General features: G+C 41.2%; 3 protein-coding genes across 3 annotated transcripts; all 3 read left to right on the forward strand.

Annotated features, from left to right (window-relative positions):
* Positions 1-2,734: 2,734 nt before the first annotated feature.
* wdr81 (WD repeat domain 81) lies at positions 2,735-17,534 on the forward strand. Its single transcript, XM_047594749.1, has 12 exons — positions 2,735-2,964; positions 4,850-5,378; positions 6,024-9,550; positions 9,641-9,748; positions 9,868-10,067; positions 10,196-10,377; positions 10,610-10,775; positions 11,454-11,619; positions 11,758-12,573; positions 12,699-12,844; positions 12,981-13,163; positions 15,689-17,534. Exons 2-12 carry the CDS (start codon positions 5,017-5,019, stop codon positions 16,013-16,015), a joined length of 6,183 nt encoding a protein of 2,060 aa, XP_047450705.1. The 5' UTR covers positions 2,735-2,964; positions 4,850-5,016; the 3' UTR covers positions 16,016-17,534.
* A 488-nt stretch (positions 17,535-18,022) lies between these two features.
* serpinf2b (serpin peptidase inhibitor, clade F (alpha-2 antiplasmin, pigment epithelium derived factor), member 2b) lies at positions 18,023-21,569 on the forward strand. Its single transcript, XM_047593225.1, has 9 exons — positions 18,023-18,192; positions 18,906-18,969; positions 19,060-19,125; positions 19,209-19,449; positions 19,613-19,756; positions 19,903-20,091; positions 20,214-20,356; positions 20,463-20,667; positions 20,797-21,569. The coding sequence occupies exons 2-9, from the start codon at positions 18,916-18,918 to the stop codon at positions 21,147-21,149; spliced, it is 1,395 nt and encodes a 464-aa protein (XP_047449181.1). The 5' UTR covers positions 18,023-18,192; positions 18,906-18,915; the 3' UTR covers positions 21,150-21,569.
* Positions 21,570-23,172: 1,603 nt separating this feature from the next.
* Positions 23,173-52,628, forward strand: rpa1 (replication protein A1). Its single transcript, XM_047595032.1, has 17 exons — positions 23,173-23,340; positions 23,737-23,784; positions 24,213-24,291; positions 24,741-24,849; positions 24,980-25,068; positions 25,338-25,418; positions 26,322-26,436; positions 28,078-28,180; positions 29,485-29,553; positions 29,869-30,061; positions 31,869-32,005; positions 34,087-34,235; positions 41,350-41,479; positions 44,631-44,807; positions 45,528-45,635; positions 45,935-46,021; positions 51,773-52,628. The coding sequence occupies exons 1-17, from the start codon at positions 23,311-23,313 to the stop codon at positions 51,875-51,877; spliced, it is 1,809 nt and encodes a 602-aa protein (XP_047450988.1). The 5' UTR covers positions 23,173-23,310; the 3' UTR covers positions 51,878-52,628.
* The last annotated feature ends 19,045 nt before the right edge of the window (positions 52,629-71,673 follow it).

The following is a 71,673-nucleotide window of genomic DNA, read 5'->3' on the forward strand; positions in this document are numbered from 1 at the left end:
TATTTTGGGAAGGCTTTAACACTGTGGTCTTTTCTCCAACTCAAACTATACACTAGTCGGAGGATGAGATGGCTTTCAGTGAGCTTTCTCGACAGAAAAAGAAAAGAAAAAGTTGCTTTTCTGTGTCAGAAGTGCTTTTTTATATGAGGATGAAACACGTTATAAATGGGTTCACGATCACACTCTCTGGACCAAAAGGCTTGCAATCAATTTTGCTATCCAACCGCGTGAGCAGAATAGAAGTGAAACAGCCTAGCCAAGTTTTCCCCTCCCTTAATGTTCCTGTGAAAACAACGTCTTCATATTTATTAAAAATATCTGCTTTCTGCTTAACCTGAATTAATATTGTTAGAATCAATCGTTAGAAGGATATCAAAGGTCGCATCAGGATGTTTCCTCACCCTACGCGAACCATATAACAATCGCTTTATGACACACACAACACAAAAGAACGAATAGCATTTATTTATTTCAGTTAAGTTAAATAGACGCTATGCTTCACGTCTGCTCCTTTTTCATACACTGTAAGTTCAGGACTTTTGCAGTGAATGCCATAAACCACAACAAACACTGTGCCTTTTGAACATAAAACACATTCTGGCTAGCAGTACCATAAAACTACTAAGAACAGAACTAAGAGAGGAACATGATATGCGGAGCCAAGGAATGTCATGTTCTTTGGCTGCATCGTTGCTGTGAAAGTGCTGACAGTAATTATGTTGCATTGGCGGTATGCAAGGATGAGAGAAGCTTTTAATTTGTGTCCCTGTAATTGTGAGTCTCCAGCCCAGAGTGGTCGTGCATGTGGACAATTCCACAAGACATGCAACAATTATTATCATCTGCATGGTCAATCTGTTGAGTTTTGGAAAATAATTGCCATATTTTTGCACATTTTTATTTATTAATTGTGTCTGTGGTTTTTGCTTTCTTCCTAAAAATCAAACTCAAGGTGCCGCTGTTTGGTGAGTAGGAGTAAAATGTCCCTTGTGCACAGGACTCACATCCCAAAACATCAAGACTTATGAAACAGCAATGCAAAAGATGACCATTGCACATTTAGAGACATGCTTGTATATCTTTCAAATGTTTTCTTGTTTTTTAAGGTCTCATATAGCTTACTAGACTCTACTAAAGTGTCCTCACACTCATTTGTAGCCACTGAATATATTTGAATACAAATACTGAAATAAATATTGGACATTTTCTGTTCAAATATGAAGTCAGGGTTGTTATATTTCCGTTATTCTGATAAATTAAACTGTTTTTTTTTCAGTCTCCAAATAAAGTAGGCTGTTTTCACTTGTATGTTTAACAAGAAACTGCTGTAGTTGTTTTAGTCATAACAAATCATTCAGAATAAGTTCTGTTGAGTGGAGTTTTGTGACTTCCGTGTTATGCAAACACAAAGAGTTACCACATTTGACAGTCACTTATCCCTTATCAGTTATTGCATTGTAAATTCAAAATAAAACAGTGGCAGACAAAGGTCCTTATGCGGTTACCTTCGGAACATTATAAACGAATGAAGTAAACTTGGAGCCTCTGAAATGACAGCGGCTTCACAAAGTCTGCACGGGACAGCAGGAGCTGGTTGGAAACTGCGGACATAGTACCACCTTGTGGAGATAACTTTTACAACAACCCAGCCCAGCATAAACAGAAAATACTTGTTATATAGCCCAGAACTAAAGACACTCTATGAGCTTCATGCATTAATTATAGAAATAAAATCATTTTCTAGGACCTTAATGACAATTAGACTTGCATCAAAATGTGGAATTGTAGCTACATTTCATTGTCATTAGTCTGATTTGGTAGTTTGCTAAAGTGGCTGTAATTTGATCCTCTCTCTACCACAAAAATACTGCAAAGTGATTTATTAATTTAAACTGAATTTTAACACACATTAATGTCTCTCTTTTTCCATTATGGCCGACCATGCATTGAGAGATAACCATCCATGCTTTTTCTCTATTAACCACAGAACCATTTCCGCTCTTATTCAAATGTATTTGTAGATCACTGAGGAAGTAGTTTACTCGAATAAGTACATAGGAAACAATGACACAATGACACGTTATTTCTGTGTATACAACAGTATCACAATAAAGAATAACACAAATGTACAACAAACGCACCAAGGGGATGACAACACCAGAAAGTGCAATAGAGAAAACATTTGTAAGTAAATAATTACACAAAAATGTTCCTTTTTGGTAACTGTTGTCAGATATTGAAGAAATTTATAGTTTGACGTACGCTGTTAGTTCTAAAATATATTCGTTTTTCTTTTTTTCTTTTTTACATTTTAAGTGATGAATACAGAATTTGATTAAAATAACAAGCAAATTGATCACACAGAATCATGAGGAGAGATTTTTTTTTTCAAAAGTCTATGAATCCAAGTAATAGAATGAGGTTGTCTCTTAGGCAGGGTTGTCTATCTTTATTGACCTTCATACTTTTAATGTATTTATTTATTTATTTTTTGCAGTTATTGGCCCTACTTTATCTTCTTATTTCAATTTCTTTCTTTCTTTCTTTGACATCAAAGCACCAATAAAGGTCTGACCTTAGAATCGCCCACAGTTTAAATTAATCGTGTGTAAACCTTACTAGGTATGGTATTAATCATACGGTCAGTGGTATTAATCTGCGGATCATTTTGACGGAGATCATCCTTGACCACTTCCTGTCTTGGTGTTGCTCGTGCAGCTGCAGCAGTAATCACATGACTTGAGGCTCGTGTCACGTGAGGTGTCGCTTCTGAAACATGGCTCAGAACAAAAACACCGACTCTGGTCCGTCCGTTCACACACATCTGTAAACAACGGACGATGGAGTGCGTGCACGTCGCCCCGCAACCGGTCCCACTTTCACGAAGTTAATGTGGAAGACGCTGCGTGGATCATGCGTGGACCTGGGGTGCACCGTTAGCTAAACGCTAACTAGTGGTGAGAGGTGAGTTAGCCGCACACTGAGCTCTAAGCTTTTCGTGTTGTGTAATTACAGCGGAGTTACATTTACTGAGCTAACCCACGGGTGTTTTAGCGTTTATTCGGTTATATTAATTAATATGGCATGCCTTTCTGATTTCCTTCCGTATCGTAGCATTAGCCTCTTCCTCAAGCTAACTGTTAGCTAGCGCCAAGTTTCGACGTTACTTCCCCAATAGTATTTTAGTAATAGTCGTTTTTTTTTTTTTAAAGCTGTAGATAGACAAGATAGATAGATCAAGCTTTCTTGTCTGCTCCAAATGGTGGCAGAAACTCTCCTTTGACAGGGCTCAAGAGGCATAAAACAACATGCAGTTGGAACACAAAATAAAAGACATGCATCCAAAAACAGCAACACGCTGCAGGGCCTATTTTAAATCGTCCAGAGCGGTTATGGTGGAGGAAATGAAACATTTCTTGTAGATGTTCTTGCAGGCCAGCGGTGCTTCGTAGTGCCTGACTGATGGCGGTAACACGAAGCAGTGGTGGAGTGGGTGTGAGGGGTCCTCAGTGATGATCAGGGAGGTTTCCCTCATCACTGAGCAGCTGTACAGATAAGATAGGGGGATTTGGGGTGAACCAGTTATATTGCTGGCCTGATTAACAATACAGGAGAGTTTTGATTTATGTTTGCTAGTGAGAGCGTTGCACCAGGACAAGATATTGAAGGCGATTCAATGATTAACCTGTACACCGCTGTTAAATATTGCTGCTGACATTGAAAGTTTCCTCAGCAGGTGGAGGCACTGTTGTGCTTTTTTGAGTCCTTGTGCTGTGTGCAGGACAGGCAGGTGTCCACCTTTGTCCCCCACATATGTAAAGGCCTTGACCTGCTCTACCAGCTGACCCTGGATACTTAGGGTCTGGAACATTTGATGGGCGATGGGGGTTTCTCTCTGGCCCCACAGCACAGTCCATTGGTTTTGGAGATATTAAGCTCCAGAAAGTTATCTGTTTGGACCAGACTGTGGACTGTCTCCTGGTATTGGGACAGAGCATGGATGTCTGTCATGTGGGCCACCAGGGCCATTTTCCTCTGTGGATTTCATCAGTGTCATTCCTTCTCTGCTACAAGAGATGATGTTTGTATAGACAGAGAAAAGGGTTGTAGACAGAACACCACCCCATATTTAAACTCAGTGTACTGGATTTAAAACCATGTAAAAATACCTGTTGTGGTCTGTCCTTTGAAATGTTCCTTATCCATAAAATCAGTGGGTGGTGGACCTGAAGGTCAGAGAGGAGCTGTAGCCGGGTGCCAGTATGTGTTTTAGCTCACTTCCTCTGCTCTGTTGTTGATGATATTAAATATAATACAACAACCTGAAACTAGTACATATTTTATTGGAAGTGTACAGTATTTCTAGTGTTAGTTAATGTTTAATGACTTTGGTGCTTTGTTTTGGTTTCAAGTATTTTTATTGGCTTTTTCAGAATAATAATTAACAGATAGACATAGAAACAGAAAATGAAATTAAATAAGAAATTACATTTTGCAGTTGCAGAGAATATGCATAGAAGAAGATAACTTCTTTTTCACCATTACAACTTTCATCTCACACTTTGGGAATGCCTGGTCTATTGTGTCTAAGTACAGCTTCATTCACTGTACTGATGTGAAAACTAGAACAGATGTGTTTATGGGGCAGAGGCAGTTCAGTAATGTGAGCTGAGCACAAGCTTCAGGGGCTTGGAGAAGGATAACTACCCATGCTCATTCACCAGCATCTCATTCCTCATGGAGTCATTCACATTTTTCCTCAGTCAAAAACAACAAGTCACTTTACACAGTGCTATTGATGTTAAAGCGGAAGTTGTTACTCATCTGACTGTCCTTTCATTCCTTTCAGTGATTTCCCCAGAGGGGCAGGTCAAGGAGGAGATTAGCCCTGCACTGGATGACTTTCACTTCCGTTCCATCTCCATGGGTGTCTGAAAATTAGCCTCAGTGGGAGACGCCAAGGTGAACAAAGCGTAGAAAAGTGTGCAACTCGGATCAAGCCCTTGGAGACTCACGATGGATTGGCTGATGCATTCAGTTGAGAAAGACTTGGGGGTTGATCGCCGGCAGCAAGGCCCGGGGCCCCGTCCACATGAGCTCGTAGCCCTTGTTCCCGTGCGCTGGGTGATGGGTCTGAGGGAGAAGAAGATCATTCGCTGCGCCCGCTATGATAGCATCACTGAGGCAGAAATTTGCACATACCTTCAGTCTGCTCAGGCAAAGCTGCCCCCCGGATGGACTCGAGTGTGCATTCAGGGTTTGAGGAAAAGCAAGCTGAGCTACAGATTGGCCAGAGACCCATGCCATCAACAAATGGAATTCCTGTCTCATGACTCCTATGTCACAACCATGCAGTGTGTGTCACAGCACAATGTCAGGTACCTATCCTACTTTACATTTTACATAAAAATGTGACTGTGGTTGCTTGTCACTTTGATGACAAGCAACGCTTCCAAAGATCTTAATAAAGATTTTTCAGAAACCGTTAACTGATTATTGGTAAGCTGACTGATTCCTTTGAAAACTCATTACTTTTAAGTCTTTTCGTTTCCCAAAAAGTTCCTCCTCTGAAAAGTAACTTGAACACTTTGTACTGGGGTTTGTAAACATGAGCTTTCCTATAAATTTTGTTTTAGAGTAATAATTAATTAAATAGGTAATCAAGTACTTGTTTGGTGCAGCACTAATTATGTTACCGGGAGCTGCACTTTAAATTAATTTAAACATGTTAGTTTTGTATTTAAATGATCTTCTAATATGTGTTCAGGTATTCGCTTGACCTGTTACAGTCAGGATAGGATATATCATTCTCCGTTCCAGATTATATAAATAAACAGTCCCATGGGAAATTCCAGTACCTTCATCACATAAAAACAAATATAAAGTAGTAATAAATAATGTCTTATTTGCAGTCAGTTTAAGTATACCTGTACTTTTGAGTGTAAAAATAAATAAATACAGGACAAAAATGCAGTTTCTGAGTGAAACAGTAATATTTGTCTTTCTTTCCCCTTTTCATTCAGGAATTTATGGCATGAAGCTCATCATAAATTTGTGCGGACATATGCAGGAGCCAGCGAGCAAATGCATGTTGCAGCCGTGGATGCAGTGCGCCATGCACTACAGAAGCTCTTCAATTCCACATTTATCTCATCTGACAGAGTGTCGCCATCCCTTTCTCCAGCCAGAGAGAAGGAGAAAGAAAACTCTTTTCCATCTAGTTCATCTTGCTTTTCCAAGTCTCAGTCAGACCATGCGTGTCCCAATGTTTTGTCAGCAGAATGTCTGCTGGAGACAGCAGAAATGCTATATGTGATTCTACCTTACACTCAGTATTCGCTCCATGATATTGTCTCCTTCAGCCCCGCCAAGCTTGCTAACAGCCAGGCCAAAGTGTTGTTCATTCTCTACCAGTTACTAAAAGCTCTGGAGGCCTGTCATGCAGCAGGTCTGTCTTGTGGAGAGCTGTCTCTTCAGGACATAGCAGTAGACGAGCAGCTCTGTAGCCGTCTCAGGCTCAACCTGACCCATTATGAAGAGCTGGGTGCAGAAGGGGAGGCAGACAGTGATGTCACGGGCAGACAAGAGCCAAAAAGTTCAAACGTGAGCCAAGAGAACAAGAGACTTTGCAAAGACTGCTTTGATGAGCTGAAGAGACTGGTCCTGGACTGGGTCCATGGACGAGTGAGCAACTTTCGCTATTTGATGGAACTGAACAGGTTAGCTGGACGGCGAGAAGGAGACCCTAATTATCACCCAGTTCTGCCTTGGGTGGTGGATTTCACTGTGCCATTTGGGAAATTTCGAGACCTCAGGAGGTCAAAGTTCAGGCTCAATAAGGGAGATAAGCAGCTGGACTTTACGTATGAGATGACCAAAGAGGCTTTGGCAGCTGCAGTGGGTAATGGGGTTGGTGGAGGCGGCGTAGGTGGAGACCTTGGCGGCTTTGGAAGTGCTGGAAGTGGTGGACAGCCTGACCACCTCCACGTACCTCATCACATATCCGATGTGCTATCAGACATTACCTATTATGTCTACAAAGCCCGGCAGACTCCCAAGTCAGTGCTGTGCAGCCATGTGAGATCCCAGTGGGAACCCAATGAGTATCCGGCCAGTATGGAGCGCATGCAGAGCTGGACCCCTGATGAATGCATTCCAGAGTTCTACACAGATCCTTCCATTTTCCGATCAATCCACCCTGACATGCCTGACCTCGATGTGCCTTCCTGGTGTAAATCCTGTGAAGAGTTTATTGAGGTTCATCGGCGCCTTCTGGAGAGCAGAGAGGTGTCCCAGTATTTGCATCATTGGATAGATCTCACATTTGGCTATAAGCTGTCGGGTAAAGAGGCTGTCAAGGCCAAGAATGTGTGCCTGCACCTTGTGGACAACCACACCAATCTCACTACATATGGTGTAGTTCAGTTGTTTGACCAACCCCACCCACCCCGCTTATCTCCCTCCCTGTATGCCCCAGCAGAACCTCCTTTCCTTGGCCTTGCTGCTCTAAATGTGCCTTCTCTACACATCCCTCCGATGAACACTGTCGCTGACACTGTGGATGGAATGGTGCCAGAGTCCACTGGATGTGAGTCCAGTAGCTGGACCATGGTGGACAGAGACGAAGAGCTTGAACAAGGCACAGAAGCTCTGGACTCATTAGCATCCACTGGCTCAACCAGCTCTGCACCTTGCCCTGTCCCGCTGACAAGTATCAGTGCAGTAGGAGGAGAGCATTCTGCACTTATTGCATCTCAGTCTCCGAGTTCATTCCCCGGGGATTTTGGTGTAGGTCCTGGTTTCCGAAGTGCCATGTTACAAAGAACTGGGTCAACGAACAAAAAACATGGGGAAGGGAGTGTGACGGTCAGTAGCACAGAGGAAGTTAAGATTAATCTCCCTGAAGGCTTCAACCCATTGCAGCCTTTGGAAGAGCTGGAGAAATTGAACAACTTCCTGGTGAAGAGTCTTCAAGCTGAAGTTTTGCATCCTGCAGCGTCTAGTGACTGTATGAGAGAGGGCCTGATAACTGAATCTATACCATCTCTTACGCAGCTCTACCAAAGAGACATGCAGGCCCTTGGAGTTCTCATTGCTGAGATATTCTGCTCCCCTAAACTGAGAGGAGTGAAACCAGGCGCCCCCCTCAGACGGCGTTTCCAAGCGGTTATGAAGCTATGCTCTGCCAACCTCCGTGATGTGCCACTGTGTTTGCATCATGCTCTCGAGACACTGTTGCTAATAGAGAATCCATCTGAAGAAGCAAAATCACAAGATTGCCCAAAACCACTCCTTTTCAAATATAAGCCCATCTTTGATGGCCTCCCGCCTCCAAACCCCAACCAATTATTGAACTCCATCATAACCCCGTTTCCCTTCCCTTCCTATTTTGCAGCACTTCATCGTTTTATCTTTTTGTACCATGCTAAGATGGGCTCTCTGTGCAGTCTTCAAGGAAGAGATGTGGTCTTTCACCTGTGGCAGCAGCTTGAGGCACTGTTGCGAAATAATATCACAGCGGAGGGTCTTGAGATTCTCTTGCCCTTCATTCTGGCCCTCATGCTCGAGGAATCCACGGCTGTATATGCAGCCTGGTACCTTTTTGAGCCCATCTCCAGAGTACTGGGTCCCAGAAATGCAATCAAATACTTACTGAAGCCACTGGTGAGTGTTTATGAAAACCCCCACTTCCTCCGAGGACGTTTCTATCTCTACACCGACTGTTTCATTCTGCAACTCGTTGTGAGGCTCGGCCTGCAGGCGTTTCTGTCCAGCCTACTCCCCCACGTGCTGCAGGTGCTCACTGGCTTTGAAAGCAGCATCTCGGGCTCTAGTGGACAGGCTTGTAAAGGGCTGAGGACTGGCATGTGTAATCTAGCAGAGGAGGAGGAAGAGGACTTTCAGTGTGGCGAAGTGCGACCACCGTCTGGTTCTGTTGGCAGCAACATGGGTGGTGGCAGTGGGGCCAGTGGTGGAGTTGGCGGAGTGGCAGACGCCGGGCTGGTTGACTACTCATCTGGCATCAGTCTCAATGACCAAGTGTTTCTCTCAGAGACGGAGGACTTCCAGAATGGCTTCTATGTCAACAGTGGAGCAGGGGCCACTGCTGGGAAACAGCCAAGCCAGAACTCTGCCGCCAAGGATCAAGACCAGGAGTCGCTAAGTGTGGGGAAACTAAGCGACAAAAGCAGCACGAGTGAACTCTCTCTGGGAGATGACTCGATGCGCGATCGGGCCAGTCTAAAATCGGCTGACAGCAGCCAGGACCTCAAACATGCCAGTGAGGGAGAGGAGGGGGGAGAGTTGGAAGAAGAAGAGGTGACTGAGACTGAGGGTAAAGAGGGGACAGATGAATCAGCCGTCCACAACCTTGAGCTCACTCTCTCTGGTTGCACTGAAGATTCTGGGACCACGGTCGCCACTTTAGAGGGCGAATGTATAAATGGAATGACACTGGAAGAGACGGAGAAAGGGGAAGGTCGGGAGGAGGAGGATGATGACGAAGATCCATCTGGAGAGTCTGAAGAGAAGGAGCAGAAGATTCTTCTAGGTGAGTAAATATGGAGGCCTTGGTAAAACATGTTTTTTTATATATATTAACAGATAATGTCAAGTTTTTATGTTGTGTTTCTGCACACAGATACTGTCTGCAAAACAGTTCGATGGCTATCAGCCAAACTTGGACCAACAGTGACGTCTCGATACATAGCCAGGAATTTGCTGCGTTTGCTCACAAATTGTTACATTGGTGGGTACATTTCTGACTCATTTACTATGAACTAAACCATGCTTTGGAGGTTTAGTTTTTCCACCAGTATCATGTGCTAATGCTTCTTTCTCCACCCTTATCACATTCTCTACCTGTAGGACCTGAAAACCATCAGTTTGTGGCACCTGCATCTGATGAGAGCAGTCTGGAGAGCGTAGCGATGGGTAACGTGTATGAGAAGAAACCGGTGGTGGGTGACCACACAGCAGGACCTGTGTTGGACTGTCTCATCTACATAGCTCAGCTTTATGGAGAGCCTGTGCTCACCTACCAGTACTTGCCTTATATAGGATATCTGGTAAGACGAAAAAAGAAAGACACACATGCATTTCTGCATTTGCAGTATACAGCTGGTTTTCAAGCAAATGACATAATAACCGTAGAAAGTTACGCTTTGAAGTTCACAAACCTGCATTTTTTTTCCAGGTGTCTCCACCGTCTTCACAGCGTCTTAACACACGTAAGGAAGCAAGTTTGCTCGGAGCTGTGGCGCTTACGCAGAAGATCATCGTTTTTCTCTCTGATACCACTCTAATGGACATGCTCATGAAGATTAATCAGGATGTGCTTCTGCCACTATTGGACCTGCTTACTACCCCCCGTATGGGGTAAATAACACACAAACCTGTATATCATCAAGCATGACTTTCATTTTACATTTAACAGCATGTTAGACAGTGTAATTGTAAAATATTGCTTGTTTTATTATTTTTGTAGTATTTTAGTAAGTGCAGTGTCTTTTTCCACATCTTGTCTTGAGACAAAATAGTGAAAAACTATGCTACAGTAGATCTATCCATCACCTTTTTTTGGTTCTCCCTGTTCTGCTGTTCTCTCTAGGTTCCCTAGTGGGGTGCAAACGCGCATTGCGGTTTGTCTCAAGACAGTCAGCCTAATGGCTCTCATCTGTCTGCGCATCGGGAGGGAGATGGTGCAACAGCACATGGCTGACACTCTGTGTCGGTTCTTTGCCGTCTTCTCTCTGTTGCATTCTCTGCAGCCCCAGGTATGCATGACCAAAGACAAAAACGTCTGTGCAGCCCAAAATATCCTCATTACCCGAGTCTGAAGCTCAGATCGGTCCTTACAGAAATAGACCTGCACATGAACAATACGTGAGAACTGTTAAGCTTTTTAGAAATGAACTTGACGATCTTTTACATGTGGGTGAATGAAACACAAATGACACATAGCAAACTGTAATATGGATGAAGATAAGACACAAATAACAAAAAAAGAGTTATGCATTTGTTCGTCTCACTTTATCAGGTCATTTACCGTATTTTCCGGACTATAGAGCGCACCTCAATATAAGCCGACCCACAAAGTTTTTTTTTAAAAATGGCACTGAAACCACTGAAGTCATCTTCTTCAGTGTCGGAGTTGAACAGCCTCAGAAGAGCTTCGTCACATACCTTTTCTGTGTCTATGTCAGTGTTGCTCTCCGTGTCGCTGTCATCCCGGGGTAAAGCTGGCTGAAAATGATGCTTTTCGCATGCGGCCAGTTTTTGTGAAGGATTTATCGCAAAAAAAAAAAAAAAAAATCCACAGAAAAGCCACATCTCTGCATAAGCCGCATGGTTCAAAGCGTGGGAAAAAAGTAGCGGCTTATAGTCCGGAAAATAAGGTATGTCTTTGACATTGACATTAGGGTTAACAGTGTATAAATGTATTTGTTCTGTAGCTGGAGAACGCCCCTCGCAGAGTTGTGGGAGACGTCACGGTAGTGGATGTCTGTACACCTCAGGAGTCAAACGTAACATATGAGGTGGGGGTCTTAGAAGAGCTACAGACTGTATTCAACGCTGAGATGGCCCACGCCTCCTACATCCCTTTCTGCTGCCTGATAGGTAGGACAATTCTCACATTTTGTAATAAAACAAATCCCTCCTTTATAGTTCCAGCAGGATGCACTCTCTGTTCTAAAGTAAAATATATTTTGTTTTACACCTCAGTGGTAAATCACTGTTCCGTTGTCATTCTTGTAGGTGACGCAGCAATTCGGAAACTGGTTCCTAACCATGAGCTGGTGTGGCAGTTGGTCCTGTCCTACCAGAAGAGTTTGAGTCAGGGGAGTACAGAGGCGAATCTCCCCGCAGCATCCAGAGTTGAGCCTCCTCCATCCTCTGACTTTGGCAGACATGTGGGTGGTAGCCCCTTCCCTGCACCCTCATCCAGCTCCACCCCACTGGAAGAATCCCTCCCAGAGTCGGGCACATTCGGGAGCCATCTGGTAGGAAACCGGATCCAAGTGTCCCGAGAAACCGACTACGGTGGCAGCCCCAACCTTGGTTTGTCCAGCTCCTGGGGGCGCTCCAGCCGCGCTGCCCCCGTCATCACCACTGCCTCCACGTTTTCCACTTCATCCTTTGGCACAACGTCTGTCTCTTCCTCGTGGGTGACAGGCCCCTCCACGGAGGACAGCGCCCTGAAGCAAGAGCTCCCTCGAAGCAGCCGCTCCCTTCAGGGCAACTGGCTGGCCTACTGGCAGTACGAGATCGGTCTCAACCAACAGGATCCGCATTTCCACTTCCACCAAATCAGACTGCAGAGTTTCTTGGGCCACTCGGGCACCATAAAGTGTTTGGCTCCGTTGGCCGGGGAGGACTGCTTCCTTTCCGGTAGTAAAGACAAGACCGTGAAACTCTGGCCTCTGTATAACCACGGCGACGGGACACAAGAGATGGAGCCGCACCTCTCGTATAACGAACATCGGAAGTCAGTCTTCTATGTTGGACAGCTAGAGGCTTCACAGGAGGTAGTGAGCTGTGATGGTACTGTTCACCTGTGGGACCAGTACACAGGTGCGGGAGATTAAGTACAATGCATTTTCGTGAATATCAGTGTCATGATTATAAAAGTGCATCCGGAGCAGGTACATTTGCTCGCAGACTTGTGTGTGTGACTGCAGTTTATTTATCGTCCTTAGGCAAGTGCATCCGCTCGTATGAAGCCGTGGATGGAAAGAATCCAATTACAGCTGTCACCACGATGCCAGCTCCACAGTGTAGCGTTGTGTTTGGCAGCGCAGATTCTGTCCTCCGCTTCATTGATCCTCGAAAACCCGGACTGCAGGTAGTAACTTCACTGAGCGAGCTCATTCCGTCTAGACCCAGGTCAAACACCACCCGCTGATTAACCGCCATTACTGTGTTTTCTAATGTTTCTACACTTCTCCCCGTTAACTAATCTTACTCCCCTGTGCACGCAGCATGAATTTCGCCTGGCACACAGCAGTATGAGCGCTGGACTCATCCGCTACCTGGCAGTGAGCCCTTCAGGACGCACAGTGGCTGCAGGTTTCTCATCCGGCTGCATCGTTATGCTAGATGCTCGCACGGGACTGATACTCAAAGGCTGGCCAGCTCATGAAGGAGATATCCTCCAAATGAAGGTATTCTTATATAGCTTTATTTACTACACATCTGTGTAACTGAATAAGGCTGCATCAGAGTAAATATGGGATCACGTTCTTGATGTACAAGATGATTTTTTTCAATAAACCCGTGAATTTAGTTCATTGTTTTTGCATGGACAAATCAGTGTCTCAGCTGTCCACACTTCAACTGCATTAGAATGGTTATGTCCAAATATGAAACAGTTTTAAAAATATTAAGTGTGGTGACTTAAGGTGCTTTTGTCATACTGTGGGACATTGACGCTGGTGAGAGACATTCATACTTGTACACTCGTCAGTCTGACTGGCTCTGTAATGACACCACCCAAACTCTAGTCGGCACTGTGTCTTTTTGACCAGTCGGGTTAATTTTTATTTCTACTTTTTTGCTTCACTTTCAACAGTGATGATTTTTTTGTTTTTGTGCTCGATTGTCATCCAAACGCTAGTCAAACAAATGTCTGTATCCCGAAGTCTTCTCAGTTAACATTACTGATGTTTCATTTACTCAGAGCAATCAATTTGAAATTTGAAGAGATGGAGAAGCAGTCGTAAATATTAAAAAAGAAACGCCCTCCTACCAAGCAGACCAATCAGAGCTTTTGCAGAGCAAGGCTCTGCAAAGTTTCTGCGTAGGTCGTCGCCATAGCCTGTGTGTCGACAATTTCAAGGGACCTATAATGTTATAGCATTATCTACGACCAGAATACACTATTATATTTAACGAATTATCCTTTTACAAAACATTTTACTTATGACTCGAAATTCCTAAAGAAAAATAAGTGCAGTTTCAGACGCTTTGCTGCCATCTGCTGTTTAGTTTTGGGTCTCACTGTTATGTCTGCAACGTTTACTAAAACAGTGCGACTCCTTGTGGACAAATGAGGAATAGATGCCAGTTTTATTGAAAAATGATGGTGTTCTATGTAGTTTTCGCACTTGCTCTGCAGATTCATCCCTTGGCCAGATTCTGACACCCCTGTTATAGTGTAGGTCGACCACTAAAAAAAAAAAAAATATATATATATATATATAATACATTATCAAAATATATCAAACTCAGTGGAGAAACACTTAAATATTTTATTGGCTGTCTGTGTTCACACACTTGAAAGCTATCCAGAAATATTTGATATTTGTTATGAAATATGCCACATATTTATAAAATGATGCCTTGCTTTAACCCCTGTGACACCAACCACCTATGAAGCTTTCTACAGAAGAAATGGGTTGTTCAGTGTGTGACATAAATGCGGAAGTTGCGCTATATGCTGTTGTCCAACTTTGTGTTTCAACATTTAAACACCAGGGACAGTTTTTCTACTGATTTCTGAAATAACAGAGGATACAGGGATAGATTATTCATACATTGTTAAATGCAAAAAAACAAAATGGCATTTATTGTAGGAATTAATAACTTTATTTCCATTTACTTGTTGTTTATTCCACATTAAATACTTGTAAAATAGTGTATTCGGCAACAAGATAGCTGGGTAACAGGAGGTGAATACATATTTACTGTTGCTGCTGGTGTGTAAGTTTGGGCGTTTCATCCAATCAATGAGTCTTTTTGGTAAACAGTGGAAACTTCTGATTGACCACAGCTGTAGAAGTCACAGCCCACGCAATGGACATCAGCAAGTCAATGGCTTGTGTTGACTCTTTCTCTCTGAACCGTACACGTAACACCTGGCCTAGACTTCTCTACATGGTGTATTATTTTACTTGAACTTATTCTGAAGCAGCTTGTGAGTTTGTGAGTTTGCTATTGTCATGAAAAGGAATTAATTCACTTATTTTTATTTAGTAGCTCTAGTATTTGCTTCATATCGTAGAGACAGTTTCTGTTTTCCTGCTTCACATCACAGACACAACTTCACGGTGCGGCTGTAGCTTTTAGTAACCGTGCGATAAATAATGTAGAGGACCGTTCGCCATGAAGGCTTTTATTTTGACATTATCCTAAAGTAGCGATGCAGACGTACTAAGTGAGCGGCGCAGAGATGGTGAAAGTTGTACCCGGCAAATCTGCTGTCAACAGATCGCAAACTTTATTTAACCCCAAATTAGGTCAAGGATTGTATCTCTAGTTGTAAAGGCCCAAGTTTAGGCAAATATGGACACAGGTTACTCATTAGAAAAAAGCACCGCGGTTCTTATTGGTACATTTGTGTCACTCAGACTTCCCCTAAATTCATTCTTCAGTCTTTGTTTTCATTTTTTAACAGGGGAATGGAAAACTACGAAATTATGTTCACTTTGTCATACATGAAAATAAAAATATATAAGTTTGTAGAGTCAATAACTGTAGACAATGAGTTGAAAAAGTTATAAATAAATATGACTGAAGGCTGATTTTTCTGTCATGAAATTACCATCCACCCAAGAATTTCCTTTCATAGTTTTATATTTAGTCGCCCGTTTTTATTTTTTCTTTAAGTTTTATAATTGCGAAGTCCTTTTAATTACTCTGACAAACAATCGAAACAGCCCGTAACCTGGTCTCTTGATGTGTTTTCCAGGCCGCAGAGGGAAACCTGGTCATCAGCTCCTCCAGTGACTACACTCTGACCGTGTGGAAAGATCTCGAACACAAGCCTCTTCGCCAGTACCGGTCGCAGTCGGACCCCATCCACGCCTTCGACCTTTACGGCTCGGAGATCGTGACCGGAACGGTGGCCAACAAGATCGGGGTGTACTCCATGGCCGACATCTCCGTGAGCCCCGTCAGCAGCACCAAGCTGAGCTCGGAGAACTTCCGCGGCACTCTGACCAGCCTGGCGGTCCTGCCCACCAAGAGGCTCCTGCTCCTGGGCTCGGAGAACGGCGCCATTAGGCTGTTAGCGTAAATCAATAGCTCCCAGCTACGTTACATACTCTCCCCACGGACCCTCAAATAATAAGTGTCTTATATGTGAAGACACCAGATGTCTGAGCTCTCTCCGTCTCTCTCCCTTCTGTGCTTGAGGTCAATTGTATACTGGTAGGGAAAGGTGGTCACTTCCTTTAAGTTGTTTTCTGAAAGAGGCAGCACAAGTAGACGCCTCGTCTGAGGAGTCCCACCAGTCTGGCTGCTGGCACTGAAACGTACGGACAGGAAACGTGTGCCACACTTTTTGACGAATTATCATGCACATTGAATTTAAATTAAAGTTTGTTTGTTTTTTTTAAAAAAAAAGAACTTATAGATGTATATTATATATTGGTAAAACTCTCGTCTTGACAAGTTCGTTCATTCTTTTGACTGGGACGGTCGTTCTGTTCAAAAGAATGAATTGGAAGACATGCTCAGGAAGGGTTATGTAGTGTTTACACTTTTCCAAATAGATGCATAACAAAAACCAAAAATACATTGACCTCACCTTCCATTTCTCATAACGATAGCATACATGCGTATCCAAATGCACTGATTAAACTATGCAGTATTTGTAGACCGAATCGTTTTGTTTGTATTAGTGTTGACTCTGTGTTCCATGAGAGTTGTGTCACAGTGATTGCAGTGTGTGCATCCTGAACAATAATCGTACACTCGCTGTTGTGACCGCCGTCTCTGTGTACCTTCTCGGAGAGAGGAGACACCGGAAGTCGTTGTCACGCACAAAAGCTAGTTACTGATGCACACAGCCTTTAATCTACTGCACAATTACGGCCTGAATTGTAACATTTAGATTCTCACTCACATTTTAAAGTCTGAATGTTTTTATCTACTAATAAATTACTTGAAGTTGCTTCGGGGATTTTTCTAAACCGGGTTTAGGTTTTCTTGATTTAGCTCCCGTGGCAACATTAGCACTGGGAGGTTATCTCGGCAGATGCCGCTTTGACTGTGTGTGCCGGACCCGCCACTTTCCGATTTTCTGACTTCAAAAGCTAACATAGGACCAGTCAATGCCAAGATAAACAGTTTTTTTTTTTTTTTTTGTATTTTATCCTTTCTATGTAACTGCATATGAACGTGTTGAAAAAAATGCCAACAAATGTTAGAAATAAATAAAAATGTGGTTTAACCTGCTCCTACTCAACAGGAGAATTTTTCTTTCTTTTTTTTTTTTGTTCCTTGCAATTTTCAAAGAACTCACACTGAAGCGTTTTCAGGGGGATTCAACAATCAAAGTTCTTCTCTGACTTTAGGACCATAATGGTGTAAAACACAGTGCTTATTGTTCTATTTATTTCCGAGTATTTTACACTTCTGCAAAACATGTGAGGCAATCGTAAAATACCCGGCTTTGTTTTTTTGTTTTTAAAATAAAGTCTCATTGATAATTGATTACAGCTGACATCTGATCTCTCTCAACATTTTTTAGAGACTTCAGTTAAAGCGCTTATTTGCCAAGTGGCTTAATAAAAAAAGGATGTGTTCCTCCATCTTCGTTTCGTGTGTACCAGTTGTTCTTTGTGAATCACCGGGATTGATCGCTGCTCTGAGTCTCGTCTTCCGATCTTCGCTGAATCATCCGGAGTTTAGATCGAACAAAGTCCTCTTGGTGTTTGCTGATGGCAGTCATGTGATCTCTGAAGATATCGTTTTTGCCTTGTAGTGAAATGTGACCAACACAAAAAGCCAGATAGCTTTCTCTGTTCCCCCTTATTTCTTAAACTTTGTCAACCAACACTATTGATCCCGTCACAAGACCGTGATAATTTTATGTCAAATCCAGCGGTTTCTGCGAAATTTGTGACATCGCAGGCGGCGAGTTGCGTTTGTTTACCCACGCACACAATTGGATTTACCACACCTTTGCAAATAATCTGTCATGTTTCCTGTCAAAAACTTGAGTTGTGTCATGTGTCCCCCCTATAGACACGCTGCGTGTGTCTTCAATATTTAACCCTGGAGGAGTCTCAGTAGCTGCATTTACAAACAAATAGTGGCTTAAATGAGGCCCCGATCAATGGAGGTTGATATTTAACTGTTTGCTGAGCGAGTGCCAATCTTTTACTCTCTGGATTACTGCTTCCCACAGTACTTAGTCGCTCCTTTTTTGGACAAGCCAGGAGGTTTATTTTCTATTTTAAGTATAAGGTAAGGTCAGGTATCTTTTAATAAACCGGTTACTGGGTTACTTATGGGCATTTAAATAGTTTTAAGACTGAGTAGAATGTGTTAAATGTTTGTCACGGATGGATTTTTTTTTGTGTTTATGTAAGGTCTGCTTCAGAAGCAAGGCTCCCACACTAATTAAGATATTTTTCATTTTATTAATGCATTTCGACATTTGATGATTTTAATACAGGAGGTCTATAAATAACAGCAAAATGCTGTTTGACGAAATTGCTTCTGCCGAGACAAATTGGTTTTCTGTTCCATAAAAAGGAAATCTGCTGTATTATAATGTGCTCCAGTAGCCTGGATAACTGCTAAAAAAAAACAAAAAACAAAGAAAAACACACTTTGCAGTTTTATTTTAGGAGTCGTTGTGTGCAGTCTACAGTGCCGTAGTGTCTCATGTTTAAGGCACATCTTTAGATGATCTAGATTTCGAAAGTAGAGTGAAACATCTGCACACAGTACCACAAAAGAATAAAAATAAAGGTGTCAATGAGATGTTTTCTCATTTTCCTTGAGCTGGTATGTGACTACTAGCTGGAGAAGTGAGTACGTCGAATTCAGTATTGATTGATTCATTGCATCACTGTTTTGAGCCAGAAAGGTATATTTCTCATTTCAGATCAGAAAAAACAAAAGAAAAAAACAAAAAAAAAGCAGGATACACAAACGCATTTTCTCTTTTACAGTTTTAAGGACATGGACCTCTGCCTGACACTCCTGTTGATCTGTCTCTGCAGCCAAGGAGCCACTGTAAACCACTCATATTAATAAATCACCTTTAAGAGATCATACGTTATGTTCCGTGCTGATTCTCTTACATGCTGTCTTTCTGCTCAACAGAATGCTGAGGTGGCTGAAGATGAGTCAATCCCTTTAATTCCTCTGTTGCCCAGTCACCCCAGAGAGGTTTGAGCTTATTCTGTTCTTTGCGTCATAGCGGGGTTCTGGTTGTCGAAATAAACCTCGTACTTGACATTTTCTGCCCACAGACGGGAGAAAGCAGCAGCGAACCGGAACCTACAGAAACACCCGAAATCCCAACATCAGATGAGGAAGAAGTCGGGGGCTGCCGTTCTGTCGGCCGAAGCCCAAAGTCCTGGGAGGCCAGTGCTTCTGCCATTCAGAAACTAGGTGTGCAGCTCCTGCAGAACCTGGAGACAACGCCGGACAAACCGAATATTATAATATCTCCTTTAAGCATATCACTAGCCCTCTCCCAGCTGGCTCTAGGTACGTCCTGCTTCAGCCCCTCATGACACACTTTACCGTCGCTGCAGGTTGTTGTCGTCTACATCGCTCTGTATGTAATTACCGCATCTGATTAATTGTGTCAGCAATGTGCCCCAGTTTACAGCTCTCTCTCAGCCAATTACTGCGCCCATCTTCTTTGCAGGTGCAGTAAACGAGACAGAGGAGCTGCTGATGCACCATCTCCACGAAAACACCCTCCCTTGCTACCACCAGGCCCTGCGTAATGTGTTGGTGCACCTCAGAAACAGGGATCTACATCTTGCCACACGCATCTTTCTGAGCCCAGGTTACTTCTTGAATGTTACGTTAACCGTTGACAAATCACTTGTGGAGACTGCACAGCTCTTACTTTCGGCAACGCTGTTATATTTTTCTTTCTATCTACTTTTAACTCTTGTATGCTGACCCAAAGTGTGTGTTGGTGTGTTTTAGAGATTGAGGTAAAACAACAGTTTGTCAATGAGTCTCGGCGGTTATATGACTCAGAACCAGCTTTATTGGAGAGTCTGCAGCAGATTAACGACTGGGTGGAGAATGAGACGCAGGGAAAGATGACTGACTTCCTGTCCAGTCTGCCGCCCAACGTGCTGCTCATGCTCATCAATGCCGTCCACTTCAAAGGTGAATGAGAAGTGAGATTTCATGTCATTCACGTACTTTCTGAGATGCTGTGTTTGCTTTGAATGCGAACCCACTGGAAATCTTGAAATTTCTGACTCTGTGTTCCAATCGTGCGTTCGCAGGAGAATGGAAAGCTCGATTTGACCCACGCTTCACCACCAGAGGTGTTTTCTATCTTGACGACAATCACATGGTTGATGTGGAAGTGATGGAAGACGCCAAACATCCGCTGAGTTCATTTAACGATTACGAACTGGATGCTCGGGTAAAATAGAGCTTTAGAATTAAAAACGTGTGGTTTGGAAAGAAGAAACTTACTTTCCTGGCAAAACCTCAGTTATACTATAACATGGTTTCCTTTCGTCGTGTAGGTGGCAAGTTTCCCATTCCTGAAGCGAATGAGTTTGCTGGTGGTCATGCCCTTTTCCGGGCAGGTGAACGTGTCGTCACTTTCTGAAAATCTCAATATCTCTGACTTGTATGCACGTCTGCCGAAAGAACAGGCCGTTCAAGTTAAAGTCCCCAAATTCAAAATGGAGTATGCTCTGGAGTTAGAGGATGTTCTCACCAAATTAGGTAAGACCTCGTTATTTTATGGTTATTTTTACTAAGGTTATTTTTAATCTTATTTATTGGTGGAAACTGTGCACAAATAAGCAAAACAAGGAAAGACCAATTAACACTGTCCTTTCTGATCTGTGGAAGGCCTCGGAAAGATATTTTCCCGTCCCAACTTGGCTCAGATTGCGGATGGCCCCCTGGTGGTGTCCAGTGTGATGCACAAGTCCGGAATTGAGCTAAATGAGGAGGGAGCAGAGGCTGCTGCAGCCACTACCGTGGTCATCTCGAGGGCATCCAATCCTGTTTTCCACCTCAGCCAACCCTTCTTCTTCGCCCTTATGGATGATACGACACAAGTACCGGTCTTCATGGGAGTCATCAACAACCCTAGCCCCGGAGCTCCCATCATGGAAAGAAGAGAATCTGGAAACAAAGATAAAGGGGGATTCCCACTTGACAAGAATCACATGGGCACTTATGGAGGCCCGCCTAAGTAGGGACTTATATCCTGTGCAGCTCTTCCAGGGAAACCCAGACCAATGCATGTGTGATCATACAGACTAAGTGTATACAGGATGAAAATATGTGTGTTTTGTTTGCTTCATTATCAACTGAACACAGCGAGGAACTCTGAGTCCCCTTTAACATGTGAACATCTCGTTTAAATAATTGCGCTGCATTAGATGACACATCCTGGTTTTCGGAATTTCAAAAATACGACTAATTACGCAAACAGGTGTTCATAGGCATAGTTCTTGATGTTGATATCCTACATTTGATGAAATACATTTTCCACAGTGTCAACACGTAAATCCAGACTAATCCGTTCCAATGCCATTTGAGCGTGACTGCATCTGTGTGTATGTTGGTGAATGTGCCGTCTAACTAGTTAATAAACTGAATTGATTTGAATCACATGCCATGAGTATACATTTTATGGTAAGGCCCTTTGACTGGAGAATGAGACGCAGGGAAAGATGACTGACTTCCTGTCGACCTCGCCACCCAACGTGCTCCTCCTGTTCATCAACGCTGTTGATGAGCAGGTGAATGAGAAGTAAAATTTCATGTCATTCATAAGCTTTCTGATATATATATATATATATATAAGATAAAATAGATGATCTCACATCTCTCAACAACCACACTGACTTAGTTCTTTTATTTTGTATGTAGGTATGGTAGATTTCCTGTCTCATCGTTACTTTTCTCTTCGTATTTGTTACAAAGCAGAAGTGATCTTAGTTCTGACTGGATGCAATAAAAATAAAATAAAGAGCATTAGGTGTTCGTATATACTTTTATGGATATTATACCTATTACGTGTTAGGTGCTGAACAACTTTGGATTTTTTAAAGGCTACTAATATGTGGTGAAAGTCGAAAATTGACGTCAACTAGTCGATGGCGTCACACATAAAAACGCAATAGAAAGTAATGCTTTACAACAATGAAATCTATATTCTTGACCTGAATATACTGTACATTGTAGCTTGTCACGCAAAGGAAGCCACAGAGGCTTTTCTGCAGGATGACTGAAGCTTATAGCATCAAATTGGATTTAATAGTACTTCGCAGCGTGTTATAAGATAATATAATGTAGCCCGGGTATAAAAAGTGGTATATCTCTTAAGCCTTTTCAGTATATAGCCGCTAAAGGTCTAATGACTTTAGACAGTTAAATTCACCAGCAAATCGTTGATATGCAGCCTCCTTCTCTCTGTCTCTTCAGGGTTAGTTGACCCCTCTCCAGAGGATTTGGACTGTTTTCACGTTAGCGTTAGCAGATGCATTTTGCTCATTTGCTCAACAAAAAAGTGGTTTGTATGCACAGATCAGACAAAACATTATGATCTAATATTCTGTAGGTCTCCATTGTGCCTCCAAAACAGTTGTGACTTGTCAGAGAATGAACAAAGGCCTTCTGAGGGTGTCCTCTGAGGATCAGATTTGTTCCAGTGCACCCCACAGGTACTTGTTTAGCTTGGGTTCTAGTGAATTTGAAAGCCAGGTCAACACCTTGTGCTGTTCTTTATATTTTTTTTTTAGTTGCTCATAAACCGTTTTGTGTGCGTGTGTCCCTGTGTCATTTTTATGAGGTGGGGATGCCTGGTCTGGTATGGATGAGTGGTACATGTAGATCTACACAATTGCCAAGTCCAAAAGTTTCCCAGCAAAACATTGAATTGTCACAAGCTGGTCAATGTTATTTAATTCTCTTGTCGGTAGTCTTAATGTTATACCTGATCGGTGTATTTTTTTTTTCTCTCAATACGATAACAATAAAACAATAAAAAAGTTGATCTTTGAGCCTTTTATTGTCACATGTCAGTGAACGCATCCTAGAAAGCGTCTGACGTCACCCGCTGCGTGGTGCTGACGCGTTGACGCAGCTGGTCTCGGGTCAGTTCTGTGATGAGGTCGTATACCGCAGGGTTACGGCGCTGACGGCGCCTCAAACTGAACTCAGGTCTGGGACCGGAAACGGAAACTGACGCGGCAAATCACACACTTCGCGCGTTTGTCCAAGCTGTTGGCGCCACAGACGCGGTTCTCTGACTACTGTCAAGAGTTAGAGGCACAGAGCTCTTAGTTAAGACACAGATTTCGGTAAAGTTGTCTTTTTTTGTGTGTGTTGCTACGTTACTTCTCTACAACCATGACGAAGCTATCAGAAGGCGCGATAGAGGTAAGGTTTGGAGTGTAAGAAATAATATAAAATACGTTTTGAAAACCAAATACATGCTACATATGAGTGGTGCCGTTTATCCCTACGTGTCCTGTCTTTGTTTAGTGGCTCCCTGGAGGTTGTTCGTTTGCATGTCGTTTGCATTCAGTGTAAAGTTCAGACCAAAGCTACTGTTTGTCAGTGGCAGCTTAATGTCTGATTAGCATTTGGTAACGTTTGTGTCTTTTAAGTAGTGTGTCAATAAAACGCCGTGTCAGCAAAGGCTAAAAATGAGCTCCGAGTTAGGTAGAAGTTGGCTTTGGGACAACATCACTCTGATTAAAAACGGTGTCAAATATAGGATTTATTTATTTATTTTTTAGTAAGTTAAGATAATAAACCCGTTTGTGTTCATAGGCTCTGTCAAAGGGAGCTGGTGGTAATGACGCAGTCCTTCAGCTGGTGGTGAGTATTTTTTTTTTAACAACAAAGAAAAAACTAAATTTCTTAATTAATGTTTTGTAACCACAATACAGCTACTTATTCGACCACGTTTGACATGTACAATAAGCTGCAGATCTTCTCTTTCTTGTCTCACAATTATTTTAACCAACCATAACATGGGTATGAATCACATGCAGTAAGGAAGAGTTTCTGAAACTACGTTTCACATGTTGATGTACAAGTTTTACTTTGCATTTACCGGCGAGGGGAACTCCTGGAGAGAAATCCTGACTGTTTTTTGTAGTTTATTTGCAACAGAAAGAGACAATGCAGCAAACTCTAAAACTAAACAAAAATGATGGTGGCTTTAGGATCCAAAGTCACGGGCGGAATTTGAGTTTTTATAAAAAACCTAAATATTTAACCCTTTAACTTTTATCACCTTTCAGAACATTCGCAAGATCGATGGAGGAAATGGTCCCGCTCGATTTCGGGTGATGATGAGTGACGGACGTCATACTCTATCATGTAAGTTAGTGTAAATTAACCGAAATAAAAAATGGGGCTAATGAAGATGCAGTTTGGATTGACAAACTCTAAACACTGCAGCACTGCTTTTTCCTGTACCTCGGTTCTCCTTATCAAAGTTATGACATACAAAGACCATTCAACTTGTTTGAGTTTCCTTGAAAATGTTTCTCCTTCATTGGCATCTTTATTTCCGAATGTCTTTGTTACTTCTTGTAGACACTAAATTCTGGACAGATATTTTCAGGTGCCTCTTTAAAAATCCATGACTGGGTTATTTCACCAGATTCATACACTGTTATACTTTAAGGTCTTTAAGTTCTAACCCATCCTCCAACTAAAAATGGTACAATGGTGTATTTGTGTTTGTTAAACATTAAATATATAAATAAAATATTTAAAAAACAAACAAAAACACGTTCTTCTCTCACCTGTTTACGCCTTTGCAGCCTTCATGCTCTCCACCCAGCTGAACTGCATGGCCGAGGAGAACCTGCTGGCTCCAAACTGCATCTGTGTGCTGAAGAGGCATGTGACCAACATACTGAAGGATGGACGGTATGCGTTATCTTCTTTCTTAATTTTCATAGACATCTTGGAATCATTCAGACGACTCTAATAAATATAAAAAAGAAAAAATCTACACACGATGCTGCTTCCTGTTGTTCATGGAGATTTCTCTTTACAGGCGAGTGGTAATCATTTTGGAAATTGACGTCATCAAGCCTGCTGAAGACGTCGCTGGCAGAATCGGAGACCCGACTCCTTACACTGAGGGTGAGACATTTTGTTAATAGTGCAGCTGTGCTTGATGAACATACCTTAAGAAGGGAGGCTGATGTTGAAGCATGAAGTAGTCACACATACAAGGAATTCGTTCTCTTCGTTTAATCCATCCAAACAGGGCTTAGACGTTCGCTCAAAGAAGCAACGGACATTTAGGGGAGTGAATCTGTGACCTCGTGGCTCCAACACTGCTCTTTCTAGTCGTAGCTTCCTGTATGATGTTACTGCAGGCTAATGCTAATATCACGTTATCCTTGCAGGCCAGAGTAAAGGTCCACAGTCAGTTCAAGCTCCAGTCCCTGAAAACCGACCTCCACTGCAGCCACAAAATAAAAACGAAGGTGAGTGCAAGGCTTTATTCAAAACTTCTGCCCATGAACTAAATGACCACCAGGTGGCAGCATTCTTCTGCTGCTTGCAATCCACCCAGTGATTTACAGGACACAAGTGATTTTGACACCCTTGTTGAGACACATTTTAATTTTTGACACGCTGTCAGTTGTTTTTATGAGAGATATGCACTGGAACACGACACGGCAAATAACTTGGACCGGGAGAGGTGTGCAGTACAGCTGTCAGAAGGGTTTTGCCGTCTTCTGGTATGTGTCATAGCAGGTGTTCATCCTCTTAATCTGCCGTGTGGGAATTGAGGTTGTGGCAACCCCCATCCTCATCAGCACAGTCATTGTTCATTTCTCTGTGTGTGCTGCTTGATCTGGGGGCTTAATTACCAGAAGTGCAGTAGTTGGCAAAGTGGAAGGACTTAAGTGGACACTTTGAACTTTAATCCTCGGCGTGAGACGCACACAAATCAAATGTGCAGAGCTTGTTCAAACGGGAAGAAAAAATCTCAAAGTCAGGCAGCAGCGCTCTCCGGGGGAAGAGCAGCTCCAGTTTGTTATAGCATTTCACACTCTGCCCTGATTCTGTGAAATGCGAATCATCCTTCTCACCAAAATGCTGGATCACACATCTCCAAACAGCTCGATTTTTGTTTCTTGCTCAGGTCTTTCCTGCTTTCTCTAGAGTCACTCATGGTAAATTTGCTTTAAGTCAGTAGGTTTTTCTTAGGTAAAGAAAACATCGCTCACGAAGTGAGATAATTAGTGATCAAGCAGTTGCAATCCAAAGAAATTGGATTTTTGTAATTTGTCTCTAATGAATAATGCATGTGCCTCTCTCTTGACTCCTCTCTATCAGTGCTCTTCATGGATCATTTATTTTTCTCCTCGCTCTTCCAACAGTGAATAAAGGTTTCAACAGAGACTTTGGGAAGAAGGCTTCATCTGCTATGCCAAGTACGCCAGGGGGCAGCTCCAAGGTTGTGCCCATCGCCAGCCTCAACCCCTACCAGTCCAAGTGAGTGCGTTTCTCAGTCCCTGGGAGTTCGTAGTTGTGATTAGGACTGATTCAAATGATTTTTTTCAACAGATTATTTTCTGAGGAGTCGATTAATCTACCAACGAATAACGTCTTATGAGCTAATAACTTCTGACATTAATCTTTCAACATGAAATCTATGAACGAACAAACCATTTGAAAGTCAGCTTTGAGCAAATGATAATATTCATCACAAAAATCCTGGTTTATTCAGGCCTTTATATTGACCTAATTAGAAAACTCGTCTGTTGCTATATTCTAACATTCATTAGCATGCATAAAGTGAAGTAATAACTGTAATTATAATTGTACTCGAGTAATTCATTTAGCAAACGGTTGCTTACGCCCACTCAGAGGAATGTAATGTATATGGTTTAGTTTTATAGGTCTATAGACCCACAAATAAACTGCTAACCACTTGTTAATGGACTGCAAGCAGTGTTGCCTTATTAGCCATTAGCATCTGCTCTGTGGAGTCTTTATTGAGCTCTTGTCTGGAAAAACAAGGACTACTACTGCGACTCACCACCCCAGCCCTGCAGATGTCAGTCTTTCTATTGTGTTCTGTTGAGATGCTGAATCTGCTCTGTTCAGTGTAATACTTTAGTTTGTGTTAGATCAGATTCAGACTATATAGACATAGTAGTAGAAGATAAATCTGTATATTTGTATAATGTTTTAATTGAGTTTACGTCAATTTCTTTTGGATTTCTATATATGCAAATCTTGTATATTTTTTGCTTATGTTATTGAGTTATTTGTATTTTATTTTTATTATTAGTTTAACTATCCCACACCTGTTTTTCTTTTCACTCACGATTTTCAAGAGTGTTTTTTTTTTTTTTTTTTTTTTTTTTTCTGAGCTACCGTGACCGAGCAGTTTCCCTTGTGTGGATCGATAAAAGTCTATCTAAGTCTAAATATAGTGACACATTTAATTGGCCCGTCGACCTTATGTGAAACATATCGGATCTCATGTATAGTGTATGTTGTCAGATAAATAACAAAAAAAAACACGATATGACTGAGTTCAGTTTCTACATATTTCCAGTATATAGATTCTCTGGGAGACCAGTGAGCATAGCGGTTTCATTTTTCAATTATAAAAGCTCTGGGAATGTCACTCTTTACTTTTTCTACTCTTAAATCAAAAAGAAAAGACTGATAGGTCTTAATCAAAATCTTTAAACCCTTGAATGTACTATTGCTATTAATATACACATTACTATTGACCTAAAAAAAACATTTTTTTGTTGTTTTGTTCAGGCTTTACTGCGTCACCTTCATTGAATTCAATGAGAATTTTTAGAGGGTGACATAATGAAATTTCTAAATGCCTCCATTCTTTTGAGTATTGCCAGTGCTGTGCTCATACCACAGACTTCTTGGCTCACCTAAATGTCTTTTTAGGTATGCCAGCATTAATGTCATTAGCTACACCGTTGCTTTTTTTCTCCAGTGACTAATCAAATGTCCCTGAAAAGCCTCTTGCAGAGGAGGCGAGTTTTATTATTATTATTAACAGGTTGCGATGGCGAATGAATAAATGAATGTAATATATCTGTATATAGCCTGACATTCTTGGCTCAGGACTCAGACTCGTGTCTCTCTGCGTTACAGGTGGACGATCCGCGCCCGTGTGACCAACAAGAGCAGCATTCGTACATGGAGCAACTCTCGGGGAGATGGCAAACTCTTCTCCATGGAGATTGTTGACGAGAGCGTAAGTGTTATTGCCAGAGTTTGAGTAAAACTGTGTAAATAAAACCCAAGAAGTTGGAAATCTGCGCCTGTCCTACCTTTAGACCCTGTGTCCTCATATGGGGACATTAGGTCGGTGGCAGCTATTTCTACTTCATTTAGACCCTTTGTACTCAGAAGGAGACACTTTTGGTTGCCTCAGTGTCATTTAGTTTTAGGTCATTTCATTATGATAAATGTAGCTAAATGAAAGATGCTAACGCTAAGAGCTTTACTGAGAAGTAACGTTAGCCGTACAACACTGTAGTGTCAAACAGGACGTTAAAAGGACGACGAAGACTGATCACAAATATTCTGTTTATTGTTTTATTGTTATTTATTATCGGAACTGAAATAGTTATTGTCGGCTGTAACTACGCCAAAACAACAACATCCACAAACTTATCTTACAGCCCTCCAGAACGTAACTTAAGAAGTAACTTATGGTACAACTTCATCAAAAAAATATACAGCATAAATTAATATTACCTGACACTAAATGTGAACCACAACACCTGGTTTCACTGCGTGGATTCCAGTGGTTTCTTAGTATGGAGCATTTACTTTTCTTTGACAGATTTGAAAAGCAGTCAGAGATACAGTTTTACAGATATCTCTGACTGCTTTTCAAATCTGTTGGTTCAGTCAATCACACAACAGCTCCTCGCATTTTTTAAATTAATTTTACACTTTAGACACTATTAAAGCCTGTGATTCAAACTAATACTGCTAATCTCCATGTTCAGCTGTCTATTATTGCCACTCAGTGGCCATAACCATGGAGACGTCCCGTACATACCCTGTGTGCACCAGTCGCTGTGAAAACATGAAAGCAGGAATTTCAGCCAATTCATTCTACATCTGATCATGGGACAAAAGTGCGACATGGTTCAGAACCTCATCGAGTTTTGTTATTAATAAATTTTCCTGTTCATGCTTACTAACTTTTCTAGTTCGATATGAAACTCCAAATTTAACAAATTCTGTCGGTAGCAACAGCTACGTTGCCAGTGAGCCAGTACTCTGCTTCTGCATTAAAATAAACACTTTTATATTTTAGTGACTTTGTTGAAACATACAGTGAAATAATCCCCTTGTCCACATATGAGGACTTTTTTTTTTTTTTTTTGTCCAAAAACTACTTTCAGTTCAAAGATGATTATTTTTTATTCTTCTTAAGTCCTACCTAACCAATCCCTATAAATCTTAATCAAAGTAGGACGCATTCCAAACAAAAGCTTGACTCTCAGGAGGTTAATATTAACTGAATTTTATATTTTGTTCCAGGGTGAGATACGAGTGACTGGTTTCAACCAAGAGGTGGACAAGTTCTACACCCTCATAGAAGCTGGCAAGGTGAGACGTTCCTCCAGATGACGATGCAGCGTGTCCTAGTTATTTGCCAAAACTGCAGATTTGGCTCCTGACTGCTCTATCAACAGCTGCCAGTACTTTTTGAGTAAAAACCACACAGACTTTGAATGAGTCATCTGGCTGCACTATACCCGTATAATAAGCAGCTTATGATGATCTGCCAGCCTTTGTTGATCCCTCCCCCCCCTGTCCTCCTCCTCGTCTGCCTGAAGTGCTGTCTTGTTTGCAACATTCAGTCAGGTAAAACGCTCCCCAGATCTGTGATAAACACGTGCTTCATCCCTCTGTACGGGCCAGGTCTACTACATCTCCAAGGGCTCCCTGAAGATCGCCAACAAGCAGTACACGTCGGTGAAGAATGACTACGAGATGACACTCAGTGGAGAGTCCACCATCATTCCCTGCGAGGATAGCTGTGACGTTCCCATGGTGCAGTGTGACTTTGTCTCCATCGGTGACTTGGAGAACAAAGACAAGGATGCTATTGTTGGTGAGGAGAAAGTAATGATCTGCTCAGACATTTCTGAGCCCAACCTCTGTCGTTAAGGCCCCAGACGTCAGTTTCTTCTCCTATGGAAAAAAAAATAAAATACACAGAGATGAGATGCTGGCAAAAGTGAAACTAGAGTGAAGTCTCATGTCCTCACTAGATAATTAGCCTCCCAGTTGTGCTTTGTTCTTGATCCAAGTATCTGTTCAGTATATTGTTCTAACAAAGACAAGTTATACGTTTTCAGTCCCATCTGGTTAAAATACGTTCTCAATTAAGGAAAACATTGCTTCTGCTTGTTTCTGTTCTTATGGTTTCCTCAAACATTTTTTTAATCCTTCCAACCTCTCCAACAACCTTATTTCATATATTACATATTATAGCACCACTCTGTAAGGCCCAAGCAAAATTAAAAAGTGGATGGTGGTTTTTGGGGCGGCCTCCCAGTGAGAAGGTCTGGGTTTGAGTCCAGTTTGAGCCTTTCTGGGTGGAGTTTGCATCTTCTCCCTGTGTCTGCGTGGGTTTTCTCTGGGCTGTTTGTCTCTGCGTTAGCCCTGTGATGGACTGGCGACCTGTCCAGGGTGTACCCTGCCTTTTGCCCGATGACAGCTGGGATAGGCTCCGGTAACCCCCCGCGACCCTAGTGAGGATAAGAGGTAGTAGAAGATGAGAAACCAACCGCCAAGTCTTCCTCTGCTCGTGGCTCTGAACCCTTTTCGAGACAGAGCTTATGGCTCATTTGGTCCCAGTGCCGCAGTGAGATGATATGTCCAATTAAAACAATATTTCTGCTGAAATGCTTATCATGTTTTGCCAATCCACTTCACGAGACATTCATTTGGACGTTGTCTTATTTATTCTGTGCGATAAAAGGACGGGGGAGCGATAAGCTGATCGTCCATCACTGAATGGATTGGGCTTCGTACTCACAGGTGGCTTACGCTTGTGTCTTCCATTGTTCCTTTTGTGCGAGTGCGTATTGTTTTCCTTTGGCTTCGTGACGATTATGATTCTCTCGAGCACCGCCTTTTGTGAAAAGCGTAAACCAGCCAACCGAGGCTGGGAGCCCAGCTCCTGCTGAGTTTTTTGAGGTGTCTGGAGTAGAAAGTGGAGTCAGATATGCAGGGAGGTTGAGGTAATGGCACCGTCAGAGCCAGAGATAAAAGTGGTATTAATAATACTGATGACAGTAATGGCCTGTAGCGCAGATTGACTTTGGGCCTCGTGGCAGAGCCGAGGAGAACCTGCTGCCATTGGTAGCATGAAGTAATAATGAGGAGTGTGCTCCTAATTCCTTTTAATAAAAAACTGCTGCTTGTGTTGCCGTCGGAGCGATTTCTCTCCAACGTGCCACTCGTCATTCAGCCCTCAAACGTAAAATCCTCTTTGGGTTGAGTTTAAAGATGATGATAAAAATGAAGCCGCTCTTATAACTTTACAATAATGGCTTCCATTATGTGTAACCGTATTAGTCAACAAATTGTGCCTGATGAATTGCGAATTGTGAAAAAATAAAGCCCACTTCTTGGTTTCTCTCCAGCATTGTGGATGTAAGTGCCTTGTAGTCTCTCTCGGTATATTGCACTCAACTTGAAATGAATGAATAACTTATTCCCCTTGAGTCAATTTGTGCTGGAAGCTATAGGATGTATTCATGATACATTTATTTTGGGAACTGTTTTTCTTTGAAATGAAAACAGCGTTGCAAATAGTATACAACAAACTATAACAAATAATTAATGTATAAACTGTAAATCAGTCAAGGATGGAGAAGCAGCTGCAGCTAAATCTGTGATTTCTGTTCCAGATGTGATCGGAATATGCAAGAGCGTCGACGAGGTGACCCGTCTCACGACCAAGACCAACCGCGAGGTGTCCAAGAGGACCATCAGTCTGATGGACATGTCTGGGAAGTTGGTGACTGTCACGCTGTGGGGAGAGGAAGTGAGTGCAGACTTTAAGCTGAAATGTGTAATGGAGCGCAGACGTCGTGTCAGGATCGGTGAAAATCAGTACCAGGCTCACACTGCACCAGCTGGTTTATATTTGAGCACTTAGGAACCCAAAGTAGAAACCAGGGTTTTTATTATTAATCATCATCTGAGAACAGACATGTTTGAGTGGAACCTTTAAGGCCCTTTTTATTTATTGTAGAGGCTTTAAGTCAGTCACTATAAATGAATGACTCTGGAGTGAAGCTAGAGCACAGGGCTGGGCGGTGCGACTAAAAATGTATTATCACAGTATTTATTTATGTTTATTTTTTTGTTTATTTATTTCATGCATAATTACGTTTTCTACTGGTTGAGAAAAGAATTAATGCAGCAGACTGAGGATGGACTATTTTACTGTGATGATGAGTAAATATTGTAGAATAATCCCACACTAGTAGTAAAACGGGTTTGCATGGCCTCGTGTTAGCGCTGCCTGCTGACGTAGAAATCTGGGGACGTTTATGGCTCTCAGATCAAATTAAAATTAAAAAAAAAAAGAAAGAATTAAATGTTATCATGATGAAATGAAGAAACAGTGATGATTACAGTTTCATTTGTTTTGCCGTATTTATTCATAATTAGACCGGTTACTGTAATTATTATAGTTGGTTCTCAACATTTTTTTTTTCTTCTCATTCATAAAAAACTAAAAATGGGGACACCTTTAGTTGGGAGACAGGTTTTCCTAAACAGGGACTGTCCGCAGAAATCAAAGATGTCACCTTTTCTCGTTCTGCCACTTCATTTTTCTGACAATATCCATCTTCACCACACCTGACAGTGACGCAGTCGCAGCGTGTGTGTGTTTAGAAGTGCTACATTGAAAATGGTCCGGACTGAAACAGTGTCTCGCGGTGCCGGGTTCCCAACACTGTGTAATCAAATAGACTGCAGCAATATACAGGCACCATACGTACTATATAAAAGGAAAACACAATACATGATATTTACAGAATTATAAAACTATAAAAATGCCAGTATATTGAAAATTCATATCATAACAGAGAAGAAAATACAGGTACTCCCTATGAACCAGTACAGCGCCCGGCCCTGCTAGAACATGCAGTCAGACGAAGAGCTCATTGATACAAATGCTGCATTTGTGGCACTTGAGAATTATGTCAAGAAGGTGTTTAATTAAAAACAAAAGTGGTTGTCGGCACTCGGGGGTCAGAGTTCAAGCACGTGAGAACTGAAGCTATTTAACAATGTTTAACAGAAGCGGATGAGCTTGAAATTATTGTCTACACATCCTGTCACCGTGCAAGAAACCGAATGGTTTCCTGAAGTTGATTTTTACCTGTGGCTCATGGGGACTGTGCTGAGTGCACCACGGTTTCTGTTTTTTTTTTTTCTCTCTCTTCCTGACAGGAGGCGCAGTGTCCCGTTTGTTTATTTATTTATTTGTTTGACAGATGCCCCTTTCCTGGAGGGACACGATGATGTACACAACATATATAGTTCATAAAGAACAATGACAATGCCTAGCGGCAAGTACTGAGGCGCGTTGCCACATATAGGAAGGCTTCATCTCCTCCCCCTGGAGTTCATGGAGTTAGCTCTTCAGGTTATTATGCAAAACAGCATCAAAGTTCACAGAAAAAATATGCAAGTGAGGGGAAAAAAATCATTTTTTTTACTGATGGCTCAGGGATATTTATGATATTTATGTCTTTTAATCATAGTCAACTATTTCTTTAAATATTGGACAGATCCTCAAGACGTTTGCTTCATGTCTAATTGTAATATTAGTGTTCCCCTGACTTTTCACCTACAGGTCACTATTGTCACTGCTACTGCAAAGCTTTACTTTGAGTCCAGTGCTAATTGATAAATGTGACCTTGTGCACGGTTGTAGATTATCAGTCCTAAACTAAGAGCGCACCCACGCTAGGCAGTTTACCCCTTAAAGTTTGATGTAGTAAGAGTATGAGTGAACCCTCAGTGAGTAAAAAGAGAAGGGGTGTAATCCAGACAAATACAAGTACTGGTGTCATTTTAAAAAAAAGTCATATTTGCTCCTTTGCACAGGCAGAAAAGTTTGATGGCGCCGGACAGCCCATTGTAGCCATCAAGGCAGCGAAGCTTTCAGATTTCGGAGGCCGGTCACTCTCTGCATCCTTCAGCAGCACTCTGATGATTAACCCAGACATCCCTGAGGCATTCAAGCTCAGAGGCTGGTAAGTTCAAGCCTTTTTTTTTTTCCACATAAAAATGTCTAGTGAAGTGTTAAGTTTTGCATTCAAAGCTTTTTCCCTAATTTTAGTTTTAACAAGTGCTTACAGACATTTGTCATTTACCCGTTCAGACACATGCACCGAGGGCGGCAGGCAGTGTTACCCTTGGTATGCATTTAATGTCAGAAGCCGTGTCTCGTTCTTGTCCCCCGCCGGATGGCAGCTCCTTGCATGCGAATATTATGCTAGAAATTGAAGAACTTGGAGGATTTAAATGGCAAGTTTCCATTCGCCAAGTTGAGAGAGAGAGAGAGAGAGAGCATGCTCTGATTCTCATTATCAAGATTAGCGTTCCCCCATTAGCCACAATGTGGGGGGAGCTTCAATGAAGCATTACACATAAATGGAAATCATGCTTAATCTGTGGAAATGCGTTTTTTACTCCTCTAATCGCCTTTCCAGATGAAATGAAATCCAGACTCATTTCTGTGTGATTATGTTGATTGTAGCATTTCTGTTCTAATGTGTGAGTATTAGATTGAGTAGTGTGTGTGTGTGCGTATGTGTGTGTGTGTGCGCGCTTATGTTATTGCATGTGTGTGTTCACTAAACGTGCAGGACTGTGTAGAAATCAACTGAGATGTATTTGTCTTTAAAACCCAGCGATCTATAGTCATCTGTATATTAGTGGAGCTGAAATGATCGAGTAAAATTTGTAGGAAGGTCATTGCCATGATGAATAGAGAAACATTTAAGCTTTTAGTTTTATTTTTTGCCAGTTCTTCATTATTATTTCCCCAGAGCTATTTCCTCTCCTTGAAGTATAACATAACCAAAAATAAATGAATCCTTTGTACATAGATCAGGCATAACATTATGACCACCTTCCCAATATTGTGTAGGTCTCCCTTGTGCCTCCAAAGCAGTTGTGACTCATCAGAGAATGGACATGGGTCGTCTGAATGTGTCCTGTCGTGTGTGGAAACAGGATGTTGTTAGTGGGGGCCTGTCTGGGTGTTTGGGTCTGGTCTAGGTGGGTGGTACACCCACATGAATGCCAGGTCCAAAAGTTTCCCAGCAGAATATTGAATTGTCACGAGATAATCAATGTCATTCACTTCTCCTGTCAGCGGTCGTAATGTTATGCCTGATCGATGAATGTATGTTTTTCTCTATGCGAGACGTGAGGATAAATTGTATTTTTCTATAGTTTTTGGCACATGACTGATGGATGAGGCAGCGCTCGCATGTTCTGGGGGCGGCGGCTGATACTTAACCTCTCTGCAGCGCTATAGCGCTCTGATTGATCTGTCCTCTTTATAGATCCTGCTTAAGCAGGCTGCGTCTGACCCCTCCTCTCTGACATGAAGGCAAATGTCTGCGTTTGTGAGTGGGAGATGCAATCGATTCTATCCGAAGGGCTCCATTTATTCACTTTCCAATATCAGCGCCTGCCCTACACCGGCGTACAACAGACAGTAAACACTTGATATTTATTTAGTGACAAGTTCGCTGCAGCCTTGTTTCCTGCCTTGGAGTATTTAACGTTGATGCGAGTATGTAATCAGCATAATCGGGGCAGTTTTCTTTGCAGGTCAGCAAGCGAAAAACCGGAACATTTACTCAAATAGGCCTTTTTTTTTAAATTAGATGTCTTCACTGGTGTTTATAGTAGGTTTAGCATCACCCTTCTTTAAATAATTTTCATTTTAAATGAAAATGTTCAAATGAAAATGTTCTCACATTCCAGCCACTGCCAGTCGTAGGCAACTTAAGTTTTGCTTTGGTGATTAAAAGAAAGTATCAGATAAGAGCTTTAACCTGGATAATGTTATGGGTTTGACTATATTATGACTGAAATTAGGTTAAATTGATCCTTATTTAGGGGATTCTTTCTACGTGTTAATGCTAACGCTAACAACGAGCTAACTGAATATTGGTTGCGCGTTTCAGGGGTGACCCAGCAGAAGCTGCATTTCACATCACCCTCCACAGTGGTTCCACTTACTTCTTGTGATATATTTGTTGGAGAGGCTTCACTTGATAAAGACAGACTGGACTTCGTCCCCTCTGTGTCCTCCTTTGGTCAAATCGTCCATCCAGCGAATATAGTCCCATCAGTCATTGTCAGCTTTTTAAAATAACACTCACAGTCTCAGGGAGTGACCGTATTGGTATATTCTATAAAATATGCGTTTTCCTCGTCCATTCGTGCCAAAACAGTCCATTGAAATATGCTAACCACCGTTTACAAGTTATAGTGTTTTGAGATGTTTGGCATCCAGTTAAGCCCCGCCCCTCAAAAACATCACATTGTTTACAAACCGTGAAATAGGGTTAGATTGAAAAAGACCTGTTATCACCACCTGGTCTTAAGAATCACTGTTCTGCAGCCCTTATACTTCCTGTGCTCTCGACTCTTTAATGACAGAAGGTAGCTCCGCTTGCAGCTGCTGCTTCTTTGGATGGTCAGAGATAATGATCCTTAAATTCTTCTGTTGGTGGTGTTCACTGAAGAAGAGGAGCCATCTTGGGTCCCTGTGATCAAGTTTAAAAGTCATAGATGGAAGGAGGCCAGATCTGCCTCATTACTCTCAAAGTTGAACCAAGTGAGGACCATGGCAGGAAGACAAGATTGTTATGTGGCATGACTGAGAGCCGGAGCACAGCCAGCTTCGTCCTATGAAGAGGACTGAGAGAATATCTTCCTTGGTTATTTATCCTTATTTGGAGGCTGCTCACAGGGAGGGGTGGCTGTCTGAAAAGTATTGTAAGTTGTTAGTGTGTGTTTTGATTGGATCTCTGCTGGCTGTGGTCTAAATAATGTGTGTTTTGTTGTGTTGTTGATAAGCCTTGGTCTCGGGGTGGTTTTATTCCCTGTAAAAGTCTTTCTGTAAGAAGTGCACATTTTGAATAAATCTCTTGAAGATTAGTATTATTTTAACCTAATGCAAGGATGTCAAACAAACAACCTGCGACCAAACCAACCCCATCAGAGGGTCTAATCTAATCGGCGTAAATTCGTGTAAAAAAGTGCACAAATTAGAAGGAAACCTGCAATTTTTCAATCAAAGAAACTGCTACTATTAATGTTTCCACTTGGATGCTAGCAGGAGTTGCAGGTATAACGCTATACTGAGACTAAAATGTAGATGGCGGCAATGTGCCGGAATTTCACTTATTTTTATTAAAAAAAAAAAAAAAAAATCAGGTTGCCAAAAGGTTGTTGTACCAGAGTAGCTCCTTAAATGTAAACACTGTCATAACGTACGTCTTTGCACAGAAGCAAAGAGAAATGTTGGTGTAGTTGTTGTTACACTTTTATGTTGCTGCTCTGGACGCCTTGAGATTAAATTGGACTGTATTGTGCCCCTGAACTAAAATGAGTTCGACACACCCGACCTAATGGAGGAGCCCTACGCCCCTTCTCCATAAACCAAGAGTAAATGTGCCTTTTGGTTCTGTCAAGGCTGCTGATACGTAATATTTCTACTTGAGCTGAGGCGTCTTAATTTGATTATGTTTAAATGCAGACCTGTGGCCGTCACATGCATAAGTGGCAGCAGTCTGTGTTTATTTGAATAGAATTATACATTCTTTGCTAATCTATAGTTTATCTGAGGTTCACTCTGTCAGTATCCAACTTCACATTTCCACTCTAATCTAACTGTGTGGATGCGGTTGTCCATTAGGTGGCAACAGCACATTTGGAGATGATCTGGCTGCTTGTCTCCGTGTTGTCAGGCAGAGCAGTCACTCTTCCTGTTAGCTACACGTTGTCAGGTTGATTCTCCGGCTTGATGGAGTCCACTTGGCCACACATGCACCATTATCTCATTTAGTCAGTCCGAGAAGTCATTTCCTCCGTCTTCCTTTGCATTACTTCAGTATTTTCTCTCGCGCTGGCACATAGTTAGGGCGGTAATTATGCGAAGCCAGAAGCAAACAAGCTTCAACTCGATAGTTTAGAGAACATTATACCTCCTTATTAAATAGACTGTTACTTGTACCAAAATGATGCTGCATTGACTTTAAAAACATGAATAATTGTTACCTGACTTGCTGAGTTTGATATAAACTTTTCAGGTCTGGCAAAGAAAGAGACATACTTTCCTTTTGCTGATTAGTTTAATCAGCAGTAGTGTAGTAATGATGTTTTAAAGCAACAGATATTAATTTATGTGTAATATAAGTTTTTGTTTTTCATATTTTAGTTAGAACTTACAAAGAAACAGAAATAAATAACCGTTCTATTATAATATTCTTTAGTTAGCAAATATTTACCTTGTGTCTGCACTATTTAAATCTTTTTCTTATTTTTTTTTGCAAAGAAAAACTATAGTACATTAATAAACATGGTATACTTTCTCTGTGGAGTTCCGTATAGGAAAACTCATTAAAATTCAACTATTGTGTTGCACTACTGGGAATCTACTGATGCATGCAGAAATGTTCATGAGGTGCAGAAATAACATGTTTATGTGGGCCCACTGTTTGCATTTACCTTTGTCTTCTACATAAAACAAAAGCGGTTTTCCCAGATGCAGCCCGCGTCGACTTTACGAAGAAGAATCGTTTTGTGAAAATGAGAAAAACATACGGCCGTCCGTGTTCAGATTAAATATAAATGTTGCCTCTTTTGGTTCCACGTTTGACAGCGTGTCAGTCACTCCAGATGAAGTGGCTAACACCTTGTCTCACACACACACACAAACAACTCGCCGTGATCCTGTTTGTGTTGTGTTTGCCACTGTCGACTCGGGCACGAGATTCTTAGCCGTGAGCTCAGAACATTGCTTACTGAGGCTTTTCCATCATCCCTCTCACGTTGACATGTCTCTGCTCGTGCACTGTCCTTTTTCCGCTGACACGCTGACGTCGCGCACGCACGTGTCCGACGGCTTCCAGTCGACTATCTGGGTTTCCCTCGCAGAAGCCACTCGGCTCTAAGCTGAGATCTGCCTGCTTTCACTTGACTGTTGCACTTTTTTTCTTTCTTTTTTTGTCTCCTTCATCAAAATTCATCACTGTTTTGTGGCATTTCTGTTTCTCTTGCTCCTCTATTCCCTCCTCCTCCAGACTCTATGATTAAAAATGGCAGCGGATTTTAAACCGAACGCTGTCACCGTGCTATCTCGTTGAGTGTTTTGGAGTGTTTGGGCATTCGTCAAATCAGATGTGCAGAGCAGCCATGTGGAGCTTTAATATCTACAGAAGTCATGGCAGAAAATCCTGTTTTTATTTTGCCTAATCTAACTTTTTTTTTTTTTTTTTTTTTTTATGTCCGAGCACGTGACTGGATGCGGGTGTAATTAAAGGTCTCCGCACGTACCTGGTCAAGAAAATTTGTGCCATGGTAAAGAATTGCTGCACATCTGACGGTGGACGTGTGGAAATGGACTGCATGTGGCCACACTCTGAACCGTTAATGGGGATATTTTCAATTAGTCATGCCTCCGAGAGCGAGGCATGCTCCCCATATTTACAGCCCGACCCTATTGCACACCACTCGTCTGCCTTGTGGCCAGCAGATTAGTAAGCTCTATTGATCTCTGTGCCCGTTTTAAACTGATACCCACACGCACACACACACACGGGCAACGGCAATTTACCTCCACCCATCTTTCTTCTCCTCCTACCTTGTCTTCCCCCTTCTCCTTCCGATTGTCTTCCTTGAATTACCAGGAACATTGGGTGAAAATGGGATTCTGATATCACTGTAACAGCCCTGACCCCGGCCGGCTCATCTGTCCCTGTGCTGTTGATTCATTTCACAAGCCTCCCAGCCAGCCGCGCTCTCAGATGAGCCATCCCTGCTTTGACGAACAAAAACGGATTCTCTGTTTGAAACACAGCTTTTTTTTTTTTTCTTCCTTTTTTTTCTAAGCTGACTGTTAAACGGACAGCCTGCAGTCTGCTGACAGCCGTGTGAACAGCAGCGTTTTGTGCCCCCTGCTTTGGTTCAGAAGTGTAGAGTGAGTCGTTAAATAACAAAATTAGGACGAGAGGAAAATATGTTTACAAGTTGACATGAATTTACTTTTACTCACCAGTGGTTTTTTCCCCATTGCTGCGTAAGTGGGAAAAACAGTTGTAGGGTCTGCAGACTGTGGCAGCGGGACGATAACTCTAAACTGTTTCCTGTAGTCAGGTTTTGACAATTAAATTTCAAGACCGATAACATTATAGAGATGAAACAGCAAGTTGATTAATGGCAATTAAAGATAAATGTGAATATTTGCTCCTCTCTGGATCCTCTGTTATATTAATTAAAGGTTTCGGCTTTAAGGTGTTATTATTAAGGCATTAAGGTACCAACAGGAACAAATTAGCAACGATGTGATATTAAGATCATGACATGTTAATGAAATTCGGAGAGTTGTAGTGATGAGAGGTGCACAAACCTTTGCCGATGCAAAGTTTGGTTTATTAGTTTATTGAATTGGGACGATACACATTGATTAGCCAGACTTAGCACTAATGCTAAATTCCAGCCATAGTTTCCAAGGCACGTACACAACACAGACACAGAAAACTTTGAAACAACAATCATACAATAGACAATTACAGAAGCAGACATGGATAGACTATGTCAAAACAAATCAAAAAAAAAAAAAGATACAGATGGTATCGAAACAAACGCTATTATGACAAAACATTTCACCCACTATTGTATAAAAAAACATTTATGGACCAAGCACCCCGAGAGTATGCATAAGATTAAGACAGGTAGTCGTCACAGTTTCAGATATGTGGTGGTAACTTGTTCCAGGGATGTGTTCCTCTTACTGATGAGACCATTTGGGAGAATTCAGTTCTCGGTACATTTCAGTCACCTGTAGTTAGAGCTCTGGTTCTTTTTTCTCTGGATGAATGAAATGTGCAAGTATAAAGCTTGAACTAATCTGCCCGGCGGTTGACATGACGACCAGTGGGAGCAGCCGATACGATTGACTGACACATGACAGAAATGTGTTGTTTCCTAAAGGTCAAACCACCGCTTCCTACCAGTAACTTCACTGAGCTAATGGTGCCCTTAGAGCCCCCCGGTGAACACAGTCTTTCTTTAACTGTGGTCAAATCAGCAGTGACTGCCATTCACTTTGTTTCATTATAGGTACGACAAGGAGGGCCATGCTATGGATGGACAGTCCCTGACGGAGCTGAAAGGTGCTGGCGGAGGAGGAAACACCAACTGGAAGTCTCTAATTGACGTTAAGGCCGAGCATCTGGGGCACGGAGACAAGGTACGCGCACGGCTATTTATGTTGACACGCTAAAACATTAAAGATATGGAAACCCCAGATATATTGTTATTCAAGAACGCCTCTCTGAAGATACTCAAGGACGAGCTGAAAGACCGTCGTTGAATGCCAAACAACAAATATGAAGGCGCGCACAATCAATCTGCATTTGTTGTTATACATCCAGGGTGCGCATTCGCAGGTCTGTGGAGTCGGCGTAGTGTAACCTTGTCACTCCTAACTCTGCTTAGCAAAGTCTCTTCTAGCCGATAATTAGTGTGATGACTTTTTACAATCAATGCCTGCAGCACCAGGTTAAGCTGAAACCCACTAAGGTTCCTGATCTCCTACTCCTCATTAACTCCTCTGCTTTGTCGGTGTCCCCCCGCAGTCTTGGTGAAAGTCACATTTATCTCTGGTATCGATTATGAAGATTGCAAAGGCTTGATTACTTTCCCTCTTTAATGAAATCCCCACCCTTAGATAGGTAAAGTAATATGTATTCTTTAATTTTCTCCTTTTTTTTTTTCCATCTGTTGAGGGACAAAGCGCTCAGCCAAGTGTATAAATAGTCCAGGGCAGATAACGTGACCTGTGTCGAGATCTTAACTTGTGTAATTTAGCATCGTTTAACATGTACCGCACATTAGTAATAACCATAGTATGATGAAAATATCCCATTAAGACGAGGGCTGTTAATAGAGCCGAGGAACTGATGGCCACCAAGAGACACTGGAAGAACAATTTTACTGTAAAGACAAAAGGCGCTGGAGGAGGGGGGTAGCTTAGTTATCTGGAAACTCAAAACTACTTGAGAGCTCATTGTTCTATAAAGGGAAAAAAAAAAACAAAGAAGAAGGATTAAACTGGGGAATGTCTTCTGAAAGACTGAATTAAGTGGAAAAATATGTTGTGTTGAATGAGTAATTCATATTTTTTTTTATTCCGTATCATTTGCCTCAGGCTGTGAGTGACCCCTATCATACCTCTCACCCACTGATAACCTAACACAGGGCTTATTATTCCTCTTTAAACCCCATCATTTTTTACCCCCTCAAATTCCAAACCACAAATCCTGGCTGGAGCCATTAGTTCTTTTTCTGGTTTAAAAACAGGAGGTTTTGTCCCCGGGCTGTGGAAGGTCTCGCTGTTCCTGAGCCTGACACGAGGCCTGTTGACTGAAAAAAGCTGCCCTCAAACGCTCTGAGATATCCCCAACACAGGGGGCACGGGGGGGTCAACCTTCTCAGGACCCCACCGAGCACAGTCTCTTGCAATTAACTGTCGCTGTCACAAAGTCTTTGTGTCACAATCTCAAGTTTGCACGCTCCCCCTGTGCCCTCTCTGACAGTAAGTGGTCGCCCTTCCTCTTGTTGGCCTGACACCGCATTAGCACGAGCCTGTGACGGAGACGAGAAACAAGTTCTTCTGTCCTCTCCCCAGTAGTCAGTCACTCGCTAATTAAAGAGGTAACTACTTGATTAATTGGGCCTCTTGAAAAGGAAGCAAAGGTTGGTGTCTGGGTTGTTTTTTGTTACATCAAACCAGTCATTAAAGAGCTAACCCAACAGTTATGTGTTGAAACGAGGCGCTTTTCGCTTATTTTGTCGCGGTCATTTACCGCACTCTGAAGGGCTTTTTATTTATCCAAAGTGACACGGACTGTCAGTTGTCCTGTTCAAGAAGTTAATTGAGGTCTAATGCATTTCACCTATTAATGCATTTAGAGGAGAGAGAACGTAGTTTATTTTCATTAAGCGTTAGAGTTGTGGTCTTATTTTTTTTGCAAATGGTTTACACTTTCCTGATATCGCTCTTCAGATCTCTATGGTGGAAGGTTTGTTGCTCAACTCTCTGGTCCTGAAAATCAACCTTTATCATTTTATTCAAGCATTATCCAAGCATGCAGGAGCCCAGTCTCCCCTCCGCTGTTGTGACAGCCGATACTGAGGCTTTCCCAAAAACGTTAAAGAAAGAAACTGGACCTGTAGAGTCCTTAACAGACACTAGTCATGAAAGTTTCTCATAGGTTACACCCACGTATGTTCCTGTTCCCCATCAGTGAAGCGTCTTCAAGAAACTCTCAAGTCCAGTTGACTTTCTTTAACATAACCTGTGGCAACTAGAGATGACCGATATGGATTTTTATAGGGTCGATATCGCCTTTTTTTTTTACGCCAGCCTTGGACGATACGTGCAGCCAATTTTTCTGAGGCAACATTTGGAGCATATACTGCTTATTCTCCCTCCACTTTCGTGATAATAATAACAAATGTGACAAGTATTTTATATTTAAACAACAATATGAACATTTATTGAACTCAAAGACTATTTAACGCTCTTATGCATACAAAATAAAGTTATAAGAGGTAGAGCGCCAACATTTACCACCTTCCAGCTGCAAACACTCTGCTAGTGGGGAGTGGCAATGTATGGGCTGCACGCGTCCACAGCATCTACAGCAACACAGGGCTGCACGTGGATGCGTCTGGATCTAAATCTTTCTTAAGCACGATGAAAATAAACTACTGTCTCTCTCCTCTAAATGCAGTGATACATTTTTACATGTACCATGACCTGGAGGAGTGACAGTCTTCATAAATGTGCTAGTTGTGAGGGGTGGGGTCTTTCTCTAAAGGAGTGAAACATCAGTTTTAAAGTCCTTTCCTTCATGAAAGTACAAAATACAATAGTAAAGCAACAGCACATCCCCAATTTTTTATTTGCGTTTATCTATTTTTTATCTAATGCGCATTCATGTCACTTGCTCGGGTGTTTATCTTGTCAACCAGGAAAGTTTTCTGGAGGTTCTTTACATGCAGCAACTTTGCCATGTTTGCCTCTCACCTACAAATGTAGCAGCTCCCTGACTATTTTGCATCTGTGTCAGCCTTTTGGCTTCTTGTTGATCATTCAACTTGCGTATCCGCCGCGTAGATGTTGCTCTCTGACTGTTCGCATACATCACCTCGTCCTCTTGAAAATGTCATCTTAATGTTAATTTAATGCTGTTTTGTTTTCACCTTCCAACAGTCAACATATTTATCATAAACTACCCAAAGGTCGCTGGAGCGAGAAGACTGCATCTACCGGGAGTGAACGTTTTTTTTTGGCACTGAACTATTCTTTTTATGTGCGTTTTCTTCTTTTTCAGGCTGACTACTTCACCTGCATAGCTACCGTCGTGTATCTGCGCAAGGAGAACTGCCTTTATCAGGCCTGCCCGAGCCAAGACTGCAACAAGAAAGTGGTAGACCAGCAGAATGGCATGTTCCGCTGCGAGAAGTGTGACAAAGAGTTCCCCAACTTCAAGTATCGCCTCATCCTCTCTGTAAGCGACTCGGCACCGGTTTACCTAAATCCTCCCTTACAAAATACCTGCGCCGCACATGCACTCATACGCGAGCCCGTGCACCAAAGCTCATATTTAAAATTCCTGTTGTTCCTCCTCGTTGCTGTGCTCTCCTGTTCTCATTACTCTGCATATTTGTTCTCATGACTTACCGTTCTTATTCATCACTCTGTTTCCTGAAACCCAAGCCACTTTTCCTCCTTATGTCCCGCTCTCTGTGCTTCCAGCGTTGCCTCCCTCTGCTCTTTGCAGTTGAATTTTGAGGTCTTTAAATCCAATTTTGCCGTTTCTGTGCCGCATTCGTAATGAAGACTAATTTTAGTGTGTTTACTTGGTTAGAGCCGTGTCTGGCTAATCGCTGCGGCTTTCCATACTGTGCAGTTGTTTTTTTCCAGAGAACCGTTTGCAAATAAACATTTATTTATTTTTGGTTTGATTTTTAATAACAAAAACTCAGCCGGCAACAGAGCAATTGGAGCCAAGCAGTTGAAATAAGCGGCTTTTGTTGTTGTTTTGGACCGCTCGCCGGTTCGCATGCTGCTATTCTTCTCACGCTGTAGCATGAGCTGTGGATGTGCTTCCACTCTGTGTATGTGCACACGGTATATGTCTGTGAACGCTCGTCAAGAACAAAAGCAAACATGCCGACACTTGTCTATGCGTTTACCTTTTCTTTTTGTTTTCGGTTTTATCCGTCAGGCCAATATTGCGGATTACGGGGACAACCAGTGGGTGACTTGCTTCCAGGAGAGTGCAGAGGCCATCCTGGGCCAGAATGCAGCTTACCTGGGGCAGCTCAAGGACTCGGTGAGACTTTTCTTCCTGAATATAATACTGGCCTCAGGAAATGACCAGGGCAGGAGCTCTCTCTTTTTTTTTTTTTTTTTCTCTTCCTGGCAAGCGTCCACACATACACAGTCGTGCAGTGAAATGCAAATGTGCCACGACACCTACTGTGCTCTGTTTCTTCCAGGCATAATTATTTAGAAAATCACAGCAGTTGATGTTGAGTGCTCAATTATTAGACACTGGCTTTATTTTGCACTTGAGACCAAAAGGTATGTTTTGATTAAAATAATATTTGTGCCTCTCGCATTTAAATTCAGAATGAAGCGGCCTTTGATGAAATCTTCCAGCAAGCCAACTTCAGTACTTTTGTCTTCCGCAACAGAGTGAAGCTGGAAACGTATAACGTAAGTAGAACAGGGATGCTAATAAGTCTGATAAAATGCCTGTGGATTTGTTGTCATGCTTACGAGATGGGTTATGTAAAGAAAACGAGGCTGCCTCAAATCCCCATAACTACCCTCATTTCTTTGTAAGCCGAAAACACATTTCAGGAAACATAACCATGTCTTTATGCTGTAGCTGCCTTTTTTTTCCTCCTTTGATAGTCCCCCACCACCACCGCCACATATAAACAAAACTACCTGGCTTTCATTTTGACTGACAGTGTGTTTGTCCTAGAACGCTGCACATTTTTGTTGGCGCTGTGAAGGATGCACACACAGAGATTAGTCGCGGTCACTGTTTCCTGTAGGCCACACAGATAGACGTTTGTTTTGAGGGAAGCACATAAAAGAATTGATTGGGCTGGGACTCTGAGCAGGAAGTCTGGAGCTGAGCCAGCGGCTGCATCCGCCTTCCACACACAGAAGAGGCCACTGTGTCTGTCACATTCGGCTCAGCATCCTAACTGCCAATGGCACCGCTACAAGCATGTATTGGCTTCTGTCTCCAAACCCCATATTCCTTCAACAGAGACACCTGCAACCCCTCTTTGAGTTTATTTTCTCCTTTTTCGCCACTACAAACCCGCCATTGTGCCGCGCTCGTCACGTGCTGTCGTGTGTACGGTGTTGTTGTAGGTTTTTTTGTTGAACAAAGCAGGTCCTTAACAGCTGATGACACTCATCCATCTTTTTTTGTGCGACTGTGAACAAGACGTCTCTAATGAGTTTCATCAGCACACTTGAGGAAATTATACTCTTCATTTTAACTTAATTAACTAAGTCACACGGGAATTCTGATGTAATTATCATCTGTAATGCTATAAAACAACATTGGCACGTTTAAAGGTCACTAGATATAAGGGATGCATCAGGTTTTCTGTTGTCATATACACACAGATACAAAACAATGTAGGACAATATATGAATAATACATTGATAAACTTGTATCTTAAGCCTATCCTCAAAAATTAAACTAATTCTAGTTGGAAAATTACTATTTTTTTCACCAGGTCTTGAAATTAACATTTTGATCTACTGGCCAAGTGGTGAGTAGATCAAAAAAGTTACTCGCCAGGCAGATATTTTACTAACCAAAACCAAAAAGTTACTTAACTATGATATTTTGACATCACTAGCTATATAGCAGTCACCGTAGTACCCTCTTACAGTCATCCTGTTCTTATATAGGCTACAATTCTCAATCAATAGTGTACTAATAATACTTAATGGAAATTCAGTAGTTAATTGTCTTGTCTTGGAGTGAAGGCGTCTTTTCCAGGGGCCCCAACTTTGCTTTCAAAACAGCCATTCAATCGCAGTGGCAGACAGAATTCTCTCTACTTTCATCGACTTGGAGCCGACCACAAATGCACTGCCTCAATTCTTCTGGTCCTTTGCACCATGGGAGCGGCAAACACTACAGTACATAATCCTTGTTGTTGTCGTTGAGTCATGTTCTTTTCCCATCCACCTCATTCTGAAGCCACTTCTGGTTAAACTTCCTAGCTGCATACTCCTGTTCCTTCTTTTTGGCTGGTGGTTGAACCCCGGCTACGAACCTCCACATAATTACCTCCTTCTCCGTGTTTCTCTCGTCTTCGTTCTTCTTTCTTTGTCTCAAGTTTTCCCGATTCGTAACACTTCTTTTTTAACTCAAGCGTGAGACAACATTAGTTCTCAACAACATTTAAGAAATGGCACTACTACGGAGCCCCAGAGGCGACATCGAGAAGATAAAAAAAATAATAAATTAATAAAACCTGCGCACAATATTGCAAATCTCAATTTTTTTCACTAGCCAAGTGCCGAGGCGGCTAAAAGTCTGTCTCCAAATAGAGGAATCACGGTCGCAAATGTTTAGTGCTAATTTCAAGCCCTGCTTATCTCTGTTATAATATCTAAAGAGAAGCGTAAACGAAACAGATCATTTCACGAGGCGTACGCACAGGAAGAGACTAGCAATGGTGATGCAGCAACCAGAGACAACTGATTATTGGCAAATACAGAGTTTAACTGTTCTATATTTTGAGGAAAAAACCAAGGAAACATGGTCCACAACTAACTTGTAAATATTGAATTACAGTCACATCTTAGAAAAAAAATAAATTGTGCCTTGGCTCACATTTCGGAAATAATCAAAATTCCCAGTTAGTATTTTATGCTGCATCTGAGCTAAAGTTCATTGTGACGGTGGAAGATCTAATACAATAATACAGCGTGTAGTATTCAGGATTTCAGTGGCTTTTTGTGAGAGCTGTCACACACAAAGCCACAGGATGTGGCCTGACTAATCCTTTAATACCAAAGAAATGAGAACAAATTCACCAGGTCAGGTGAACTAAGATGGATAAGAATAACATATTTTGTACGTTTTCAGTCTAAAATTCTGAACAATCTCCATCTACACTATAAACATGACCCATCAGCCACAGGGACAGGGAAGTTGATGCTTTATAAGTGCACCTTAAATACAGCCAATATAACCTGCTGTCACTGTATTACATAAACCACATTGACGGTTTTATTAGAGAATGGTTTATTTGACATCAGGATTCATCATATTACATTATTGTGGTTACACTCGGCTGAAAGGGTTTGGTGCTCTCCCATTAAAAATGAAGTCTCACCCGTATTTAAGGTTTGTCCCGCTGTGATTAATCTTATTTGGGCATCAAAAAGAAATGCATAACCACAAGCTATTAACTAAATGAGAGAGTTGAAGTTGGGGAGACATTTGGAGCCAAAGCCAACAGGTGCTTTTAATCCAGACACTATGATTAATTACAGTCTGACTATTTAAACCAATATATTGTGCAGTTGGTTAATTACTTTTATAAAACTCACACATTTTGCTTTGAAATTCAAAATAATAACTGTCTGCTGTAAGTCTCCCAGATGTCAGTGGAAGTCTGACTTAATTAAGAGATTGTGCTTTGACACTAACACATTTTTTTTTTCTTACAGCAATCTTTACTGGTCAGTGTTTATTTCTGATCGCCTTTCAAATCTAGAAAGTTTTTCTTGTGGCTGTAATAATCCAAACGCTGCGCTGTTATCAAAGCCTCATTGTCCCAGCAGGCTGAGTCTAGACATCGTAACTGATTTAAGCGTCTCAAAAGGATGATGCCGATGAAAGTGATGAAATTGAAAATACGTACAAGGCAGCGCATCGACCGCTGCAGCCTCAGTCTTAAACTGCCGTGGATGGATTGTAAAGCAAACGATTGCTTCGCTAATACCTTATTTCATTCTCGCACATCCTGACTGGATGGAGTTGTTCCTGATTCTTGTTTGTCCTGAGCTCCTTCAGCCTGTTATTTCTCCACAATTCATCTGCACTTGTCGAGTTTTCCAAGGCTGTGTAGGAACCACTAGTGTGTCCCTGTGTGCTAGGATCACATATACATGTTATATCTGTCAGGAGTTTATAAAGAGGATCTGACAAGTTTAACAAAGTCTTGTGTTGCTTCACTGATATGTTAATGAGCTAAAGCTAAAGGACAACCTAACTTAAGAATGACTTGCTAATTACTTCAACTGAGTCAGTAATGACTAAAGTTAGGATAATGCTAGGATAACTAGCTTAAATGTTACATTGCTAATTACTTCAACTGAGTCAGTAATGACTAAAGTTAGGATAATGCTAGGATAACTAGCTTAAATGTTACATTGCTAATTACTTCAACTGAGTCAGTAATGACTAAAGTTAGGATAACGCTAGAATAACTAGCTTAAATGTTACATTGCTAATTACTTCAACTGAGTCAGTAATGACTAAAGTTAGGATAACGCTAGAATAACTAGCTTAAATATTTTCTTGCTAAAGAATTTAACTGAGTCATTAATGACTAAAGTTAGGATAATGCTAGGATAACTAGCTTAAATATTACCTTGCTAAAGAATTTAACCAAGTCATTAATAGCTAAAGTTAGGATAATGCTAGGATAACTAGCTTAAATATTACCTTGCTTAAAGAATTTAACCAAGTCATTAATAGCTAAAGTTAGGATAACGCTAGAATAACTAGCTTAAATATAATCTTGCAAAAGAATTTAACCAAGTCATTAATAGCTAAAGTTAGGATAATGCTAGGATAACTAGCTTAAATATTACCTTGTTTAAGTCAGCAATGGTACAGTGAACGGTACGATAACGTTACAATATCTCAAAGTGCTGTGTGCTACCAGACTAGATAAGACCGGCCCACATTAGCATAACACAGTGCATTTATATGCTGCTAGTAATATTTTCTTCCCTCAATTTATATCTTTTTAACAAGTGTTTAAAACTATATTTAAGCCTTCAAAAACCAGTATTTCGTTTTTTAATTGAAAAATGTAAAAAAATTAATTGGCCGATATATCGTATTTTCTTATGCCCTAACATCGGAATCAGCTCCGAAAAATCCACATCAGTCGGGGCCCCACTTCATTTCCTTTGCTGTTGACACTTGAAGCGTCTCATCAGGAGACAGGTCTCATCCTCATCTATGGACACATGCAGCCTCGGTTGTCCCAGTCTAGATCAACACTCAGCCACGTGATATTTACAGATTCATCTAGTATGAACTCACCCACTCAGTCAGTTTGCAGACAGAGACAACATTAGGCTCAGTGTATATGATGCCACAGAATGTCTTCTTCATTATTCATCAGGTTTTGTTTGCAGCAAGATAGAGCTGCTTAATTTTTAATCAATTCATTTTTTTTTTTCTTTTTAACTTGGCTCACATTTGATTTGGGGATTTAAAAAAAATGCTTTTATCTGACCAAAAAAAAAAGTTACAACAACTTAAAGGCTGTAAAATTTGATTTAGAATAGACAATATATTATTTCTATAATGCATGTATTTCATTTCAAGGCTTTTTAGTAGAGTGCTGTTCACACTCGCACGACTGAATTATTTAACAAAATCAGTCGAGAGCTCAGCTCTTGAAGGAGCAGATACACTGATTATGCCCCAATCAAAAAATAAATAAATAAAAATCTGTTGGATTTTGCACTACTTGTGCTCAAATGTGACTAAATTGCAGTGAAGAAGTATCTGATCAGGCCCATGTAGGCCTTGACTTAACATATCGAAGTTTCTACCGAATCACAAAGTTTAAGCTGCTTTCCATCCTTAAAATTTTTATATAATGTGGGTGTATTTCTCTCTTTTTGTTTTTTTTTTTTAAAAAAAATGGGAAAGTGGGCACTAGTCCAAATGAAGATAGTTTACATTTCACCCACTTCAGCAGCAGAGAATTAATGGAGATAAACCGAGTGTGAGATCTATTTAAATGCAGAGATGAATGGCCCTGGCAGAAATGACCTTCCTCTGTCTAGACAGCTGTGGAGGTGGCTATTGTATGGTTATAAAACTCGCATTTGAATGCCAACACAATTCAGATACGGAGTCTGAACAGTTCATACGGGAGGATGAAAGATTCCTCTATTTGTCTCATTGACAAACAAAAATTTCACCTTTTTTTTTTCCTTTCTTTCTTCCTTTTTTTATCTTTTCGTATGACCTCTTAGGGCAGTTGAAATAGTTAAATAGTTGTTGGCATAAAGGTACCACTACCAGTTAAAAGTTTGAGAATGTGTGTCCAAAATTTTGACTGGTCATGTACTTACAAGAAGAGTGTGTTAAACAGCCTTTTTTTCTGTGTCTTGAGTGAATGTGTCATATAAAGGGTTTTATTTAGTTTCTTTCTTTTTGTTTGACAGGATGAATCCAGGATTAAGGCTACAGTGATGGAGGTGAAGCCTGTGGACCATAAGGACTACAGCAAGAGGCTGATCATGAACATAAGGAAACTGGCTGCTCAGTAGGAGCCAGTGACCTTTGTTTTCTGTACAGCCAACAAACAGCTCTAAACCTTGTTTTCTTTGTTTAAAAAGCATTTGTATTTTAGTTTTTCCATGATTTTCTTTGTTTCCTGTCTGTACTGATTGAGTTCCAGTACCCTGTGACTCGTCGCCTTTTCTTTGTGGAATTATGTCTAGTGGTGAGATGGTGATGATTTGATTTTTTTCTTGTTATTCGGGGAAGCAGAGCAGAGAGAGGAGCTACAAAAGAAATCATCGTTGTGTGTGTCTTAAGTCAGCCAGTCGCTCGTGCATACAGTTAACTGTGGCCATGTGGGGATGGTGGTTGCTTTTAAAGCAGGAGACCTGCGCAGTCGCTCGCACTCTTTTCACCCTCTGTCGCGCACTCAAAATGACTGGGCTGGACCTGCACATCCCTGATAAGACCGTTTACTCTCCCACTCATTTTTTTTTTTTTTTTTTGTCCTCCATGTCTTTCTATACTTGCAAACATAAGTACTTATACACATGCACAGTTCAGGCCTCACCACATACATACTGCATTCTATTTAAGTTTCTGGTGTTTTCTATGTGAGTTAGTTGTTTCTAGTTCTGTTTGTTTGTGATAATTAACAGAATAAATATGTTTTCATGCAATTTCTTTTCTGTTTTACAATTGATCCTTGGCTGTGAGTCAATTTAATTACTGAGGAGACCTGTTAAAGCTTACAGCACCTATCCTAACCTGTGCCTATTAAATTTTTTTGGCGATGCACTACGTTTAGCAGGAGATTTATTCAACTGTTGCTGTAACGCGATGCCCTCTACCTCCTACGGTTTTGCTCATATGTGCAACAGAGTCCCCGCAAACCAGACTTTCATGTTGTATTAAAGCAGAACATCAGTCAGACTGCACCTTCCCATTTTTCTTGTGATAAAATCTTGTTTCTGCTGAGCTCCACATCTGTTGCCTATAGTGTGCCAAGATGGATTAGACTTGTCTTTAATGTTAAAGAAAGGTAACTTTTAGTAGTAGGGTTTTTTTTCCTTTGGTCAGTTGAGACACTGACCTGAGTTTGACTGTGATATTCTCCCTACGTCCTATCACACAGTTTTAGGTATTAATGCGCTTCTCTGAAACTTCTTCCAGCCATGCATGTTTTATAACAACACAGATGGTGTCAAGGGTTGCCAGTAATCTTTAAGTCCATTCTTGCCTCAGATTCCCAAGTCCATCAAGAGATTGGACCTGATAGGACACGCAGGCCCCGTAGACGTCTAAATGAAGCCTTTTATTTCATTGTACATGATGGCACACTTCACATAGCACAGCTATTGGAGGGAGAGAAGTTTGTTCTTCTGCAGGATAAACGTAGCAGCCTCCCATGAGACTCAGAACCAGTACATTTTCAATCTTTTTTTTCCTCTTGTTTATATCTGGCATCCAATAAGCTTTTGTGCGAAAAGGAACATTTCTGATTAAACCGTTGCAGGTAGAGTTAAAGAAACAAGATTGTAATGCGTTTCTAATTGATTTTGCACTTGTTAAAATGAGATTGGCTGACTAATTGAACGGAATTGCATTTGTTTCTAAAGACGAGTGCGGTTCTATTAGCAGTGGAGTGAGCGTGGCTAAATGAAACTGTCACACAACGTGGTCAAAATTAAAAATGGGATTTTAATTTGCGAGGTGACGCTCTGCGGCGCGAGTTCATGGGTTTTTCTCCACCCCATCACTGTTCAGTATTTAGGAAATGTAAAAATGTGGACCAGATGTCCAATTAAATCCACAGCTGACCTTTGGGCCATGCACAATTACACCATAAAATTTTTAAAATGTCTTAAATTTACACCGATCAGCCACAACATTTTAACCACTGACGGAGGAAATATCGCTGACGATCTCGTGGCAATAAAAGTGTCCTGGTGTCAGATTAAAAAAAGTGAAAACTTTAGAATAAAAAAAAAAACCAGGACAAGAATAAACTTTAATTATTTGACAGTTGAATGTGGCACATGCACATGCTGTCAGTCAGGTCTTTTTATTTGTTCCTATTTGTACCTATCAACATAATAAGGGCACAGGTCTGAAATGGGTCTGGATCAAATTTTTAAATCTTCACCTCATTATGCACCACCCGTGATGGGATGGAAACAAATCCAGGAACCCATGCAGGGCAGCTCCACCTCGCATATTAAAAGCCTCCTTTTTAAAATCCGCCCCATTGTGTGACAATTTCATTTAGCCGTGCACATCCACTGCTAATAAAAACGACGCAGCAGTTCTTTAGTAATAAATATAATCTAGTCCAGCTAGTTAATGACCTCTCAAATGACTGGGCTCGTAACTATTAAATGGAATTTATTATTGGCATATTGAATCCTAAATCATAGATGTTTGTAATATTATGGTAGTAATTTTCTTATGTTGAAATTATGGTTTTTGTGCAACTTCTTTTTTCAGTTACCAACCGTTAAAGCGCAGCCTCACCATGTGTTAATGACGGTTTTAATTTTAGGAGTTTTGCCATCATTTGGTTTTATTCGAGCATAGGAAACCAAAGCTTTAGTTGTGGGATGTTGTGTGCACATCAAACCGAGAAGTGATAAGGTACATACAAAAAAAAAAAGCGTGGGCAGGGTCCTCTGAACAGGTTAGTTCAGGCTTAGCACTAAGAGTGAGATATAACACTTCTAATTCTTTGTTGCTTAAAAAATACATTTGATCATGAAACATGTTTTTAAGGATAAAGAAGGATATTACACATTTTTATTGCTGGTCCATTATACTGTAAATTATTGATATTTCCAGCATTTTCTTGAAAACACGACGTGCTGCTCTGATGTCGTGATTGCCGACTGTCACGCCCGTACAAGGTTATGTCATGACAATACTGCAAAGCACTGAATACAGTATTGTATTGTTGAGAGTAGCAGTACAGGCAAGGCACACATAGAGTGACGGGGAGCTGGATTTAAATGCAAACGCATGATGAAATGGGCGACGAGTGGACATCCAAGCAGAGGCTCCTGGTATTTCAGAATGCCTATCTGCAACCCATTTGAACCCAAATTTTTCCCTGCAAAGTAAGTGCATGCTGTAAGTAAAGAGGCCTAGTGATGTGACCATTAACACTAGTTACATGATATAAGTTATAGGAGACACCGTATTTTTTAATTTTAAAACTTATTAGCTACCCAAAGTCAAACTAACACTTCAAGAGTTTCCAAAATGTGCGGCAACTATTGTTCCCAGTGGGATTAAACGGGTAAATTAAAGTCTCGTAGTGCTAAGATTTGAATATTTAGTTCAGTTGTTGATTTAAAGTTTTGATGAAAATGGGTTTTATGAAAAGAGAAAATGGAAAATTGATAACCAACACACAAACTATTCATAACAGCTAAATTAGGATTAAATAGGAGGCCCAGAGTGAAGCTAAATGAAGAGCCGTTTGGGAGCCATAAGAACCGGCTCTTCTCGGGGACCGGAGCTATAAGAGCCGAGTCTTTGAAAAGAGCTGAACTTCCCATCACTGGCACTGAGTTATGTAGGGAACATGCTCAAGGTTGGAGTAAATGAGGAACAGGCCTACAGAGTGAACGTCTGTCAAGATGACTGTCTGGCATGGAGCGAGAGGACCTACCTGATCCTTCTGTAGTGAGTTTTAAAGTGGTTCTCTGATGAGTTTATAACTAATGACAATACAATAGTTAAAGTGTGCGAGCAGGCTTCTGAACTGCTAACTTAAGTTAGCCTGAGGCTACATAGCACTAGATTAATAGGATAATGTGGGGAAACCATGTCATAGTTCATCATATATTACTCATGTATGTCTTTTGAGCTTTTCTTGATGAAAATATTTACACTTTGTGACCCATATTGTCAACTTTTAGGAGTTTATGATCTCACTACCTGGACTAGCCAAGAAAAACTGAAGGGAGCAAATCTCCGTAGACATCGATGCTAAAAAGCCCTTCACGGTGATATCAAACATGTTCGCAGCCTGGTACAAAAAGAAAAAAGGCCTCAATAGTTTAATTCACTATTCAAAACAACTGTACAGGGGGTGATTTTTTTTCTAACTCATTCTTATTCAGATTTAAAATTCTGCATAAATTCTGACAGGTGCTAAAGGCCGCTAGCTGCTAGCCTCGGTCTCTGTAGAGTTTGAGGTTTTGGTCTATTTTTGGATCATTTTAAATAAAAATAGTCCAAAAAAAAAAAAAAAAAAAAAAAAAAGAAGTCAATTCCTACCAGACCATACGTGAATTTGGAGTATTATTAAGTGACAGTGCCCAACATGGCTATCCTGGGAGCTCAAGTTAACTATCCAGTTAACCAGCTAATGAATTAGCCTTAGGCTAATTAGACTAGCCTTCAGGTGAGGCTCGTTGTTTTTGTTAGCAATGATATTAGGAAGCTAACAGGAGCTTGTAATGGCTGTTATACTGGTACCAAAGTCAAAACTTAATTAATAATTTAATAATTTAGTCCACCACATAAAGTAGGTAGCATTTATGTCCTGTTGACTTTTCTTACCATCAATTTTACAGCAGTAACATTAATAACAGATTCGGTTTGATTTGATATAAAGTGCTGTGCTTTGTTCAAATATTAATGTTGTATTTACAGCATGAAACAAGGTTATAGGTTAGTCGTGGAAGTTAAATGATAATGTCTTATATTTTATGTATGTTTTATTTCTTTGTGTTACATTTTGCCTCTAAGGTTTTCTTTTTGTATTCATATCACAAAGTGAACTATTTGGGACTCTGGGTATACAAAGCACTGGTGCAGCTCTTTGTATTAGTTTGCACATGACTTGTAGCTGATAAAGTAAAGAAAAAAAAAACACCCATAAATACGTGATGTTATGAGAAATATTTGTTTATAGCTTTACTGTATTTCAGTTTTACCTGATGAATACAATGATTGCAATTATGACTATGAAAGAGAGAGGAGACACTTTGTGAGTATATGAAGCCCCTGATAAAGCCTTGTGGTGTAAAAAATTCTAGTTCTACCACTCAAATTAAACCATGTTGTACATATTAGTAAACTGCAGGCGTTGCTGCGGATGAGCCACTCACTGCTTCATTGGGGTGCTCATTTGTTTTATTGAAGTGTTTATGGGTTTGACATTTTCTCTCTAGGCATGGGAAAATTTCATTGTATACGTCCGCCTTAAAGAATGACATGAATTTAATTCTGAATGCAGCTGCCAATAAGACCGAGCACCTCGAGGCGCGCTGTAATTCTTGCTGACTGCTGGTCCGTGGCTTGTTTGGCTCTCTGTTCTTCTGCAGATGTGTCAGTTTTCACCTTTCAGCTGCGGCTTCCGTCATCTTCAGATCAGACGCCGTGTTGACTCATATATTAGTCTCTCCGTGAGGACAGTGTTCACAGTTAAACGTGCTCAGTTCAATTATAAAGCCCCCGTAATGTGTTAGAAACAGCTTAATGAGTTGTCAGCTAAGTGCTTAATAACATAAGTAGCATTGTGTAACCATTACATTCACTTCATGCTCTTATTAGCGACAGCTGTGTTACATGCCAGCTGCTTTACATATTGTCTTAGCGAGTGTGTATGTAGCTGCAGGCTAGTTTTTATTTTACAGCATTAGAAAATTCTCCTGGTCTTAGCTGTTGTCTTTTCACACGCAAAGTCATGTTAGGAATGAAATCGATGAATGTAAAACTGTATTTAATTCCTTGCTATGGTGTCGGTTCAGAATATACAGTTTGGTCCAGTCAAAAATAATCACCAGGAGCGCTTCAGTGACGTTGCATTCGCACGCACGTTTTCTAAGGAGCATGTCTGCAAATCTTCAGTTACTGTGGTCACCGGCAGTCAGCAGTGCCTCAGCCGTGTCCTTGCTCAGTCTGCTGGTTGCTGAATTTTATTGCAAGTGCTTCTCGTGTGGACCTGTGGACCCCGGCAAGCTGTGCTGAGTGCAGGAAAGCCCGCGGCCCTGACACCAAGGAGACAAATGGGCAGGAGGAGGACCCCTGGGGTCCTGCTGTAATGAATGGGAGTAAGCAGTATATACGTTTTTCAAGATTCATGGGTCTGGTTTGCTTTCTGTGCCAGGGGTATTTGCTTACTTGTACGAGTAAGGCCAGGTGCGAGACTTTGTTTGTGCGGGTATATGCCACCTCTAGCCTGGGGACCTGTTGGCCACTGGTCATGTAGATGCGGCATGGCTTCGTCTTTCCAGACCTGTCCTTGCCAAGAGCTGTGCTGGCGAGAAAAAGAGAGTAAGTGTTTTCTGGCAGGATCTCTCTCTCTCTCTCTTCAGACGGGGTGCATAAAATTGCAGTGACAGTCGAAATATCTGGCAGGTGGAGAACTGATCGTTACAATAATTGTCGCAATCAAATAAAGTAATAATCCATTGTTGCTTCTGAAAAGCGGCGCAGATTGAATCTGTAGATACAAATGTGTCTCGGGCCCCTATCCTGTTTCCACTTTAATTGGATTTGGGTAAAGATAAAGTTCTGTTTGTCTTCACAGGCCCTAGATTATAAGGCAGCGTAGCGAGTTTGTATTGTTATTTCTCAACAGTGACTCCTTCCTTGTCATTGTCAGGACCAGAAGGTCTGAAAAACACTTTACTTTGATTTAATTTCAATGAATCGTTTCTCAGTTCTGTGTTTTGTTTCTTCCTCACTATTGTCAGCTAAATGCGCGGCTGTTGGCAGATCTGCTGCGAACGGTTCTCCTGATAAGCACGGCAGCGATCTCTTGTTCAAAGATCATAACGTTCACTACAAATCTCATCCTGTGCAATAAGCAGTTTTGGTGTGTAAGCTATAAAGAGTTGATATTTTGGGGTAAGATATGTTGCAGTTTGGAATTCACTCTGAGTTTTCACTGCTTTGAACAACTTTTTCTTCTCATCTGAGTCCAAGAGAATTGGCTTGAAACCACTTTTAAGCCTTTTGGCCAAAGCCTTTAATTGGTCACTCAACAACAACTACTCCTAGCCATGTGATTATATACCATATTACTCTTCAACGAAACGGCATCATGCTTTCCAGCTCTAAGTGCGGAGTGAAGGACAGTAGTGATAAATTATTCAAGTGAGAACTTTCTTTTTAAAATGTTCACTCTCTTCTAGAGTGCCAATAAATGTGTTTGATAGTCGTGGGTTGCTTTTTATAAAGCGTCTTCTATTTCAAGCCTCACTGCTCTGTCGGACATCTTCAATGGATTGCTTGTGTCTACTATCTGACAGCTGTTAAAGTAATCTCTTGTGAAATATGAGTTGTATTTTGGTCAAAATGGCAGAAAGAAGCATCTATTAAAAACATGAAACTGGAGACATCCGATGGTTGTGAGGTTCTCCAGGAAAAAACGTATATGTCGCTGCATCGCCTTCTCCCACGGCTCGACATTCTTTTCTTTAAATCTCTTGTCTTCTGGCTCGGTTTACATGGACAACATTTGTTTAAACGAGTGAAGTCATTCTGATTCCACTGTTTGCATGGACTTTGCCCAACTTTATTGACAGGAACAAATTAAGTCAAGGCGGACCTATAGTTTTTTTTAAATAGCGCTGCCCACATGTATCGTTTTTGCTGCCTTGATGTTTCTGTCCCTTGGGGAAATTCAAGCATGATCAGAAAGAACTGATTCATTCCAACCAAAGACAAGCAATCTGATCAAGCATCTGTTATCAGCATAGTTATCAGGAGGTAATATTTTGCTTTTATTAAAGATTTACACCAACCTGCTGTGATTGGAAATTCATTTGTGTTGTTACTTAGACGTGTACCAGGCAAACAGGCGGCCCCACCTCATAGCAATGACACTCCTTGATGGCAGCAGCCAAAATAAAGGCTTCTTTTTTATATATACATAGTATACGTGGCATTCATGTGTGCGGCAGTAGCTCAGGAGGTAGAGCGGTCGCTCTATAACTGAAAGGTTGAAGGTTCTATCCCTAGTCTGTCCTTGGGCTATACACTCAAAGTGTATGATTGCGAGTGAGTGATGTTTGGTCACCAGCGTCTCCGTCAGCCTGCCCTAGGATACCTATGACTACTGAGGCAGTTTACCACCACCAGGGTGTGACTGTGCGAGCGAATGAATAATGCATTCAATTGTAAGCGCTTTGAGCATCTAATGGAAAAGCACTATATAAAACCAATGCATTATTATTATTATTATGTTACTTAGACATGTACCACCCACCAAGACCAGACCAGGTAATGACATCCCTTGATGGTAACAGGATGGTGTTTACCTGGCCTCTAAATTCACTAGGTACCAAGCATCCTGTTGCCAGACACCACAGGACACCCTCAGAAGACCCATGTCCATTCTCTGATGAGTCACAGCTGTTTTGGAGGCCTACATAATATTAAGAAGTTGGTCATAATGTTATGCGTGATCAGTTTACACGTCTATATTTAATGAGGAAAACAATAGTGGAGTATTTTCCTGTAGCTGTCGCGGTTTCTTTTTAAGGAAACTAGTGAGCACCAGAGGGGCATTTCGAGCAGCGCTGGTGGAGTATTTCTCGCATACTCATTACAATGAGGAAAGAGGGGGGGAAAAAAAAAAAATAAAAGGAGGAAACATCAAAGCTTCAGCACGTCACTGAAATTACTATTCTGGTATGGTCTCCAATATCAAAATAACTTTGAAGTTTCATGTTGCTCTTTTGTAAACCTCACAAAGGAACTGACACCCCATGCTTTGAGATCGGCCTGGGCTTCATTCCGTATGTACAGGTGCCGGTGACCTTGTCTGGGTTCTCTTTAATTGGATGACCCGTTGCTTTGAATAAGGGCTGCTCATCAGTGAACGCTGAGGAGTTGTATCATCTCTGAGTTCATTGAAGTGTCAGGATAACAAGTGATTAGACGGTCCAAGGAGAAATGGTGTGAGACTGTCGGAGCACGTGACCGCACTCAAACCGTCCCTCTGTAAACTCGCGGAGCCTCGTAAACCGTGATTTATTGCAATGCCAATACTGTACCATTCAATACTTGGATTTTTATGCATCATCACTCCATCCACCTTCTATATCCTCCACGTCTCTCCGTCCACTTTTACACCACTTGTCCCTCTTCCCCACCCTCTGTACGGCCTTTTTTTCAAATATTCTCTGTGGAGTAGAATTTAGCCAGGTTCTCCTTGTTCTCCTTCTCTTTTCCCTCTTTCCACTTTTCTCTCTCTCATCTTGACCTTTTTATAAACCGGAACCTTTAATTGTTAAGAAATGCTGGTGGAGTTCCCTCCAGGTCTGAGTTGGTGACCTCTGCATCTTCGTAGCCGTGCACGTGCCTCGAGGACGAGCTGCAGAAAAGGGATTCTACATTGGTTCAGACTCTGCCTTCATCTCTGCACACTCCTCACCATTTCTTTATTTAAATAATTCCTCAGTGTGGAGATTTGCTTTTAGCACTTCCCTTTTTTTTCCCCCCTTTCTACATTGTTATCCTATGTTTCCTCAACATCTCTCTTCCATGTGTGGCTGCACATTATTGCCTCGGTGCAATGGGAGTCCAAGTGGAATTCATGCATTCAAACGTGTTTGAGGTTATGCCAAAGTCTTGTTGGCAAAACAAAAATTGCTTCTCTTCTGTTTCTCCTCAGGATACAGATTATATCTCCATGCCAAGTAGGCCGAGCCAAGCAGGCCCCTGGAGGGGAGGCCATAGCCTCAGGCCCTGCAACACTATTATGTCTCAGTAGTCCGGCCCTCCGAATGCTTAGGGTGATGCACCGTAGTGACAGTCATGGACTCCATTTACACAAAACCCATTTCTAGTTGCCCCTCCTACCAAAGTGAAAAGCAATTGGCTTATTCACTTACTTACTTGTCAGTGGAGCCTTCTCCTGTTTCTGGAGTGAGATGAAAAAAAGGGGGAAGTCAGGCAGAGCGACTGTGCTGTCTCGGGAGCTGACAGAGTGCCTGCACAGGCAGCTTTACTCACTTCCTGCTGGAGATGATATTTTGACATCTTTTTACAGACCTCTTGAAGACAAGGCTGGAGCTGGAGAAACCCTTTAGTCAGTCATGTGAATGTAAAGGAAATGGAGGGTGGAGAGAAAGCAAAGCTGCTGGAGTTAAAGAAATGCCCTCAAAATCACAGTTTTGTTCCATTTGCTTAAAAAAAATAAATAAAAAAAAATGTTGGCACTGCTGTGTTCTGATCATGGCTGTCTCATTTAACAGAAACGTATTGTCTCGAGGTTATTGTTGGGAGAATGCGTGTGCTCGCCGAAATGAGACCGCTGCCTGTAACAATTAGGGCTCCGCGGAGATGACAATTGAAAACAAGAAGAAAATCTATTCACCGGCAGACCTTGCCATCACTCAAACATCCAGGTTTGGAGAACACAATAAAAGAACATGCCTGTGTCACACACTGTGCTGTCAGCTCTTTGGTCGGAGGCGTAGCGTGTCAGTTTGAGAGATCAATAATGTCTTGACGCCAGCACAACAAGCAGAGCTAGTGGGGAGCTTTGACAACACCAGTAACTCTTGGTTGTTATTGCTTTTTTTTTCTTTTTTTTTATCCTATCATTATTATTATTGTCCATTCTTCCTCTACCTTGGTTATTATCAACTCTACCGAGCTGTCGAGGTGTTTCACCATCTGTCCTGCCAGCTCCACGGCTTTAATCCAGCAAGGATCCTGCAGCTATCACTTCACATCATTACTTAGGAGCCATTGTGTCTTGTGTTTGACTAATAAAACCAACAACTGAAAATATGGGTATATAGGGAGAAGCTCAGGGATGCATCATGACAATCATTAATGAGGGAAAAATTAAAGTAATGAGCTGCATTGCTCTAAAGAGCTATAATTAAACGAGAACGTCCAATGCCAACTGTGTGTCTTCTGAGAAGCTCCGGGCGATCCATGCGTGTCTGCAGTGTGGTAGATAACGCTGCTGTGTGGGTGGGAACGTCTCCTCAAGCCAGCGCTAGCCTCAACTAGCCCCCATTGTGTTTTTTTTTTTTTTTTTTTTTTTTTTTTTGCCTAATTGAAGTTTCGATGTGGCCAAGCGCTGACCTATATGTTTCCTGACCGGTGTTTGAAGTTTTCGAGGTAGAAGCCGGGGGGAATTAAACGGTCTGTGTTTTTGGGGCAGCATTCGAACCGTTTAGCCCATCTTCCGTTGCGCCCTCGGACAGCGCAGGAAACACAACGGGAGCAAAAGGAGAAATATGTGTCTCATTTGAACCTGCGAATGCGTCTTTGACTCTGAGCTGTGCTGGAAGCTTTGCAGCAGAATGCAAGGTGGTGGGATGGCGTGATACCAGGGCCTTACTGGCAGGCTTCAAAGCCAAGCGGAAAAAAGATGTTTGGGTCAACATCTAAATCCCTTCTTTCATGCCTGTCAGTTCCGGATTCAACAACAACCCCTTAGGACTGCGGTTTACACTTCGTATAAAGACAGAGGCCATGCTATTGTCCCCCTGCCATGTTGTATACCCTGAGTTATCCTGATAAAGAAATAAGCCCGGGATCTGGTGTCACCAACAACAGCGCTTTGTGGCTGTTGTTAAGAAATAGTCAAACACAAGAGTTAATGCTACAAGAAAGGAGAAGGCAGTTTCACTTGGAATGAAAACAAAACTTTAAAATAAGTCTGTCCTGAATTATTATTATTATTATTATAATTATTTTTATAAAACTGTATGTTGAACGTTTTGTCTTAGCAGAAATAACAGGACTACGTAAGCACCCCATATGCTTATTTTATGACCACCAGTTTTAATTATAACTTTAACAATCATTTTGGTGTGACAGATGGCTCTAAATACAACAATGCTCGTAGGTTTTGGCTGAGGCTGCTGTGGAAATGAAGCCAGTCAAATGTGCAAATTAGAGGGAAAACAAAATGTGTTGTTGAATTTGAGAATGACACTCGGTTCCATCGTCGCTTCCAAATGGGACTCCAGATTTATAAGTGAATTAGTTAAAGTGCAGATGTCAATTTTCTCAACAGTGTAAGTAGAGTAGCAGTAGGGTGGTTAGAAGTGTAAAATTGCTTATGAGATGTTTCTTTCTCTCGGTTTTGTTACCCATTTTGTTTTTTTCCCCCCACTGATGCTTAAACTAGGAAAAGTTGTGTTCATTTATGCCACCAGTGCCAGTGCCACCATTTGTGTAACATTTTCTAAGGTAAAAGATTTTTTTTTACCCATCTGAGGCTGCAACTCTATTAAATCCATCTTCTCTTCCCAAGACTCTCCTGAATTGAGTTGCTTCAGAGTAACCGAACACCCGCTGAAAACCTTTTTGCTGGTCTCCGATGGTTCAGCTTCTCACCTTGCAGCAGTGTTAGGACGCATGGCACTGCCGCTCCGCGTGGTTACAGACCCCCCCAAAAAAATACCTTTTCTGTTTACGCCCAGCTGTGATGGTGTTGCGGTGTTAAAATAGGCTTGAAAGTTTTACACGAGTAAGGGCAGCAAACCCAATTTTAATCTCCATGTTAAGTTACTTTTAAGGGAATCATAATTTGGTGACCTCACCGAGACCGGGGGGAATAAATTTGTGTTGCAGCAGACATTTTAACACAAGTCATAACAACAAAAACCCAGCTGTAACAAATAACAGTTAATTAATAATGACTCTTCCATATTTGAGCATGCCACGTCCAAGGGCCCAGCGTTGTCATGCTGTCACGTTAGGACTTGTTCAGACTGCCAGCACAAATCTGTTGTTTGGTCAGAGTTTATCCATGATGAAATCTAATTTGCATCAAAAGCACATTAGGAGGGCCTTCCCGACAGACATGTAACCAATCCGGACATTCTGGTCAGAGTCGAGACGTGGAAAAGGAGGAGACCGTGGACAGACGTCGAGATGAACTGTGCGATGGCACTTGAGCGGGGAGTCTTCTTTTCAAGCAGTGCTCGAGGTAATCTACTGGAACGGGACCATTTAAAATGTCATCAGCGTGCGGGTTACCATGGCAACGCACACCAATCTGATCTGATCACTTTGCAAATAACAGTGCAGGCCAGTCTGTCTTTGAAGATCTGATTGGAGATTTTCCTGCAGTCTGAACAAAGCCTCAGAAAGACCTGAGCTACTCTTAAAGGTTATTTCTCACACACGTGCTGCTCGTCTTCCTCAGATGACGCAATTTTTTTTGTATATTTTTTTTTTTGGATAAAATAACTAATTCGAGAGGTTCAGATGTAACGAACCAAATCATATAACAACCAAAAGCAGCGTGACTCAGCACTTGGAGTTACACAATCTAGAAATAATTGCGATCATTTGCCACATAAAGAGACAGGTCACACTAGTGGAACAAACTGAGCTGCAGAAGTTTATTTCTAAAATTACAAGCAGACTTGCTTCAAAGGTAACTTGAAGATTTGCTGAGCCGTCATTGTTTGTGTGTCTGCAGACTTTTTCTGTGAATAGTTTAATGGGAACTATGTTTTCAGAAGAAAACTGTTTCAAAGAGAGCAGTTCACAGTGAGGGCTGCAGATTAACCAGAATAACCCAGACAGTATTTCTTTGGACAGACGCATTGTTGCTGAGTTTGGATTTCATTATCTGTTTTTTTTTTGAGCACCACAAACAAAATTCCATTCACCCCCATTATTCTGGGGTAATACATAAGTCTGGGCAGTGAACATCTTCAAACCAGAAAAATAAAGAGAAGCATGGCAAGTAGTAATTGGGATTTTTTTATTTTTATATACTTACTTTTCTTTGGTAAATTGACCCTCTATGCTCCTGTTATAGAATAAGCTGAGATAGACTAAGAAAGACATAGTTTAATACTTAAGACTGTCAATGAGTTTTTTTTTACTCACCTTTGGCGAAAAATTAAAAGTGGACAAAATAAGAACCCATTTAAAGATAAACTTTCTATTTAATCCTCCACCACTAATCACAGCTTCAGTTAACTGCTACACACTATGTCTATAATGCCAAAAAAAACATGAGGAGCTTAAAAATGTATTTTAAAAATGATTTAGGTGCTTAAATGTGTCATGTTATATATATACAGATGACAAGGAGTACCCTTTCAGAGAGCCTCTTACCTCTAGTATTACCTCTAAACATACTTTGAGTCTCATTTGACAAAGTTGCATCTTTGAGTGGTAAAACACTGTCACTGAGGAGTTGCTTGTGGGACTGATATTGCTTCTTCTTTCACGATAAATGGGAACCTCACACGCCATTGAAAATATTCTTACAAATATTGACTGATCTGTCAGCCCATCTAAGCCTTAACGATGGCTGAGCCTATAGGGGGGCCATTTTTCCCCCACCTAACCACATGACAGGTTCTTCTGGAAAATGCCGCTAAAGAGAGCCAGAGAGCAGCAAATTTGACACCGGTTTGTCACTAATTTTATTTGCAGGTTCAGTCAAGCAGTGCTAATGATGTTGATGGGCAACAAATTGTTCCAGCCATGCTGATGTTTCGCATTAAACAGGTCTGATGCTGTACTGTAGCATTTCAGGAAGCAACCACAGAGCTAGATATCTGCTTTTATTATTTACCTGTTATTTAGCTTAATATAGATTTTTGATACTGGCGATTGTAGACTTTTATTTAAACATGATGTGTGATGATGTGTGGCATCTAGGAGCTGTACCAAGCTAGTCCACTACACTGCTGCACCATGACACTATAATGCAACATCACTGATCACATGACAATAACATGATCAGTGAAGACAGGTGACTGGTGATGAGTCCAGTGGGTCATTGCAGGAGACTAGTAGTGGTTCATCAAGTGTGTGGAAATACGTTAATAAAGATGAAGCTCATTCTACTGTGACATGCAGAATGTGTAAGCCAGTCCTGAAATAAAACAAAAGCAATGAAATACTGCAGCACACTCATCTAAAAATCCATCTGGCACAGGAATGGTCCTAAACCTCTCAACAGCAGTCAATTGACAACTTCACCAAACACTGTGTAGTAACAGTAAAGAAGGAGGCTGCACAATTTGTTCATTGTTATTGGATCTTTAGCTGCTGTCCATGTTAAAGGCTTTGGAGACTATCCCATCTTACATGCTGTGAAGTATTACTAAATAACATTGATAGTGCCTATTACAAGTCCATTGTTTGTTGTGGTTGAAGACCATGTTTTGTGTCCATGATGTCAGTGAATGCACCATGCAAGAGACAGAAGTTACAGTTACGAGCTGAGAGTTTGACAACACTATTAGTGTCAGACTGATGGTGTTCAAGCTTGCAGAAAATCCTCCAGTAACTTTGCTACAATACGAATTCATGTCAAGAATTTAGATTTCATTGTTGCTAAGCGTTACTTTCTACACAGCAAATTCACAAGTGTTAAAATTACAGTGTTAGGCCAATTGTTGAAATTCTGGAGTTGATTCTTACAAAATGAGCTCTGTGACAGTGTTAAACCCTGTGCTGGAGAAGTAAAATTTCAGAGTTCAGAGAAGAAAAGACTGGTGAGTATTAAGGTCTTAAGTCTTGCATTTTAATGTGCAAATGTTTTCTTGCTGTTGTTAACTTACTGTAAACGATGAATTAATGATGCTGTGGTTGTGTAGCGTTAACTAACTGCTGTTAAGAATGTGCCACTACGAGGATGATGTTCAGTTGTTTTAGGACACTATGACTAAACTCTTTTTAAATGTAGATGTAAAGTGTTATTTTTCCTTCATTAACACCACTGTGTCCTCAACGGACAGCTTTTGCCGCAACCAGACGATGTTTATTGTTCATAAGGCTGAATAAACATTTCGTTCTGTTACTTGCTAATTGCAGCAGTGGATCGTGGTTGCAGAACTGTTATCATTTTGTAGACACACAAATGTGAATCACTCAAACACTAAACAAAACTGTGTTCGTGAATTAACTTTGCCATGTGAGATTAGGATTGTTATGGTGTTTAAAATATGAACAGACCAATGTAAAGTTAATTATTAGCTTCCAGTTGCACCTCTAACAAATTTATTAATCTGATGTATCATTTGATTTTCATTTGATTGGCAATAAACAGGACTAAGATGGTCCCCCAAGTCTCAGCCTAGGTAAGTAAACTTTTGTACAATTGTTGGTTTTCATGCAAAGCTGGAACTGCAGGGGCACTTACTTTTATGTTTATTTTTAAGTTTAAAGCTAAAGGATCTCCTCCAAAATCCAGATGACTGATCCAGATACACAACGTAACCTACCCTGTGTTTCCAAGGCTGCTGAACACTAGGTCTGGTAAGTACTGACTGGACGGGATACTTCTTCTACTGAAAACCACACTGACACATGCATCCAAAACAAACACAGGAAGGTACTGGGTCCAGTACAAGCATAACAAATTGGAAAAAGAAAGACAGCTCCTATGCTGCTCAGCTCCTTTTCTGTAACTACAAATGGTAGCTATGAGCTCAGCATGTCAACATATTTAAAAATTTAAAAAATACATATTATTTTTTCCATATCTGCTTCGGAGCAGAAATGACAGCAAATCTTCTTCAGAAGTGGCACAGGTCCTATAAAGGAAATATGCACCAGCACTGCAGAGTTTGCTGGAGTCTGCCAACCCCATAACTTTGAAATGGTCAAGTATAGTAAGTAATGGGATGGCACTGAAATTTGAATTTTTAAAAGACAAAGGTGTGATTAAAATGAAAATCAGCACGGAGTGTGCTTCTTAGAGAGTGGGACATGGACAGGACGTCTTTCCTGCTCCTCTTTCATATCCTACCACCTCAGCCGACTAAAAAGAAAATAATGAAGATCATTGCAGCCCAGGCCATGAACCATCTAGTTGTGTTTTACAATGTATGTACGTTAAGGTCTATATCTATTTATTTATTGGACATGGACTTAACATAGTCATGCAGGAGCATTGAAGAGCACCCAATGATCCAGGACAACAAGCAGCAATACTTTCTTGCTTCTGTAACCCACAAACAGGCCATCTACCAATTCTGAGTAGTGATGGATAAGAAGCTCATTCCCTGCCAGGGAACAATGTCATTGGCAGATTTGTTCATATTTTTCTGAACAATTAATTGTGCCAGACAGCTTGTATAGGGCAAGCAACACTTCTAAACTGAATCTTTTTTTTTTTTTTTTTTTTTGTCTACAAGCCATTGTCTACAGTCTGTTAAACATAATGTGAAGCTTTTGATATGAGGCCCTTTTTGGTGTCATTATTCAAGATGATGAGACAGTTACACTAACAGTTAAATAGTGTTTAACTCTTTCAAAAGTGTTAAATGAAGTTTTTATCAGTGGATCCCATATAAACATCAGATGAGTGTTAATTTGAACTCTTAAATCAAATTTTCAGTATGCTGTGTATGTATTAGTGATGTCATCAGCAACTAGTTGACGCCGACTCTACTTTGACCACATAATAGTCGACTTAAAAAAAAAAAACGGAAGTCATTCGAAATCTAGTAGCAACAAGGAATTGCCAACTAAAACACTTACGGCCTGTTTTAACTGATACCAGGACCCGAACCTATGTTATCCATCACTAAAATGCTGCAGCAGTTATCATGACAAACAAACTCGTCCTAAAAAATATTAAAAGTCTTTAACACAGTTTCAGTTATCTCGAGCTGTTTTAACCAGTCTGACAAATTAAATAGGAAACTAAACCTCTGACCCGAGCAGCTATGCTCCTCAATGAGAACTAAATGCCAAAATGCAATGCCATATTGAAACACTTTAGACATGATTTGTGATTAAATATGTTTTGCATTTGACACTGTGATGTCACTGTAAAAACGAATGTCGGCATGCGAAGATGCGATTAAAACATTTTTTGTCCTTGGTTTTCAAGGAATGTTGGTTTTAGAAAACCGTGTGCTCAGTGGATCTGTGAAATGAGAGGTAGTAAAAAGCAAGCAGAGAGCAAGGTGGTTTGTAATTAGAATCTTTGAAATACTGATATGACAGAGAATTGTGCTGAAGTGATTCTACCTCTTGTGTGTATGTGTGTGTGTAGTTGATGGCGAGATATCATCAGGAAGAGACGAGAGAGACAGATAGAGCAAACCGTCTGAATGTCAACTCACTGAGACAATAGTCCCTGTTCTTTTCTCTTCGAGTTATTGATTTCGCAAAAATTGATTATGACTTGAAATGGCTTTTCAGTGGACTGTGGATAAGTAGAAATGGAGTGATTGGATTAAGATGTATAATGGGTCATTAGGTCTGAATAGAGAGATGTCCTTGCCAAGAGAGGCCATTCAGGCCGCTGAATGATGATGGCTGGACAAAACCAGACAGAGATTGCTAAAACTGCTCAGCACAGGCCAGTGATGAAAGTTTATTTTCGAGCACCGAATGAATACAAAAAAAAAAAAGCTTTCAGAACATCTTTTCTCATCACCTTACATGTATTTTTTCTGATCTTTTCTCCCATGTCCTGTTTCTTCTTTCTCTGCTTTCACTTTGACTGAAAAATAAAGCCAATATAAAAAGGCCACCTCCACATTTCAGGTGCTCACACACAGTGACCCTGAACAGCTCAGCTGATCAATGGGCAACTGACTATGTTTATTGGCAGGCAGTGGGCGGCTGGATTGGGTTGTCTGCATCTGGATTGTTACTGTAAATGGTCCCTCATTAACCAGAATCATTTGTGCGAAGGATTAGGAAGACGCTGCCAACGATGACCCTTAATTATTGCCGCCATAGATTAACTTGTACCATTCCTCTGCGGAGAAGTGTGACAGCACACGTGTGCAGACTTGGCAAATTGAAAGGGAGGGAAGTAAGATGCTTCTAATGGATGTAATTGTCAACTGGTGAAATTGCCCCAACATAAGTATTTGGACTGTTAAATAGTTTGGTTCATCAGGTTCTGAGCTACATCCATCCATCCATCCATTTTCTAATCTGAGGTCAGCGTTCCAGGTATTTCAAGTCTTTTAATTATTAGCAACTTTCTCAAGATCCTCCAGAGGGATCCCGAGGAGTTCCCAGGCCAGATGAGATACATCATCGCTCCGGTGAATTCTCGGTCTCCCCCAGCTGGTTTTGCCCGGTAAAACTCCTCCAAGGGGATGTGCCCAGGAGGAATCCTTAGCAGATGTCCAAACCAGCCCAACAAGTCTGGACAGAGGCTTTACTCTGAGCTCTCTCTGGATGATAAGGCTGAGCTTATAAAAACAACAATTATTTCAGTTACTTCGTCTTGCAATACTTTCCTACTTATTTCTATCACTACTTCATGAACGCAGGTTTCGTAACAAAATAGTGTCAGCTACACTGATGACCAAGTCTGAGCTTTGTATGAAATAAACAGATTCAAAATATACATACTACACATCTGAGATTAGCCATTTTAACACATAGTGACGCAATTGCTTCATGGGTTTCATGAAATCGGACAATTGGCATATACATATTCTTGTGTCATTAGTTCATGTATACACTCCAAAAAAGCTCAGCTTAAAAAAATACGAAATACATTTGTAAAATGAGGAATATAACATTTAAAACAAGCACAATAATCTGCCAGTGGAACAGAAAATTTGTCTTCATAAGATTAAATATATCTATACAAGTATACACAAGTAGATTTGTATTGATACAAGAAAAATATGAACAGAATAGTTTTACGCAATAGGCATAGTTGTGACTTTCTGGTAAGTATGGTATTTTATCTGTGGATATATGTAAAATTGACAGTAAAACTGTGAATTAAAGAATGCAGTTTTAACAATCAACTTATTAAGAATCATTTAAAAAAAATCTAAAATACAAGTTATAATAGCTGAAGACAGTTTACATTATTAAGATAATTTAGGAACGAAACACAAATGCTGTTATGCAAAACTGCCTAATACGAATAATTATCTCGGTGGACAAAAAAGAA

Source organism: Mugil cephalus, chromosome 9 (genome assembly GCF_022458985.1).
Source record: "Mugil cephalus isolate CIBA_MC_2020 chromosome 9, CIBA_Mcephalus_1.1, whole genome shotgun sequence".
In the NCBI taxonomy this organism is placed as follows: Eukaryota; Metazoa; Chordata; class Actinopteri; order Mugiliformes; family Mugilidae; genus Mugil; species Mugil cephalus.

What these genes read in the sequence shown, in the direction of transcription:
- wdr81 (XM_047594749.1), top strand. Translation starts at nt 5,017, where the DNA reads ATGGATTGGCTGATGCATTCAGTTGAGAAAGACTTGGGGGTTGATCGC. An exon ending in GTGTCACAGCACAATGTCAG is followed by an intron (nt 5,379 to 6,023) that starts GTACCTATCCTA and finishes CTTTTCATTCAG; the next exon opens with GAATTTATGGCATGAAGCTC. An exon ending in TGCCTTATATAGGATATCTG is followed by an intron (nt 10,068 to 10,195) that starts GTAAGACGAAAA and finishes TTTTTTTTCCAG; the next exon opens with GTGTCTCCACCGTCTTCACA.
- serpinf2b (XM_047593225.1), top strand. Translation starts at nt 18,916, where the DNA reads ATGGACCTCTGCCTGACACTCCTGTTGATCTGTCTCTGCAGCCAAGGA. An exon ending in ATTACGAACTGGATGCTCGG is followed by an intron (nt 20,357 to 20,462) that starts GTAAAATAGAGC and finishes TTCGTCGTGTAG; the next exon opens with GTGGCAAGTTTCCCATTCCT. An exon ending in GGATGTTCTCACCAAATTAG is followed by an intron (nt 20,668 to 20,796) that starts GTAAGACCTCGT and finishes GATCTGTGGAAG; the next exon opens with GCCTCGGAAAGATATTTTCC.
- rpa1 (XM_047595032.1), top strand. Translation starts at nt 23,311, where the DNA reads ATGACGAAGCTATCAGAAGGCGCGATAGAG. An exon ending in ATCTGGGGCACGGAGACAAG is followed by an intron (nt 41,480 to 44,630) that starts GTACGCGCACGG and finishes CTTCTTTTTCAG; the next exon opens with GCTGACTACTTCACCTGCAT. An exon ending in TGAAGCTGGAAACGTATAAC is followed by an intron (nt 46,022 to 51,772) that starts GTAAGTAGAACA and finishes TTTGTTTGACAG; the next exon opens with GATGAATCCAGGATTAAGGC.